Source organism: Mauremys reevesii, linkage group 6 (assembly GCF_016161935.1).
Source record: "Mauremys reevesii isolate NIE-2019 linkage group 6, ASM1616193v1, whole genome shotgun sequence".
NCBI lineage: Eukaryota > Metazoa > Chordata > Testudines > Geoemydidae > Mauremys > Mauremys reevesii.
The window spans coordinates 65385550-65438320 of NC_052628.1; the positions used below are offsets into that span (position 1 = coordinate 65385550).

At 42.2% G+C, this 52771-nt stretch overlaps 1 long non-coding RNA gene across 2 annotated transcripts; it reads left to right on the plus strand.

Moving 5' to 3' along the window:
- The first annotated feature begins 23982 nt into the window (after window positions 1–23982).
- Window positions 23983–48376, plus strand: LOC120407768. 2 transcript variants are annotated; one of them, XR_005600243.1, is made up of 4 exons: window positions 23983–24035; window positions 46853–46942; window positions 47385–47449; window positions 47567–48376. It is a non-coding gene; the product is annotated as an uncharacterized LOC120407768 (long non-coding RNA). The 2 variants fall into 2 exon arrangements; XR_005600242.1 differs by lacking the exon at window positions 23983–24035 and having other exon boundaries at window positions 46818–46942.
- Window positions 48377–52771: the final 4395 nt, after the last annotated feature.

Here is a 52771-nt window from a genome sequence, read left to right on the forward strand (position 1 = left end):
GGGCAATTAACCTGATATGCAGCTCCTGGAGGGAAGCCATGGCTTGATTAGGCCTAATTGCAGAGAAAGCACAGCTGGTGGAGGATCTGGGACAGGATTATAAAGCCTGTAAGTAAGACTAGGAAGGAGGTCTACAGTCATTTCTTAGGGTACGTCCATACTACCCGCCTGGGTCGGCGGGTAGCGATCGACTTCTTGGAGTTCGATATATCGCGTCTCATCTAGACGCGATATATCAAACTCCAAACGCGCTCCCGTCGACTCCGGAACTCCACCACCGCGAACGGTGGTGGCAGAGTTGACGGGGGAGCCGCGGACTTCGATCCCGCGCTGTGAGGACAGGTAAGTACTTCGAACTAAGGTACTTCGAGTTCAGCTACGCTATTCGCGTAGCTGAACTTGCGTACCTTAGTTCGAACCCGACCCAGTGTAGACCAGGCCTTAGAGGGAAAAGGAGTTAGCTAAGGACCAGGTGGTCCTCCAGGGGAGGAATAAACTCTAGGGTTATGCCCTGGGTTAGGGAGCTGGCAAAAGAATGAAAAGAGTGAGGTAGCCATGGGGAGTAGAGGAATCTCAAGAAGCAAACCCAGAAATAGACAACCAGATTGACTGGGGGGAAATAGCAAGAGGGCTTGAGACTGAGCAGAGCATGGTTATTTGGTAGAGAGTTCCTAGGCAGGAACCCAAGGCAGCAGGTAGGCCCAGCATCCCCTATCCACCACTGGCAAAGTGGCACTGGAGTTGGAACAGAAGTCTTCCTGAGACAGCATACAAGCAGTTTATCTGGTAGGACTTTGTTAACCCAGAAGGTGGGGGACTAGACAATGACTTCACTGGCAGGCCAAGTCATGGGAAGAGAAGGGCTACAGCATGAACAACTGAGGGAGGGGTGGACCAAATGGGGCAAAAGCTAATTCCCAGACCCAACCCCAAGGAGGTGCCCCTGCAGTGAGTGGACTTCTTAATGTGACCCATCTAATCTGCAAAGACATAAGCTGTAATCCATGCCCATCTTTGGTTCCCATAGGAGGCAGGCTGAAGGAGATAATGGTGAAACATTCTGGTGTTTTAGAAAACCACTTCCCAACAAACACGATCATGAAAGAAAAAGCAAGACCACTAATTAGGTGCTTGCCAAACCCTTGCAACTTAAAAATCATGATTTTTCTCTCTGCATTATTTCATCCAGTTCACAACACACATGGCTCTTTGCTCCAGATCCACATAAAACATACAGGGCTATATTCTCCAGTCCACTAAGGCCACTTCGGCACTGGCCAGAGAAGAATTCCCCCCATGCATGGGAACACCTGCTGCTACAAATCTCGCAGTGGTGGCTTTCCTGTCTCCTATGCCATCAACCCCCTCACCTCTGGCCTACGGGGAAAGAGGGAATATGTTGGGGCATTCTGGGGATGGAGAACATTGGAGCAGAGCTCCACTATGCCTGATACTCCAGAGGCATAGGGGTGTGTGTGTGGGGAGGGGGGGGTGCCCTGAGCAGCCCTAATTTGTACTCAGTAGTCCAAAATGAGGGAGCAGCAAATCAGGTCTCCATCTGAGTGTAGCTAGGATGAAGTGGAGAATGAAGCCCTTACCCTTTAATTCAGAGCATATGGATATTTTCTAAAGGGTTGGAATGCAAAAGTGTTATGTTGTTGAAGAAAATGGTTAATGTATAACTGTAAATTGTTAGTTGATGGTGATGTTTAAGTGTTTGCTTTTAAACAGAAGTAATGTATAATGATGTTTATCATTCTGAGAGATTAGGGTGTGTAATGTTTGGAGTAATGTGATTCAGGTGACATAATGAGAAAATAGGGTATAGTGTTTTGGTTTTCTTCAGTAGCTGATATTCATAGTTAGAACTGCATGTTTTGTGTGGAGATGGAGGAAAGTGGCACATAGTGGGGGAGGTAATGTGGGGAAGTGAAATCATGCTTGCACAAGGACTTAACTAGTGATCTCCTTGGAGAGTTTTATAGTTGTGTTATTGGTATATGCACACAAGCAACCCTGACTGTTTAACCAAGTTTTGTTTGGGATAATCTCCTGTCTTTTAAATAAAGATTTATCAACACTGACAGTTATTCACATGGATCATTATCATTTTTTCTGTGAATTCCCATCCCTTTACTCTCCTGCAAATCTCTGACACTCCCTGCACAGCCTTGCTCTTTCTCCTATACTTCTGTATAGATATATCTTTTCCTCTGACACATTTCATGTGTGTGTTTGCAGGACTGAGCCTAAGGGTACGCCCGGGTCGGCGGGTAGCGTTCGACTTCTCGGACTTCTAGACGCGATATATCGAACTCTGAACGCGCTCCGGAACTCCACCACCGCGAATGTGAGGTAAGTACTTCGAACTAAGGTACTTCGCGTAGCTGAACTTGCGTACCTTAGTTCGACCCCCCCCCCAGTGTAGACCAGGCCTAAGGTGTCTAACTTTAAGCTCCCACGTGTGAAAGTTTTGCCCATAACATTTATTTCTCTGTTACACTTGGATTCTTCTGTAGTTGCTGTGTGTTATATCTTCCCCTCACCTCTTAATATTAGTATAACAGTCATGACCACATTCAGTTTTATGATGCTAGTACCCTGAAGCACAGTAGCTTATGGAGCAACAGATAAAAAAAACCCTAAGAATGTGCCTGGTTCATTTTTGTCATATTTAACTCTGACAGGATGTCTACCCCTCAAATGGCCTCAGTGAGTAAAAAGGGTTAATTAACCTTGTGACAGGCTGCACCTGGAGGAGAGTCAGGGCTGATAAACTCTAATTGATGATGAAGCCCAGCTGGGCAGGCTGAGCTAGAATAAAACCAGGAAGTAGTGAGTAAAAGGCTGCTGCAGGGAAGAGCTTTGCAGTCACTCCCCATTGGAGGGCAGTTGACAAGAGACAAGGAAGAGTTCTAGGGGAGTGTAAGCACTGGGATCCCGCCCTCTAATACTTGCCACTGATTTGGATTATTTCTACCTTCAATTCTATTATTCCAGTAGTGTTGTTCAGCAACATTCTATGACCATATTCTTCCAGCAGTTACATTTGAGCTTGTCTATTGTGAGCAGTGTGTAACATCTGTTTTTATTAAAACCCTGCTTTTACTAAATCAATATTTATAAAATGTAGATATGGTTTCTCAACATTCACAAAGGTTTATGTGATAAAATGTAACCATTCAATTTCCTTTTTTGTATAATGGCCTTCATACAAAGTAACATACAATACTTTACAGAGGCAAGAATAATAGATAAAAGCCTTGCAGAGCTGGTTGCAGTGATTTTGGTTAGCAAGTGGTAATGATATAGGGAGTAGAGCAAATGAAGAAAGTTGCAAAGTGAAAGTGGTAAAAATGCAAATGAGTACTTTTGTGATAGTTTCAGTGTGGGAAGAAAAGGAGCATGGAGTAGTGGAGATGGGGAAAATGTGATTGGGGGTTAGTGTTACTGATAGGCTAATGTTAAACAGAAATTGTTAAGGCTAAATCAAAAGAAGAAATGGGGTCAGTTCTTCTGTTATGGGACACCACAAGTGAAAGGGCAGCCCATAGCTATATACAATCATGGGCTTAAGAAAGAGAGATGATCAAGAGAGGGCCAACAGGAACAGTTGGAAATGAGGTAGGAGAGGCAGGATAGATGCATTTGACTGAATTAGGGACAGGAACCCACCAAGGCAATGAGAATATGGTTCTGTTTTCTGGAGCAAGAGTGACCAGAATATAATGTGTTAAACTCCTGACATTTAGAGATTTAGAGCTGAGTAGCATTAAGGCAGGAACCATCAATTTACCATGCCACTGCCCATGTGGCAACATTGATACTTCTATTTTTTGCATATTAGCTTGAGCAGAGCTAGTGCATGTCTGTCTAATTGGGGCCTGGGAGGCATGCTCCCAGCTGCAGTTCAGACATACACTTCATGTCTTTGATCACAGGCACAGCCCCCAGTGGAGCCTGCTGGCCAAAAATAATTTGAACTTGAGCACTTGCACACAAGCAGTGGAATACATATACAAGCATTCAAAGAAGAATTCCAAAATTTCTGTCTTGAGAGTTAGGAAAAGTGACAGTTCTTGAAATATCCTGTAGTAGCAAGTTTTTGTGCAGCCAGAAGCTAACAGAGACAAGGCAGGCACAGAGATCCTGCTGTACAGTTAAGGAGTAAGTAGCTACAGTAACCGCTAGCTAAGATATCGGGTAGTATCTCCCTGTTCAATCCCAGCAGCAGTTGCAGAGGAATTTGCTTTATTAGACCACATACCCTCTTCTTACCATGTGCTGCACTAGTTAAATTGTTCCCCCCCTACAAGCAATACATTGAAAGCAGCATCTTTATGTAGCAAAAAAAATCATGCTACGTACATCCTTTAAAATAGAGGAAAACAAAACATAAGATACAAATAATAATAATAAACTCCAGTATATTTAATAGACTAAAAAATAGCAGCACATCAGCAAGTATAGTGAGAAGCCTATTCATGGTTTTTTTTATCAATTTTGCCCTCGTAAAAAATGCAGTTCTTCCTCCAGTGGAGCATTTCCTGGAAAGGAGGAGGAAGGTTAATACAATGCATTATGGCAGAACAAGTTATGTAGATGTGAAGAGAAAAGGATGGAAGAGTAGTTCAATTTCTTGATGACTTTTATTTAAAATCTCAGATTATTAATTTAAGGAAATCCACTACCCACTTACTCTTTTATTATCATAGTAAATGGCTGCTATAGCTCTGTTGTTTGGTAATTTTAAATAACACATCTAAAGACAAGCTGAAGAATACAATATAAAAGGAACTGATTAATTTTTGCACCATTTCCTACTCTCATCATAATCTTTGTCAAGTGAATAGAATAATTTGTGCCATTTGTGCTTCTTATTACAGTATTCGTCACTAGAATGAGATGCCAGGAAGCATTTAGAGTGCCTCACATTTTATGAAGTATCCACACTGCTGTGGCCTTTTAATATTCTATTTTTCCTCCACTCTTTGGCTATTCCTCTCCTCCTTTGCACTTCCTTTCCAGTTTAAGAGGAGAAAGGAGAACTGGTAGACAAAGTACAAGACACCCAAGAGAACAAAACAAAATGTCTCATGAAAATCACTCCATTGGGATATTATTCTTATGCCATCTTCTGAGTGACAAAGAGTACAAGATACAAAGAACATCAGTGAATCAATCTGTTCTCATTAAAGACTGGTACACTGATTCAAGGAAGAAATAGGAATGTCCCTTAACAAGAGCTGGTGGGGAAAATTTTCAAAAATTCAAAATTTCAGCAACTTGGTAAAGATTTCACCATTTTTGACTTGCTATATGCTGAGCCTTCACTCATCATTCAAATTCTGAATTTGTCAAGATTAAAAAATGTAAAATGTGGCCATCTCTACATACCAATATCATATCAGGCCTGTAGTTCATCTAGTCCAGTATCCTGTCTTCAGTGTTTCAGAAGTTGGTACAAGAAACTCCCCAATAGGCAGATGCAGCATAATCTAATTTCCATGAAAGTCTCATCCTAATTCTTTATAGACAGAGACTGGTTTAAACCCTGAAGCATGAGATTTTATATCTTTCCACAATTTGTTACCATTTACTGTTATAACACTGGGTATTCTTATTCATATTAACGTCCAGTTCTTCTTTTCATCTTGCTAAATTCTTGGCCTCAACAGTGTCCTTTGGCAGTGATTTCCACAGTATAACCATATATTGAATAAAAGGAAAAACTTTTTTATACATGTTGAATTTGCCATCTTTCAGTGTCACTGAGTAGCTCATTGCTGTTATGACACAGGGAGAACAGAAACTCCCCATCTATCTTCTGTATGCCATTCAGGATTTTATATACTTTTGTCATGTCCCCTATTATGTCTCCTTTTTAAGGTAAATAATTCCCATCTTTTAAATCTCTATTAATATGAGAGTGATTAAGGGCATGAAAAAATTCTCATCAACTTTCTCTGAATCCCTTCCCGTTCTCTAGTATCCCCTTTGAGATAGGGTGACCAATGCTACACATAGTATTCCAGTTGAGGCTGCACCATTATTTTTATAAAGGCATTGTTATATTCTCTCTATTCTCCATCCCATTCCTCATACATCCAAACATCTTGTTTGTTTGACTGCAGTTATTCATTGAACAGAGATCTTCATTGATCTGTCTACAATCACACCTCAGTCCCTTTCCTGAGCTGATAGTTAATTTAGAACTCTGTAAGGGGTCTTAGTAGCTCATTTTCCCCCCTCCAGTGTTCATTATCACTATATAACTCCGTCTGCCCCTGTGTTGTCCATTCACCTTAGGGAGGTCCTTCTGAAGTTCCACAGTCTGCAAATTTTGCTACCACACTGCTCACCCCCCACTTATTAAATACCACCAGATCCATACAGAACCTCAAGGAACCCTGCCTTTAAACATTGCCATTATGAAAGTTGCTGCACTCACACTGGAAAACAGGGAAAGGGAGGCAGATTATGAAGGTCATTGAGAGAGAAATCTTTTCTTGTTTAAAAACTGGATGTGCACTAAATTTTGATTCAATTGGAGAAATGTTGGTGAATGTAACGGGAAATATTAAGAGAATGAGGGATCAAAAACTCCACATAATATGCTCATAAAAGAGTAAGAGGGAGATGCAGGAAAAAAATGATCAACCACAACGAATGATAGCTATCAACAAAATCAACACCCTTATGCATAAGCATAAAAACATTATCCAGCAGTATTCAACTCTAACATAATACATAAGAGCAATCATATTTCAGGTTGACTGTTTTCTAGATATCAGGAAATCAAGGGAGGGAGGAAGGAAGCCCTGCATGCCCTAAGCAGTAGAATACAGCTGATGTTATTTTAGCAACTGAAATCCACATCTGTGAATCTAGATGTGGAAGGGGTGTGGAGATCCCCACTCATCTTGCAATTGTCAGCGTTCCAACTGTCATTATCTGCCGAGATGGAGCTAGGTTTAAACCTTGTGTGTGTTCTCACTTACTTTATTAAATGACCTTTAAACTTTGGGTTTTCTGAAATTTTAGATTTAACTTTTTTTTTTAAATAACTGATACCATTTATCACATTATTGTTCAATATTTATAGACAATATATGATTGGGTGATGTAGTCTGAGTTTGGCATGGCTTTATTACTCATAATGTAATCCCAAGCAAATGAAGATAAACCCTTTAATTACCAAAATCTCAGCCATCATTTTATGTACTTTTTTTTGTTTTCAACAACCAAGTTATATACTAAATAGTATCAATTTTAACAAGTTATAAGACCTGATTAAGGTCCAATCTTCATTACACTTGTGAGCCATTCCTGAGATCAAGTTAAGGCATAAAAATCATGGAAACAGTTTCCCTAACACGGCTATAACTATAATAGAAGCAGGTCCTAAGCTTCAGTGGCTACTGGCCCTCAGAAGCACAGAGTCTGCTTTTGATGCTAACAAGGAGCAATATCCTGTATTGTTGCCCTTTTGGGCCTGAGTGGTTTGCCAGTATTTGGGGAATTGCTAGGTTGTTTTCATTAGAAAGAGAGAGAGATGACCCTGGTATTTCTTTGGTGCAATCCTGTTTATTTACGAAGAATGTAAAAAGTTCTGTTTCCCTGATCACTGAAGAAACAAAACATGAGGCAGTTTCCTTGCTCAGAAACCCAAGTCTGCCTTTTCAGCAAATTCTGTGCCCAAAAGAAGCTTGTGCTCTTTCTTTTTCTCTCTCTGCTTCCTCTCAGGGCCATGCTCACTCTGCTTCTCTCCCTGGCTGCGGGCTTTCCATCTCTGGCCTGGTCTGCACTTAAAAGTTCTACCCTTGAGTGCCATAGCTATGTCAACCTAACCCCCTGTGTAGGTGCATCTTGGCTGATGGAATAATACTTGCATTGACCTAGTTACCATTGCTGAGGGAAGTGGAGATCCTAAACTGATGGAAAAACTCCCTCTGCTGCTGTACAAAGTGTCTACACTACAGGACTATAGCAGCAAAGTTTGATGCCCTTATACTGCTATTATACTGTTTATAACTGGACTCTCCTAAAGTGGCAATCTGTGATTCTGTCTTGCTTGATTCATGAAAATAGTGTCAGGGGACATACTGAACTGAATGTACCTCCTGATGTTCATGTTTTCAAATTCTTCCCAGTCTTAATGAATGTGTGTTAGCCAAAGAAGAGTGCTAATGGAGCCATAGTCCCAAGACAGTAGATTTTCCTCACACAGCAGCTCTGTTTCAGAGCTCAGTCAGGTGAGATGTGCCAGATGACAGGACCATTTGGCTTACAGTTACCCATCTCTCTAAGAAGGCCCTTTTGAACTCTAACTGGAGGAGATCTTCCCAATGTGATGGTAATGGAGTTGCTTCCAACAGCAATAAAGGAGAAAGGAGTCTCTGCTCCCCACTAAAGAGCTTTGACAATATTCCCAGCCTTCCTATCTCTGTGCCTTGTCTGTGGAGGGTGATTATGCCATCTCTTGTACAGTATGCACTCTTTTCTAGCTTACTGCACAGCTCCATAGCACAGTTGACTAACAAGGCCAGAATTAGACATCTGAGACCTCTCCTTTCCCTACTCAACTTTGCAGATGCCTCTGTGATGCTTTGGGGTTCAAGCCAGACCAGTAAGGGGTTATGTCCCAACCTGCCCTGTAACCCTGGGTGCCTCTGTGCTGTGCAGTTTTGGCGCAGACCCCTGATACCAACAGCCTGCTTCCAGCACACTAACCTCACACTAGCTTCCACCAGCTTGGTTACTCCTTGCAGGGTGACACCAATAGCCCTTCCAGCTGCGTGTTTCCCCAAAACAGTCTTCTCTGCAGTGCTCAACACCTCTCACTCATAAAACCTTATCAAGTTCACTGCTCCTTTAAAGAGACAGTACACAGCACTAGCCTGAGAATTTTACTCTTTGGTATTAAACACTGCACTTAGATGCAAACAAGATGACATTTATTAACAAAGAACAGATATTTAGGTGATGCAAAGTAGAGGGAATAGAGATAGAAATGGTTAAAACAAGTAAAAATATGCTTCTGAGATTAAAAAAACCGTAACTTAATCTATCTTTGAACAAAAGATTCTAGTTTCTCATCACATTTTTTTCCAGCATGATTGGCCAGTTCTTAGCCAGGATCCAATCACAGAGCCCAAAGCACTTGGTTTCTTTGATTCTTCAGGTGAAGGATAACTATTGGGTTCTCTCCTCTCCCTTTTTATAGTCCAGTTAAACCTTTGAAATGTATTATTTGAAAAATAAGCCCACAGTTTCTCTCTCTTGCTGTGGTATAGATGCCATGCTGTCTTTCCCCTGCTTGTTAGTTTGATAGCTTTGTTTACGTTGTATATCAATGTCCTGTCATTGTCTCTGCCTGACAACCAGGCTGGTCAGAAAGCAAATACACATTTCTTTGATTAGGGCAGACTGGGCTTATGCATAGTGTGCCAAATGCATTTCAAGAACAGAATGCTAGTATATATCCAGAAGTCTTTCTACATACCCTAGGCAATGATTTTCAGGACCAGCATGTTATCAGTTTGTATATGATACCTTACACCTTGCAGAGATACAGTTTATGACAACAGTGTGTTAGGTATAGTGAGTATGTCAGGCCTGACAAGAGCTGACACAAGAGTAGTGAACCACAAATAGGCCCGTGTCACATCCTCCCAAGGAGATTCTATCTGGATCCTTTGCAGCTGGGCCAGCTTTTGTTGTGGATAGCCTAGAAGCCCTGCTGGATCAGTTCCTAAGTATTTTATCAAATAGGCCTCTGCACACTGTTTGGGTTTATATAATTTTTTATCCAATTCTGTAAGAGATCTTTTTAATCATCTAAATTAGATTATATTAAACAATAAAAAATAATTTAGCAAAATATTTATGTCCAGAAAGACACTATGCTTTCAGCAGATAATCATTTTACAAAGAGAGCGCAATTTGTTATAAAAAAGATAAACCTGAGCTTCATCTGTAATTATGGGAAAAAGCATCTCAGTGTCAAAGTCATTAGTCCAACCTGGTCCAAATCCATGATTTATAGTGAATTTCAGGGCCTCTTCCACACAGTGACTGCAGGTGTGATCGACACTGGTTAGAGGTACAGTCATCTTAACTGATTACAAGTTATAGTTTGGTTTGTGCTTACACAACATCTTTTCTGTTTTTGCCTCCTCAGCTAGCACTCTCCCTAACCATATTTTTAGGAGTGCATTCTGGGACATTCAACAGTGAATCTATGCAGCTATTGTTGCCAAGGACTATCAGTATTTTTTCAGATCACCTCCCTTTCATCCTAATATTATGTGGTTTTCTTATGCAAGTCCCATAATCTGTCCACAGTAGTCACAGTAGCCATTTTTAAAGCATAGTGACTTGCCTGGCTCGCACTTCAGGTTTGTTTTACTTTGAAGTTTATGGAGTTTGTAACTTGACAGGCTGAAAGAAGAGCAGGATGGAAATGGTTACAGCACCCCAGCAACTCTGGGGTGGTCCCTGAAATGGAAGGAGAGGCAAATGAAGAGGGTTTGTCAAACCTACTTGTGAGGAGAGCAGACTCTAGGCCAAACTAAGCTCCACTCATGGAACATCTCATCCTGCTGTCTGGATTAACAGTGACTAGATAAGACTGCTGCAGGTGACTAAGACCAACCTGGACTTTGTGTGGAGCTGGCAGCATCCTTGCAATTGAAAAGTCACCAATATGAGATCTGGTGTCTCTGAAGACAAGAGGGTTGCCATAGCAATCTGGAGCTGAGACATGAACACTGACTACTGCTCCCTTAATTTTTGTTGCTCTTCTCTGTACTTTTTCCTATTCTAATGTATCTTTTTTGATATGGGGTGACCAAAACTGGATGCAGGCTTCAAGGTGTGGGTGTACCATGGGTTTATATGGTGGCATTATCCCTTTCCTAAGGCTTCCTAACATTCTGTTAGAATTTTTGTCTGCTGCTGTACATTGAGCATATGTTTTCAGAGGACTATCCTCGATAACTCCAATATCTTTCTTGAGTGGTAACAGCTAATTTAGATTTCATCGGTGTGTATGTATAGTTGGGATTGTTTTCCAATGTACATTACTTTTCATTTAGCAACACTGAATTTCATCTATTTTGTTGCCCAGTGTCATGGGGTAGGTACACCCCATCATGGGTGTCGGATTGTATGGGTTTCCAAAATGGCTATTTGGGGACCCAAGTGGCCTGGGTCTAGGTGGCAGCCCTGCAGCTCAGGGCAATATAGCCCAATGGCCTGAGTCAGTGGGGCTGTCCTGTGGTTCAGGGCAGCACAGTCTAGGGGCCCAAGTCCATGTAACAGCTACATTTGCCCCTCAGGGTGTCGGCTGCTCTGGTGGTGGGGCAGCTGGGGTAGGCGGACCCGGACTCATCCTTCTCCACTGTGTCATGGCCCAGGGCACTTTCATTTGATACTACCGTCCCATTCCCTTGGCCACTTTCTTCCCTTCCTTCCAGTGTCTGTAATCTCATGGCCTCTGCTGTCTTTCTTCCATCAGCAGTTGGCTGGGGGTCTGCTGTAGTCTCAGCCCAGCTGGGCTTCTATGTCCTGGAGCTCCGGGAGTCTCGCAGCAGGACCCTGCAACACATATCTGCTTTCATTGATGGCCAGCCCAGACTGAGCTGAGCTACTCCCTTTCATATCCTGGTCCCAGCTGGAGCATGCCCAGTAGGGGTGAGGGAACATGGCTTCCTTCACCTATAGATTGTGCTTAACCCCTGCTGAAGCAATGTGGCGTTGGTACACCCCATCACACCCAGTCTTGTCAGCTCCCTGTGTAACTCTTCACAGTCAGCTTTGGACTTAACTGTCTTGAATAATTTTGTATTGTCTACAAACTTTGCCACCTCACTGTTCACCCTGTTTTCTGGATCATTTATGAATATATTAAACGGTAAAGGTCCCAGTACAGATCCTTCGGGGACCCCACTGTTTACCTCTCTCCACTGTAAAAACTGACCATTTATTCCTACCCTTTACTTCCCTCTTATCCCATGACTCCTAACTTTACTTAAGAACCTTTGGTGAGCAACCCTGTCAAAGGCTATCTGAAAGTCCAAGCATACTATATCCATTGGATCACCCTTGTCCACATGTTGACCCCCTCAAAGAATTTTAATAGATTGGTGAGGCATAATTTCCCTTTACAAAAACTATCTGGTGTATAAGCTAGAAAATAGTAAATTGTTTGGAAAGTTCTCCGTGAACTCAGAAAAAGATGAACAAAGGTACAAACTAATATAATGCCATACATTGGCTAGATCACCAAGATTCAAACAAAGGGGTGGTGTAGTCTTGATATCTAAACCCAGTTACCTAAATACTGGTTAATTGATTGACTTGTTTTTCACATGTTTGAAATGTATGGCATCTGTTAGTCATTATGGGGCAATAGGACCGGTAAACCAGTGGTACTAAATGGAAAATCACTCAATTTCTGCTTTCACCAGACTGTGCTTTGGCCACTACAAACATGGGGTGCCATAGGTGATGAGTATTCAATGTTGGAATTTGGCATGGCTTGCTGGAAACAGTCTGTGTATTGCTGTATTTCACTCTTAAAATTACTGATCGTTGCTTGGACAATAGGCAAATACAGGCTGCAGCTAGAAAGAGGTTTTTGGAGCTGGTCTATAGCAGGAAGATGATTGTTTCTCTCACAGGAGGTTAGCTCTGTCAGCACAAAAATAAAAAATATGGATGGATTGTGAGCCATGCTATGTCTGGCTCCATCAATGCCACAAACAAAGTAAAAAGACCTTGCATAATATTTGAATCAGACACCTAATCACTCTGCTTCGCCGTCATGCTTCAGCAGCTCATCTTTTTTAGATTCTTTGCTATCCATGAGATTAACTGGCTCTGTGGTCAATTTGATTGTGAAAGCCCAATCCAGTTCCTCAAAACAAGGAGTATCTGCTAACAGACCAGCTATCTGATGGTTTCTGGAGACCTTGGTCAATTTTTTAACCAGATTGTATTGAATTGTCACAAATTGTTTTGTAACACTGTACAGATATTCTTTGGATCTGTGGCAGTATATTCACGCCCCATCACCTGTTGAAGCGGATTATGGGTGTGCTGACAGAGCGGTTACAGTCTACCTGACTGTTTCAGGTCTTGCCATGATAAGGCACAATGGTCAGATTCAAAAGGGTGGCCCTTGAGTTTAGGGCAGTGAGGCCTATTGGCCAGCCTCAGTACCAAGGCCCTTGGTTCAGGGCTGTGCAGCCTAGTGGCCAGAGTCAGAAGTGGTGACTAAGGGCGGGTGGTGGCAGGCAGATAGGGGGACCCAGCCAGTCTCTCTCCACCAGGCCCAGGGCCCTGTCAGTAGTGAGTGTCGTCACCATTCAGTCAGCAGGGATCCTACTGCAACACGCTGACTTTCCTTGGGTGCAAGGTACCACTCACTCCACCCTCCTGAGCCACTTCCTACAGTGAGTCCTGAAGCTAGGGTCCATTCATCGTCGGGGTCTCGAAGCTCCTTGCTGCAGGTAGCTTGTTGGGACTCCAACTCCTGACTGGCTGTGGGCAACTGGTCTCTGGTCTGGGCCTCAGGCTCTATAGTTCCTATTATCCTCTCCCGCTCCACCAGCACCCTTCGCTCCCCCCATCCATGCTCTTCACAGCAGCCCCTGGCCAGCAAGGGGGTGGGTGTAAAGTGACCATACGTACTTGTTTTACCAGTACAGTACTGGTTTTTTGGACATTGTTCTGGTTAGTCGTGAGATGTAACCAGTACAGTTTAGGACTACAAAATCAAAAATTATTAATTTATCAAAAGATTGAGTACATCAAATCAATCCTTGATAAACCAGCCTAAATCAATTTTATTAATTTATCCTAGTTTTAGTTTTATTTTACACGATGGTTCTCGTCGTTGGATCTCGGCAATACTCAGCATTCAGCACACGCACTCTCACTATATTGTGGCCGCGGCGACTCTTCGATAATACTCCCGCTCATTACATACAGCCCGACCGTGGGAACTCGATGATGGCGTCATCACACAGAGCCCACCAAAATCGACCAATTCGGTGTTAGCTTCGGACTATAAAAGGCCATCCGCAGCACAGGACAGGCACCAGTGATCTGGCATCTTCGGACCGTGACACTGGCCCTCAGAGCTCCGCGCTTTCTCGGTTACTCGAGCTTTTCGCTCCGCCGTTTTCACGGCGCACCTCGCTGCTTCGCCAGGACCCGATGACTTTGCCCCCTTGGACCAGGATCGACGCCTTCGCCCCTTTGGACCAGGACCGGCGTCTTCGCCCCCCTCAATCCTGGACTGGTGACTTCGCCCCCTCGGACCAAGACCGACATCCGACGAAGTTTGTAATAATTGTTTATTTTTGGACACCCATGGCGCCAAAACGACGAAAGTGCGTCTTCAATGACGAGTTAAAATCGAAATATACATTCATCAAAGCAAGTACTAATAATGACAATAGTGAGGTGGAATGTGTAAAATGCAGAAGTATATTTTCTATTGCAAACAGTGGAAAAACTGTCATTGAAAACCACATACAAACAGTCAAACATAAACAGGCCGTGTCTGCAGCAATTGCAAGTACGAGTGTGACATCATATTTTAAGAAAAACAATTTGAAGATGCTGAAAGAAAACTAGCTGCAGCTGAAGGTTTATGGGCGTACCACACAGTAATGCATAATCACTCATTCCGATCAATGGATTGTACCTGCAAACTGATTAAAACATATTTTGATGCCAGGTTTACATGTTCTAGAACAAAATGCGAGGCAATAGTTACTGATGTGCTGGTGCCTTATGCAAAACAGTTATTGGAAGAGGATTTAGATGCTGCACATTTTATTTCTATTTATTCGGATGCATCCACAAGGAAGTAAAGTTGATTCCCATAATAAGAAGATATTTTTCATACCAGTCTGGAATACACGTCAAAATTTTGGAAGTAAGAGATTTGCCAGGCGAAACATCTGACATAGTTACTGATTATATTTTGGAAGTGTTAAAAAAGTATCGTTTAGATACCAAGGTACTTGGATTTTGTGCTGACAACACCAATACTAACTTTGGAGGAATGCGAAGAAGTGGGAAAAATAACATTTTTACCAAGCTGAAATCAAATTTGGGTGGAAGAGAGCTTGTGGGAATTGGTTGTGCCGCTCATATTTTGAACAATGCTATACAAACTGCAGGTGACTGTGTACCAATTGATGTGCAAACTTTCATCACCAAGATTTATTCATACTTTTATATATATACAGTGCGCGTTAATGAATTGAAAGAATTTTGTGAATTCATGGACATCGAATATAAGAAAGTCTTGGGATACAGTGTAACATGATGGTTGGCGTTATGACCCGTGATTGAGCGCGTCCTACAAATATATCCTGCCTTAAAATCATATTTTGCCTCAAACGAGAAGAGCCTCACAATTATCACAAATTATTTTGATAATTCAGAGACAGAGTCTTGGCTTTACTTTTTGCATAACGTGTCATCAATGTTCCACAATGCTATTTTGAAAACAGAAGAACAGGAGATTTCTATTATAGAAACTAGCAATATTTACAGTGACTTAAAAACAAAATTAGCTGACAGAAAAGCAAACGTTTTCTTGCCATTACAGGTGCGGCAAAATTTGAAGCAGCTTGAGGAAGAAGGCATATTAAAGCCTGCTATTTTCAAAGAAAAAGTAGTAGAATTTTATGACACATGTATTCAATAACTAGAGGAATGGGAAGGACCTATTAAGCATACCGAAAAATTCAATTGGGTTTTGTTAAACACTAAACTCACCCATGACAACATTCAAGTTTGCAGTGATTACATTCTTCAGTATTTTTCTGAAATCAGTTTAGTAGAAGATGAACTGTTTGATGAAACCTGCTTTGTCCTGCGCTACATTACAGATGAAAAAATTACTCACTGGAGACAAAATTCTGTACCACTATCGAACAGATGGATTGAAATATTCAAAGCCTTCAGTGAAAATGATGTTTCCTACAAAAATATTGGCAAATTGGTAGAATATTGTCTCTGTTTACCAGGAACTAATGCACCTGCCGAATGTCTTTTTTTCTTTGATGAACAATATCTGGTCCAGTGGTAAAACTCAAGTACATGTTGAAACTTTGAAATGTTTGCTAATTACTAAATATAACTTTAACCAAACTTGCATGGAATTTTATAAAAACATCCAGGAAAACGAATTATTATTAAAATCAATCCACTCTTCACAAAAATATAAGAAGCAAAATTAGGAATGTAGATTAAGTACTTTTGTACCATTTTTTATTAAAACCATTTTGTTTTACTGCTACACTTGTTTCTTTATTACTTGGATCCCAAAATCCTAAGTATACAATTATGTACTAATCTACCCATATCCATTTTTTTTCCGCAAAATTACTTTCATAATATATAATATAAATAAAAGAAGTACATTTTATTGTATTCTTTCACTTAAAGAAAAAAAAAGATAAGCATACTCCGCAATATTTTTTCAACTTATATTCTATGACAGCGACTATTACTCATGCTGGCTGAGCTATTTTAAATGGCCTGGTTTTAAATTTGAAAAAAATGGTCACCTTAGGTGGGTGAGACATTGGTGTGGAGGGCATTACTATGAGCAGACATACGAGTCAACTGAAACTGTGGCAGGCTCCTCCAAATCTGCGAGCAGAAAGAGCCAACAGGTGGCGCAGGCAACAGGAGCAGAGTTCAGGCCTGTTAGAGAGGAGCCACTGCTGCAGGGTGAGTGGGGGATGGGCTCTGCCCTCCCAACCAGGGCCAGCTCTGGCTTTTTTGCCGCCCCAAGCAAAAAAAAAAAAAAAGGGGGGGGCGCAGCCGGCCCGGAGCGGCAAAGCAGGGGAAAAAAAACCAAACAAAAACATGGTGCAGCCGGAGCGGCAAAGCAGGGGAAAAAAACAAAACAAAAAAAACCCTACAGGGTGGCTGGAGCCATGGTGCAGGGGGACTCCCTGTGCTGCAGAGTGCATGCCCGGTCTAGTGGAGGGGTGGAGGAGGGAGCGGGGGGAAAGAGAGAAGGAGGGCAGCCAGCCCTTCAGCGGGGCGCTCGCCACGTGGCCCCTACTGCTGCGTCGCCTGCTGGGAGGGCTCTGTGCTGCTCCGGTCGGCGGGGAGGGAAGGACACAGGCTGCCCTGCCAAGTTTGCTGCAGGGCGCTCCCCTCCTCTGCACCACTGCCCCCTACAGGGCGGCCAGAGCAGTGAACCAAAAAAAAAAAAGCGGCCGTGCCGCCCTAGGATTGGGCGAAATGCCGCCCTGTAGAATCTGCCGCCCCAAGCATGAGCTTGCTCGGCTGGTGCCTGGAGCTGGACCTGCTCCCAACAAATATTTTCAGCAGCTGCTTACGTTTGCTATTGTGGCAGCTCTTGTACAGATCCTGCTAGCAGGCTCCTGCAAATGGCATAGCAATTAGGCTACAGCCACTCCCTTGCCCTAGTTGCTTGTGGTATGTAATCTTTCTTCTCAAGGAGATTAGCCCTTCTCTTTGGGTCCAACACAGATCTCATCCCAGGCTAATCCCTTGTGCCTGGAGTATTTAGGTTGCAATGGCCTTCTTTGGGTTTCTGTCCTTTCAGAGCCTGGGCTTTGTAACTTACGAGTTCATGAAAAGTCCCTCTCCAGTCCACCCTAGGGTTACCACCTGTGGGGTTACATCATCCCTATGCTGCCTTGGTGGAAAGTTACAGCAGCAGGATAACAAGAATAGAGGAGTTAGATAAAGTTGTTATGAGAAAGTAGGGAACTGCCAGAGCGAGGCAAATGCCAGGTGGCCTAATTGGAATCAGATAAGTTGCATGGGAAATGGGAAACCAGTAAGCAAAGGGCCATGCATGTGAAAAGTGTGTGTATCAGACAAAGAACCAATCAGCAGCAATGTAATGTTGGTGTGTCTGATGTTTGCTAATATGGAGAAGCCTATATAATATGATGCATTGTAAATAATAGATGATTCAGCTTGCAATCATATTGGTTGTTGTGCTTTATCCGGCCCGCATGCAACGCAACAACCACCTTTGAAATGCAAAAACCCCGGCACTTACCCCTTCCCCAACAAGGCAAGCCCACTGCAACCCCTCCCACCCCATACTATCTAAAGCAGGGGTTCCCAAATTTTGTTCGCAGCTTGTTCAGGGTAAGCCCCTTGTGGGCTGTGAGACACTTTGCTTACCTGAGCATCCGCAGGTATGGCCGCTCGCAGCTCCCAGTGGCTGTGGTTCACCTTTCCCAGCCAATGGGAACTGCGGGAAGCGGTGGCTCCCAGCTCCCACTCTGTAGCATCTTTAGCTGGACACAAACTTTTACCATTAGAGATCCCAATATGTTGTGATGATAATGCAAATCTTTAGACCCACATAAAAAACCTTGGCAGATTATATTATTTTTCTGGCTACTGACACAATCGATTTAAAAAAAAAACAAAAAACCAAACCAAAACAAACAAAAACTGTCCATGCTAGTCAAATGCTGGCCTGCTGGTAATACTAGTCCACCCTACTGCTTCACACAAGTTCTGCACAGACCTGTATCCTGCTGCAATATCTGCGGCTCACAGCCTGCTCCACACATTGCTACTCTTCAGCTTCTGCTCGCTTGGTCAGATTCCTGCTCAGTATGTAGTTCCTCAGAGTCCCTGCTCACCTCCTAGCTCACAGTGAGGCCCATCTAGCAGCTCTCCAGGTTCCTTGCTCTCTCTCTCTTTCCTCTCCTCCCCCACACACATGTGAACCCTTTTCCTGCTGGCCAGAAGAAGGGCCTGGGCCTGCTATAGGTTAGTAGGAAAAGGATTAATGGGAATAATTCTTTTCCTGCTTAGCAGATTCCTCACATCAGCCATTAGGTTTCAGGTGTAGCAAGGGAAGGTGATAGTTATAGCTTATGCCCAGGGACTCCTGGAGATCAGGCACAGCAGCACCTTCATTGTGTTGGAATGTAAAATGTGGGAAATCTAACTTCACAGAGTTAAGAGAGAGAGACAGGGAACTAGATTTACAGATTGCATTGGGACGGTTAGAGTGCCCTTCCACCCAGAAATAAAATGCATGTGTCTAACTAGTTACAGGAACTAATCTGTGTGCCAGACTAGGCAGCTAGCCATTGCAATTCCTGGTTAGATTTGCCAGTAATTGACTGATTAATAAATGTATGCTGTGTGGACGTGAACTTTGCTTTTAGCCAACTGCAACTTTAACTAATTAGAGGCCTGATAAAAAGGCTTCTGTACAATCAAGGCCTTATCCTTTAAATATTCAACTCATACACCCTGGATTATAAATGCTTTTATCTAATGAGGCTAGGGTAACCAGATAGCAAGTATGAAAAATTGGGATGGGGTGGGGGGTAATAGGCGCTTATAGAAGAAAAAGCCCCAAATATCGGAATTGTCCCTATAAAATCAGGACATCTGGTCATCCTAAATGAGGCTGAAGCAAAGTGTAGGATCTTAAACCTCATGTCCAAGATGTCTTATACACAGAATGGGACAAATTAATGCTGCTGGAACTCCACTAACTTCAATGGATTTACCCCAAGAGTGAATTTAGGCTAATTTCCCCCTTTAGTTGATGGATGACAAGCAAGTTTAAATATGGACAACACAGAAATCAAAATTGGGAATATCTTTATAACAACATTGTTATTTGCAAATATTCACACATGATCCATGCGTGAAGCAAAGAGAAATCACAGAAAAAAAAATAAAAAGATGGTTATCAGTCTTCATAAATATAAAGGCAGGAAAAACATGTTTAGCTCTTTCTAAACATAGTAAAGACTATGCTGCAAGTTCTGTTTAACTATCATGCCCATATATTTTATTTAAAAAAAAAAAAAGCCCAACCCCTCTTTCCTCTCGATTCAAGAGTTAAAATTTAAGTCAGGAAGACTCTAGACAGTGCAGATACTGCTCTAGATGTTAACTCTCCATTTCACAGAAATGTCCAAAAATTCTAACTTGATTCTACGTGCAACCACATTGACTTCAATAGAGCTTCATGGGTTGTAAGTAAGGGCATCGCTTTTTCCCCACTTCTGTTTATTTAGAGTATTGGGGATTGTCTGGTTCTCTCATTGTGTTTAATTCTTCATTGTATCAATTCCCTTTTATATCTGATTAGTCAGGATGTTTTACTTTTGCATTGCTGTCAGCTGATGTTTGTTGTCATTAAATATTTGATTGGCCTGGCACTCTGTATGCAGTTGGACCATTAGTGCAATAGGCCCCAGCAAAAGCTGTTAAAAAGTAAATTATTCCAGATAAATCCAGTGGAAATGGCAGTATAAGCAGGCCCCTAAATCACATTGACACCAGTCCAGTTACCCACACCATCACACTAAATTAATAGTTAAATACAGAGGAGGGGAACTAGGTAGATATGCAGATGATCAAATGTTTTAATTTCATTAAGCATAGAAGTTTCATCAAGATATAACATTCTCAAGGACAATAGTGATTTATACGGTTGTACTGGTTACAGGTTGTGCTTAAATTGTGAGCGTGCGATCACCAAAATGAAATCCTATAAAACATATGATAAATGGTTGAACTTCCATTAATCTTATATTGCAAGTGATTAATTTTCTGCATTGCATTTTTTAGTATTAAGTCATATCTTGACAGATATTTAAAAAATAAAGAGCAGATACACATTTTATGTTGCAGTCGTGCACCTTTTATGTACTTGAAGAAAAATACAACAAATATGCCCTCCCTGTGAACATAGAATAGAAGACAACACATTTACTGGTATTATGCTCTTTCTCCATTAGTCTTCAACATGATTTGATTATGTGTTTTCATAGTTCCAGAGCAATTTTCCAGATGGACTCTTAAAAGGATTATAAACCACAAAAGTCATATTAAATTCTGCATGAAGTTAATTCATCTAGTGCAATTTTGTGCATTTGTCTTTTAAGTTTTTGGTATGAAAATGGGTTATCTTTCTATTGCATTTTCTCTTATGGTACATTACTTTATGTATGCCTGCCTCTAATTGATGACATTTAAAAAAAATCAGACTCAATCAATGTAATTTCAGACATAAAAGTTCTTGTTTTATCTTATTTTAAAAATCAATTCTATATGTGAAAATACCATCCAAAATAATTACTCAAGACTATATGTCAAGAAGTCAGTTTTTAAAGTCTCTATTCAGCAGAAATTCAGTTCTACAGAGCATATACCTAATCCAACAGCATTAAAACACATTCCATGAAACACCCACACATCCTACTTCAGCTTTATCATGCAGAAACAAAACATGCAGCTCTGGGCTTCCCTGTTACTATAAATGATAATGAAGTTAAGGGGTCCTGTCTGAGCATGCTCAGAAAAATTATTTGAAGCCCATATCTGAGAGAAGGTAGAGTGTAAATACCTCTGGGCAGGGACTGTCTATGACTGGCATCCCTAGGGGTTACACAATATAAATAATAAATATAATGTGCATTATTACTTTGGAAGAGCTAAAAATACTGTCTACTGTATATAGATAAAATGATATTTTAATTAAAATTCTTCACACTTAGAAACTGAAAATATACTATACTATGTTGAGAACTAAATTATCATTCAATTTTCCATGCAACATTCTGAATTTTAATACAAGTCATACTGGAATTAAAAAGCTGGGTAAATTATTCAAAATTTTTTGCGAATATTTGTCTGAATATATAAATAAATTCACTTTGGACTTGTTCACACCCTTTCATGCTCATTTTCCATGAACAAGTAATCAAGTTTTACTCATGTAGAGCAAAATTTGAAGGAGATTGTACAAGTATTTGCAGAAACCCAGATTTTAAACTTTCATGCAAACAATAGCATGCAACTTATGTGGTCAATCATAACTAAGCAAGCAGCCTGAATGTTGACTATTGACCGTCAATCCATATAATAAAAATTCCTCTTTGAATCCTGCAAACAGAAAGAAGCTAGATTAATCAAATTATTGTGTGTTCATCTCTAGAAATAAATGACAACATTCCTGAAATGGAGCTACAACAATAGCCTTTGCAACTGCATCCTGGGGCACTAGGCATTCTCATGCCCAAATAAATGTTGTGGTTCATGTGGTAGTAATAATATTTTAATTACATTTTAAACATGCCTATCTTTGCCTACATTAGGTGCTAAGTGGTGTTTAAAAACTGGGCCACTTTTGTGGCTACACTTTTTAGGGCTGTAAAATAATCATTCAAGAGACAAAAGTATGTATTTTTTTTACAATGTGTGCTACTCACTGTTGCCAGCTCCTGACTGAACAGAGTCACATGCATATTTCTCAGAGGACAGATTTTTTCCCCCTTATGAATGAGCTTATCATGAAAATACTGAACAAGTGTCATCAATGTTCTTTTGAGCAAAATAACAGCTTTGATAATGTGTAAACTCATTCAACTTTTCTAAACACTTCATCACACTGAACACTTCCATTGGGTTATTCATTCCTGGTAAAGACAGAACAAATTCTATTCAGCATAGCAATTCATCTCAAACAAAAATTTTGTAGTTATAAACCCCCCCAAACATTTTGATTGACAAAATGAAAAAACAAGACTGTTCTAGTAAAAGCGGAGAGGTGGGTGAGGCAATATCTTTTATTGGACTAACTTGTGTAGGTGAAAGAGAGAAGCTTTTGAACCACACAGAGCTCTTCTTCAGGCCTGGAAAAGGTACCTGAAGAAGAGCGTGGTGTGGCTCAAAAGATTCTCTCCTGCAAAAAAACGGTTGATCCAGTTAAAGATATTACTTCACTCACCTTGTTTCCCTAATATCCCAGGATCAACATGGCTACACCTACATTGCATACTGGTACAAGTGGGACATATTGTCACATTATTAGTTTATAACCTAGTAACTGAGTGACTGGCAGAGACGGTCTTAATCAAAACCAGCAAGCCATGCTAGCAGAAAATAAAGAAACTGAAGGTCCAGTATAATAAGATCTGAGACAATAACAATCTGTTCAACTCAGGATGGTAAAAGTACAGTGCTGGGGCTAGCTCACCTCACAAACACGGAAAAGTCTCCTTCAACATTGTTATGCAGCCACTGCTGCTCCTTTTAGTTATTGAGAACAACTTGATCTCCCCATGTTTGTGGGGGTTTTTATGTGTGGTCCAGGGCCGGAAAGTGGCACTCCACACAACGAAGAACTTCTCTGGGTACAGCATGCAGCCATTTCCTTAGGTTATAGTGGGTACTCAACTTTGGTGTCAAGAACACCATCAACTGCTTATCTTGACGAAGTAGGTATTCACCCACGAAAGCTCATGCTCTAATACGTCTGTTAGTCTATAAGGTGCCACAGGACTCTTTGCTGCTTATCTTGGTTTCTGCTTCTGTATAGATACCTGTTCTTCACTCTGCCTTCCATTTTGAGAGATGGGCTAGGAACTGACACCTGTCATTTTATGGGATTTTGCTGGGGAATTATGGGAGTTACTCAGGAATTATTGGAGTTTGACTTTTTCTTTTGCAATTCCTCTGAGATTCTCAAAAGCTCTCAGTAGATCAAACAAAACATCCCATAAGCCACTCCTTCAGAAACCTCTACTGAGAATTGTAGAATAGGTATGGGGAGGACAGTGCAGCTGCAACAGTGCTAATGTGGACATGAGAAGAAACTGTAATTGGCTTGTATCTATAACAACCTGGCTAGTGTAGACATCCTGTACCACTGGTGCTTAAAGTGGAGCCATTCTGACAGTTCAGTTACCAGCAGCTCAGTTATCTAGTCTAGACAGGGCCTCTGAGACTGTTATTACTTACAAAACTTGGTTATTGTGACTGGGTGCACGTGCCCCATACTGGCACTGTGAGGGTTAACTCTACTCTCTGAGCCAAGGAGGCCACGCCCCCTTGGCCCTGCTGGGCATGCTCTGGTTGGAGACTAAGTATAAAAGGGAACAGCTGAGCTGATTAAAGGCTGACTGCTGAAGAGGGAGGGGACACACTTGCAGGCTCCAGCCTGGGAGCTGCTGAAGCCACAGCAGAAAGTGAGGAGACAATGGAAGCCGGAGTCACTGAGACCCAGGCACACGCACCAGCCCCTGCAGACACCCAAGGAGTGAGGGGTTCCTGGGAGCCACACAGGCTGAGGAGCCTACAGACTTTGGAAATTCCAGGAATACTTCACCAGAGACAGGGCAGGAAGTAGCTAAGGGGGACTAGGCATCATACTGAGTAGTGTCAGTGTGTTTCGGGTGGATTCCCTGCTGACCCAGTGGTGAGCACACTTGCCACTGTCTGGGCCCTCAGCTGGGACCTAATGGAGCAGGGAGGGCCCAGCTCCCCCTACCCAGCCACCCCCCCCACACACACCGAGGTGGCGGCCCACCCCCCCTTACCAGCCACCAGGCCAAACAGCCCTGTGGAACAGGGTAGCCATTATGCTGACTCTGGCCATTGGGACATGCTGCCCTGAAAGAGAGCAGATGAACTGACTTTGGCAATTGGGCTGCGAAGCCCTGCGAATGGGCAGCCATACCGACTCTGGCCGCTAGGCCACACAGCCCTGCCAAGCAGAGCCGCCCTATTGACTCTGGCCATACAGTCTTCCTGAAGTGGGCAGTCAGACCTGAGAGAGGTGGCAGCCCTACTGACTTTTGCCACTAGGCCATACAGCCTTGCTGAGCCAGGTGGCAGCACTGATTCTGACCACTAAGCCATACAGCTCAGCTGAAATGGATAGCCATAGTGGCTCGGGCCATTGGGTCCCATGGTCCTGTGGAAAGGGGCCGTCACCCTGACCCTGGCCATCGGGCCACACAATGCTGAGAGAGAGAGAGAGAGAGAATGGCCATATTGACTTTTATCACTAGGCCATGCTACCCCAAGACAAGGAGTGATCATAAAGACAGGGACATGTAGAAGTAATTACCCTCCCTCACCCCAAGAGGGGATGGGGCATGCTTGCCCTGTGATAGTTATTCAGAAATGCAGTTGTTAAATTTTGAGGAGTTCTTTGTTTTCTTTTCATATTGATGTATTGTTGTTTTAGTGATCAGTCAGATGTATCTACAGTTTGAGTTTAGGATCACCAAACTTTCTAATTGCACAAAACCAAACACCTCTGCCCCACCCCTTATCTGAGGCCCTGCCCCCACTCGCTTCTCCCTCTGTTGCTCACTCTCCCCTCACCTGCACTCACTTTCACTGGGCTGGTGCAGGAGGTTTGGATGCGGGAGGATGAGGGCTCAGGGTGGGGTGTGGATTCTGGGCTGGGGCCAGGAATGAGGGGTTTGGCTTGCAGGAGGGGGCTAGGGCAGGTATTAGGGGAGGTGCGGTTTCTGGGAGGGAGTTTGGGTGCGGAAGGGAACTCCTGGATGGGGCAGGGAGTTGGGGTACAGGAGAGGGTTTGGGGTCCCAGTGGCACTTACCACAGCTCCTGGGAAGTGGCCGTCAGGTCCCTGCAGCCCATAAATGCATGGGTGCCAGGGAGGCTCAGCATGCTGCCCTCGCTCCCACAGGCATCGCCCCTGCAGCTCCTATTGGTTGTGGTTCCCAGCCAATGGGAGCTACGAGTCGGACCTCAGGGTGGGGGCAGAGTGCAGAGCCTCCTTGGGTGCCCTTGCATCTAGGGGCTGCAAGGACCTGGCGGCCACTTCCGGGAATCATGTGGAGCTAGGGCAGGCAGGGAGCCTGCCTTAGCCCTGGGCCCCTGCTGGGCAGCTGACTGGACTTCTAATGTCTCAGTTAGCGGTGCTGATCGGCGCTGCCAGGGTCCTTTTTCAACCGGGTGTACCAGTTGAAAACCAAATGCCTGGCAACCTATTTGAGGTAGTTACTTCTTGTTTTATAAATGCAAATAAATAAATAGTTTCAAGAATCGCAAGCCCATATGGATAGAATCTCTGTTTTTCTTCACCTGTAAAATGGGGATAATAATAATTACCTAGCAGAGAGATGCACAGGGCCATTGTGAGGATTAATTAGTTAATGACTGTAAAGCTCTTTGAAGATACTAAGTGTTCAATTAAAAATGAAAGGAAGGGGGAAAAATACAGTAATGACCCGCTCTCTTAATGAGTTTATGAATACTTTATAGGTTCCAATCAGTGCTCATCTCTGTGCAGGCTGTCCATTTCACATAACATCTGGGGCCTAATCCTATGTTCCTTGAGCAATGAAAACTGCCACTGGATTTTTGTATGTCAATAGAATTCAGGATCAGCACTTTGGATTCTTGAAAAATTTTATATTCTTCTCATGGTGACGTGTATTTAAGGAATTCTTTTTAATGGTCTCAGTATTCCATGTTGTTCAGAGGAAACAGTAATGAAGAACTATGAGAATAATTTTTTAAAATGGAAGATCACCTGCTTCCCTCTGCTAAATGGTGCAGTGGGCAACAGGGCAAAGTAGGTGGCAAGGCTGTGGCGATTGTAGAGCCCACTCTAAATGTGGTCTCTGCTGCACTTTCTCCTGTACCTACTTAGACACCACAAGAGACTCCTCTGCATGATTGCGTGCGTGCGTGCGTGCGTGTGTGTTTGGGGTTATGGTTAAGAGTTGGGTTTGTGGGAACTGAGGAGCAGGAAATCTCAGGAATGCTATTTTCTTGTTTAGGCAGATTATCAATAGGTAGAAAAGCTCAATAAAAAGAGCAATTTTGTGGAGTTTTAGGGGTAGCCTGTGGCCTGAAATTTGAGGGGTCTTATAATGGGGTTCTAAAAGCTCTTTTCTTTCCTTCTGTAACCCATCAGAATGAAGAATTTATAATGCTCAGCCTTACAATTAAGAGAATACTCTGTATGACAGAAAATGGCTCCTGCACTATATTTCAAGCTAGAAAGATGAAATTGAGTAAGGAAAAGGCAACAAAAGCATGTTAATTCTGTATACTGAAAGCAATCAGATTCTCCCACTCACTCACAAGCAGCCGATTCAACAGCATCAGACACAATGAAGAAAATATTTTGAGTCTGAAGTAAGTCTCCTAAGATGTGAAGAAAGGAAATAAGGAGCTGGGGAAAAAATTTGATCATCTTAAAAGTGATATATTAGAAAATCCAGAAACATTTGAATAGAGTCAATACCACAGAGGCAGCACAACACACAGAAGACCTAGAGGACTGTAATAGGAAATCAAGCATAAATTGATTCAAGAGATTAATGCACATAGGGACAAACTGAATAATTTAGAAAATCGATATGAATAACCTGAGTAATTGAAGGTTACAGAGAAGTGGTGTATAGGTTAATGTTTAATACAGATCTATTTAGTGACCTTCTTAGAAGCAATAATTGTTGAATTTTAAAGTGTGGATAGTAGAGAGATTTTTGCAGTGTGAGAGATAGGGAAGGAACAGGAGGGAGAAGACAGTTCAGAGGGACAAACATGATAGTGTTATTGCTGCATACTTTTTAGGTTTATTATATTTTCCATCTTGCTAATTACGCAGTGTCAGTGAAAATTATATTAGTGTTGTCAAGGCTGATTCCCCACTCTGGCACTTTGAGTGCAGAAGGTGGGAGCCCGCGAGGATTCTAAAAATTAATACTGGCCCCTCCAGGCTTGTATTCAACTGCCAAGGTTACAGCTTTTCTCTGACCTTGGATGGGTAGATGCTGCTACCACCCAAATGCAAAACCCCCTTTGTACCGAGCAAGGCACATGTGGGAATTCCTCCCTGTGGGGTACCCTCAAGCCCTTTCAACCTCCCCACCCCCCGCCACCGGGAAGAGCTGAGAAAGAAAACAAAGGAAATCAGCTGTTACCACCAGCTAATTAAACAACAGATGCACAAACCTCTTAGGACACACAAATCCAATCCTGTTCTTAAAAAAGATAAATTTTATTAAAAACAAAAAGAAAACACATCTGGAACTTAGGCTACTGCTAGATTTAAAAAGAGCAAATATAATAATTAAGCATCAAGAATGGTTTTCTTGAGGTCTAGCTTAAAGATTACAGGCAAAACAAAAGCACCTGGGGTTAGCACAGAGGAGTCCACAAACCAATGAGAAATAAAAGAGATAAACCTAATCACGTCTTCCTAGACATTTCCTGATCTACTTACATATCTGGGGTTCAAATGAGTTGTTCTAGGTATGATCGGATGATTTTTCATATTTGGCTCTAAGTTCTTACAGCATAGTCCCAGCCTGGTCTCTGCTCTGTCCCCTCTCTCTGGAGAACAACAACAGACACAAAAGGAAAGGTTTTTTTCCAATTTTAAAAAGTTCTAGCCTTCCCACTGGCTCTTTTGGTCAGGTGCCCACTTCCTTCCTTTTACCTATGGGCTTTTTTAACCCTTTACAGGTAAAGCAAGTAGAGAACAGCTACTAACAGGGATTTTATAGCTACTGGCTGTCTGGGTGTCCACAAAAGGGAGCTCCCCCCCTCTTCATTTATCACCAGTATATTAAGGTTAGTGTAAATTTTTTGCTGAGGAACTCAACCAGCCCAAGAACACAGGACTGGAAGGGATCTCCTGGGTAAGTGAGTCTGGTCCCCTGCTATCACAGAGAACCCCGTCATATAATACTAGTTGTAAAGTGATCAAGCTCTATCTTAAAACCTGTTAGCTTTACTTTCTCCCACTACTTCTGTGGGGAGGCTGTTTCAGAACCTCACTCCTCTGATGTTTAGAAACCTTCTTCTAATTTCCAGTCTACATTTATTCATGGTCTGTTTATACCTATTTGTTCTTATGTCAGCATTGCCCTTTAGTTTAAATAGATCTTCTCCTTTCCTGGAATTTACTCCCCTGGTGTATTTATAGAGAGCAATCTCATACCCTCTCAGCCTTCATTTTGCTAGGCTAAACAAGCCAAGGTCTTCTAGTATCCTCTTGTAAGACAGGCTCTCCGTTTCACTTATCATCCTAGAAACCTGTCTTTGCACATGTTCCAGCTCGAATAAATTTTTCTTGAATATGGGTGATGTATTCATTTAGAGGGAATATATGAGCTAATGGAGTTAACATAATCCAGTCACTGTCCAGTATTGAACAGTATTAAACAAGGTTTGGGCTTTGGTATACAGAGACCTCAGCCTGCTTCATGCCAGGGCAAACACACCATCCAAAGTCATTTTAACCTTTTATTACAGATATAGAAAAGACAGAAAAACAGCTAAAGCTTTTGAAATGTAAGGTATTAAGTAAGGCTTTCCTTTTAACTACATCTCTTGTTCCCTTTAGCTGGAGAGAGTTTTTAGAAGGAAAAACCCCTTCTTGAACAGTTTCTTAGATGGTATCAAAGATGTTATTAACTGTCCTGTTGGAGAAAAGAGAAGAAGTTAATGAAGATGGGCTGAAGCTGCTGCTGTTGCTGCTGCTGTTAAAATCTAATCCTGTTTCACCCTAGGCAGTGTTTAGGACTCATCTGGAGCCAAGAGAGGTGGTGATGCAATCTGGGTCCCTCTCTCTTTGGCCCTCAAGGTCTTCCAGTTGTTCCTGTATGATATTCTAATTCTCCTCTGTACTGATGATGTCTCCCTACTCTGGGTATGGCTACACTTGCAGCTGTACAGCGCTGGGAGTTAAACCTGTCTTTGTACAGCTGAGTAGGGAAAGCGCTGCAGTCTGTCCACACTGACAGCTGCCAGCGCACTGTCATGGCCACATTTGCAGCATCTGCAGCAGCATTGGGAGCGGTGCATTATGGGCAGCTATCCCAGCGTTCAAGTGGCTGCAACATGCTTTTCAAAAGGGGTGGGTGGGGTGGAGTGTGACGGGGAAAGAGAGAGTGGATTTTTGGAGCCGACACTGTGTCAGCAGCTGCCTTGCAAGTTCCAACCCCCACCCCCACCCCTCTCTCACTCACTGAAAGCAAACAGCTTTTTTTCCTCACAGATCAAATACACAGCCCTCCCCGAAACGGACCCCCCCCTCCCGCCCGCCAGGCTTCTCTCCTCAAGCAAACGCTAGCTGTAGGCGTTCCAAAGGGAGCCCCCTGCCTGCCTTTGCTCATTCACAGCAAACAGTAGCTGTGTTTGTTTTTTTGATAAGCAGTTCCGGGAGCCCGGAGTTCAAAACAAAACAAAGAGAGGCATCACAACAAAACAAAGAGAGTAACCTTCACTTAAAAGGATTATGGGAAGCTTCCGGAGGTCAGTCACAGCGTACTAAGGTTATTCTCTGTTTACACTGGCGCCACAGCGCAGCAGCAGCAGCGCTATACTCTTTATTCCTCTCGGGGAGGTAGAGTACAAGCAGCCACGGAGATAGCGCTTTATGTGCCTTGCCAGTGTGGACGGGGAGTGAGTTACAGCGCAATAAAGCCACCAACAGTTCTGTAACTCTCAAGTGTAGCCAAGGCCTCTCTGTCATCAGCAAACTTCATTAACACATTTCTACTCTTTGGGCGAAGGTCACTGATGAAAATACCAAATAATATCAGTCCCAAGACCGATACTAGAGGTGCTCCACAAGTAACCTCCCTCCAGACCGATAGTTCACTTTTCAGCAAAACCTATTGTCTTTTCTTCTATAGACAGGTCCTTACCCACCTTACAATTCTTGTACTAATCTCCATATTCTTCAGTTTAATAAATAAATTCCCATGTGGCACTGTATCATATGCTTTACAGAAATCCAGAGAGATTGGATCTGCTGCATTACTCTTTTCTAGAGTATCAGTTCTTATTGTAGAAATTTTGCTCTGGTAGGGACCACCAGAAGTCATGAGGTCATCTAACCTGTCCCACTGTGCTTATGGCAGGACCAAATGTACCTAGACCAATCCTGGCAGGTGTTTGTCCGTCCAACCTGTTCTGAAAAGTCCCCAATGACGGGGATTCCACAACTTCCTTTGGTAACCTATTCCAGTGCTTAACTATCCTGAGAGTTGGAAAGTTATTTTTTCTAAAATCTACCTAAATCTTCCTGGCTGCAGATTAAGCCCATTACTTCTTGTCCTACTTTCAGTGGCCATGGAGAACAATTGATCACTGTCCTCTTTATAACAGCCCTTAACATATCTGAAGACTTATCAGGTCTTCTTTCCTCAAGATCGACATGCCCATTTTTAACCTTTCCTCATAGGTCAGGTTTTCTAGACCTTTTAGCATTTTTGTTGCTGTCATCTGGACTTTCTTCAATTTCTTCACATCTTTCTTAGAGTGTGGTATCTAAAACTGGACATAGTACTCCAGCTGAGGCTCATCAGTGCCAAGTAGAGTGGGACAATTACCTCCTGTGCCTTCCGTATGACACTCCTGTTAATACACCCCAGAATATTAGCCTTTTTTTGCTACTCCATCGTATTGCTGGCTCAGATTTGTGATCCACTATAACCTCAGATCCGGTAGCGGTACTACCACCTACCCGATATTGCCCATTTTGTATTTGTACATTTAATTTTTCCTTCTTAAGGTTGGACTTTGAACTTTTCTTTATCTAATTTCATCTTGTTAATTTCAGACTAGTTTTCTAATTTGTCAAGGCTGTCATGAATTCTAATCCTCTCCGCAGAGTGCTTGCAACCTCTCACAGCTTGGTATCATCCACAAATTTTATAAACATACTCTGCACCCTATTATCCCCAAGTCATGAATGAAAATATTGACTAGTACCAGACCCAGAATAGGTCCCCTGTAGGACCCCACTAGATATATCCTCCCAGTTTGACAGTGACCTATTGATAACTACTTTGAGTACAGGTTTTCAACCAGTTCTGCACTCACTTTATTATGATTTCATCAAGGCCACATTTCTCTAGTTTGCTTATGAAAATGCTGTGTGGGGCTGTGTCAAATCTTTATTAAAATCAAGATATCATGTCTACTGCTTTCCCCCTGTCGACTAGGCCATTAATCCTGTCCAAAAAGGAAATCAGGTTGGTTTGGCATGATTTGTTCTTGAGAAATTCATATTGGCAGTTCCTTATCACCCTATTATCCTCAAGGTGCTTACAAACTGATTGTTTAATAATTTGTTCTAGTATCTTTCCAGGTATTGAAGAAAGATATCAGGTTAGTCTGGCACAATCTGCATTTGGTAAACTCATGTTGTCTTTTGTACCATTTTCTATTTACTTCCATGTCTTTAATTATTTTTTCCTTCACAATTTGTTCTAAAGCCTGTTATGGGGTCATTCTCACAGGTCTGTGGATTCCTGGATCACCTTTTTCTTTTTCTTAAATACAGGTACCATCTTTATTATTCTCCAGTCATACAGCACCGCCCCGGTTTGATAAGTTTGTTAAAAATGCTTGCTACCAAACTTGCAAATTTCATTCCTTAGGTTAAGTACTTCACTATTTTTTGTATATTTTTGGACAATGACAGGGAAAGTTCACAAATACAAACTAATATCCTGGAATGTAAGAGATTTGATCATCTGATTTTTTTATTATAACATACTTCAGTCACTTGAAATCAGGTGCTAATAGCATTATCTTAGAAAAGATACATTTAATAACAAAGGCCTAATCTGGTAAATTAATGCATTTATCCATTTGTTATTTGTGAGAGTAGTAATTATTCACATGTATAAATTTTTTCAGGATTAGGCCACATCTGAATACAGGAAGTGAAAGGAATATGGATTTAGCACATTTTAAAATATTCTCCTTTTACCTAAGCCACTAGAAGAATAGCAATACTAATTAGAAAAACATTTCCTTTAAAATTATTAAATATTTTCGAATCCATACTGAAGACTGTTATATATTCAACCCTTGGGTCCAAATTTTGTTAGCAAATGTTTCTGCATTGAATTATGATTGCCTCTAGTTTCTAATATTTTCTTTAGAATTTGCTACTAGGGAATCTACTTTGACAGTCTTAGCAAGAGATATTAGATGTGTTGGAAATCCATCTTTGGGGAAATCAATAGGGAAACTTCAGCAATTCCTTTCAAGAGCCTCTCTTTTTGGTTGAAATACAATTATACTACATAGCTCTGGCTGAATACAGAAGAAATAGACTACACACCACATCTTCAATACATTTTAATGACAATTATTACCTCTATGTGCATTTGTATGGTACCCCTCCCTGTGGCATCTAGGCACACTTTATATGATGTGAATTAAGTCATTAACATGTATGATATTTATTTAGTCAAATGAAGTGCTATCTTAGGATTTGCTGAGTTCAACTTTAAGACACTCTTTAAGGGCCAAATCATCTCTTCTGCCTCTGTGGGCAGAGAGGACAAAAATATACACTGGTATAGGCTGACAGGGGAAGTAGAGTCACATCTGAAGCAACATCCCTTCTCTCTACGACCCTGTGGAAGCCATTCTGTGGTGACTCAGAAGACTGGGTTCTGCATTTTAGGAAAGGGCAGGGCCAGTGTGTTAGTGGCTTTTTGTGTCCCATCAGTCCCATGGGAACTGTCCAAATGCAGATTTCTGGAACCTGGGCAATACATTCTTTATTCTTATAGCTGTTTTTTCAAAGTTTTCTCCTATGTCACGCAGCACGTATACTGTTTGAATAGGGTAGGATAGCTTAATGTTGAGCATAGTGAGAAAGTACTTTACCAATGGGCTGGGGGTGGGCTGATGTAGTTCCTATATTTAATTAAACCACAAAGATTTTGTAATCTACAAATCTGCAGGCTTGACTTCATTTGTAGTTAAAACACCAACAACAATGACCATGTATAAAGTTCCATTGTATGAAAAGCTTGAATCCTGCACACAGATGAACTTATGAAAATTCTAATGTCTGTGTGGAGTCCCATTGACTTCAGTGGGATTCTGTGCAAATGTAATGGCCCAGATGGGCACATCTGTTCATGTAGCCCTAATTTATTAAGAAACACAGTGTGGATTCCTGAAGGAAAAGGAAAGATGCCTGACTATTGAAATCTGTAATTAACTTGCTGACTCAGTGAAAAAGAATATCTGTAATTCCTTAAAGTATTTGATACTGTACTATAGAACAGATTAATTTTTAGCAAAATCAGAAAACACCATAGAAAGGTGGAACAAATGAAATGAATGAAAAACAGATTAAGCAAAAGGCAACAATAGGTAGGGCCCTACCAAATTCACAGCTATGAAAAATACGTCATGGACCGTGAAATCTGGTCTTTTGTGTGCTTTTACCCTATACTATACAGATTTCACAGGGGAGACCAGCGTTTCTCAAATTGGGATTCTGACCCAAAAGGGAGTTGCAGGGAGGTGACAAGGTTATTTTAGGGGGGGTTGCAGTATTGCCACCCTTACTTCTGTGCTGCCTTCAGAGCTAGGTGGATGGAGAGTGGTGGCTACTGGCCGGGCACCCAGCTCTGAAGGCAGCACCCCATACTGCATACCATACCATGCCACCCTTACTTCTGTGCTGCTGCCTTCAGAGATGGGCGGCCGGAGAGTGGTGGCTGCTTATTGAGGGCCCAGCTCTGCAGGCAGCAGTGCAGAAGTAAGGGTGGCAATACCATACCATGCCATCCTTATTTCTGCGCTGCTGGTAGTGGTGGCTCAGCCTTCAGAGCTGGGCTGCCGGCCAGCAGCTGCCGCTCTCCATATGCCCAGCTCTGAAGGCAGTGCCGTCAGCAGCAGTGCAGAAATAAGGGTAGCAGTACCGCAACCCCCCTACAATATCCTTGTGACCCCCCCAACTCCTATTTGGGTCAGGACCCCTACAATTACAACACCGTGAAATTTCAGATTTAAATAGCTGAAATTTTAAAAATCCCACGACCATGAAATTGACCAAAATGGACTATGAATTTGGTAGGGCCCTAACAATAGGTATCAACAAAAGGAAGTAGCAGTGTTGGGAGAAGTGACAAGTTTGAATCACTTGCCAATTATTAGAATATTCATAGAAGAGAGGTCATCTAGTCCAGCCCCTTGCACTCATGGCAGGACTAAATATTAATTAGTAGTAACAGTAATGATACCTAGCTCTTATATAGCGCTTTTCATCCATAGATCTTGAAATGCTTTATAAAGGAGGTCAGTATCATTATCCTGTTGTACAGATTGGGAAACAGAGACAGAGAGGTGAAGTGACTTGTCCATGGTCATTCTTAGGGCCAGTGGCAGAGCCAGGAATAAAATCCAGCTTGAGGATAACTATATTAAAAATTGTGAGGGGGTTAAATACTATGGTAATGGGGGCCAGATAAGAACCTAAGATGGAAGACTCACTGAACTTTAATTCTCCAGTATGTGGGGAAAAATAAATTGTTTAAAATGAACTGCAGTTACAGATCTCTTCAGCCATTCTTGTTGGCTTGTATTTTACATCACTGTCAATTCTATGAATAAGCTAGTGACATTTGCCATTTCAGTTTCCCAGTGTTAAAAATGTTTGTAATATGTGCATTTTGGAAAATAAATACAACCAACTTTTTTCACACTTGAACAAAAATAGAATTGAAACCTTTTGAGAAAAACAGTTTTGCAGCACATAAAGCTAGCTGTCCTATTTGCAATTTAAACAGAAAAAAGATAAATGTCTTTCATTCCCTAGTGCAATGGCCATGAGTCATCTTAATGGAACTACAGAAAGTAGGTACAAATACTGATAATTGGCTACCTTATAACTATGGCACAAGGGTTAGTGTAAGACATCCTATAGCCTGATAAAAAAAAACCCACTGTGTAAGCAACCTCAGTTTGCATACACACATCATGTATTGGCATGTGCCAAAGTTGAGTGTAATAAAATTACACTTGCACTTCTGAAAATTTGGGCCTAAAAATTAATGTATTTAAAAATGAGTGGAGATGATTTATAATTCTAACCATTGTATGATGTCAGAAATTGACTTGATTGTCACAACATTTAGCTATTTGTCCCTTAAAGGATTGGGATGGGGAGAAATAACCTCTCTCGCAATCTATGTAGGCCAGCCAAATATTTTTTTAAAAATAATGTTTGGTTATTTTTAAGATTTCAGACTAATTACATTAAAGAGGAACATCTGAATGGAGTCTTGTTAAATTATCTTTGGTTAGAAAGATAATTACAGTGATACAGGGCTTCAAGACTTGGGGAAGGGGATTCAGTGGGAGGTTCTTCACAACTCCACTAGGCATGCAAAGGATGTGGAGAGATCAAATTTAAGCCTTAAAATATAATCTAAGAATGCTATACCATACCGAACTGCTAATCAAAGATTTTGTATAAGCACTGAAGAATCAAAATTGATAGATATTACATATTTTCTGAGGTTGACTATTCATGTTCAATACTAGTTTTCCACTGAATAGATTAATAAAAGGAAAGAGTGAAAGAAAAAAAACTAGGGCTGTCAAGTGATTAAAAAAATGTATCATGATCAATCGCACAATTAAAAAAATTAATAGCAATTAATTGCGCTGTTAATACAATACCATTTATTTAAGTACTTTTGTATATTTTCTACATTTTCAAATATATTGATTTCAATTACAACACAGAATACAAAGTGTACAGTGCTCCCTTTACATTTATTTTTTATTACAAATATTTGCACTTGTTTGTCTTAGCGATTGGCTGAACCAGAAGTAGGACTGAGTGTACTTGTAGGCTCTAAAGTTTTATACACTGTTTTGTTTTTGAATGCAGTGCTCTAACAAAAAAAAAATCTACATTTGTAAGTTACAGTTTTACAATAAAGAGATTGCACTACAGTACTTGTATGAGGTAAATTGGAAAAATACTATTTATTTTATTTTTACATGGCAAATATTTCTAATAAAAATAATAATTTAAAGTGTGCACTGTACACTTTGTATTCTGTGTTGTAATAGAAATCAATATATTTGAAAATGTAGAAAAACATCCAAGATATTTAATAAATGTCAATTGCTATTCTATTGTTTGAGTGCATTTAATTGAAATTAATTTTTAATTGCGATTAATTTTTAAAATCATGATTAATTTTTTGAGTTAATCGTGTAAGTTAACTGTGATTAATCGACAGCCCTAAGAAAAACAAAACAAAAAAAAGAACACGTCTCATTTTCCTCTTGCTTATGCTTTGTCCACATAAAAAAATTCTACCAGTTTAATTAAAAGGTGTTATTTTAAACCAATTTAGTAAAACTGGTACAAACCCCTGTATGGATGCTCTAATTTCTATTTAAACCGGGTTTATTTCAGATTAGTTTAATTAATTCTTAATACATTCCTATAATTCCAGTACTCTGGTGCAAATCTTGAGGAACTCCACTAAAGAAATCAATGGATTACACCACTGTAAAACCACTGTAAGAGATAGGAGACTTGGTGTAACTGTATACCATACCAACTAGACACAATTCGTTGGCAGTCTAATCAATGCGAGACTGTAATTAATTAAATGATTAATATTTGAAATATATTTTGAGATAATCATGTAAAAGGTGCCATACAAGTGCTTAGTACTAGTTTTAGAATTTTGTTTAGGAAAAAAGAAAAAGAGAGAGAGAGAAATTGAAACAGCATTTTGATAAGGTTGAAACATCCAATTTCAACCTGATTAGAATGGAATGTTTCTCTTTTTATTATACTGCTTTATTGTTATATTATTTTATAAAATAACATAATATAGCCATATAAAAATTAAAAATAATTTAAAAAGTGAAAATCAAAGCAAAACATTTTGATTGACTTGAAACTAAATATTTTGGAAGTTTCATTTTGTGGGAAATTTAGACTTTTCATTCTGATTCAGAACAATTTTGGGAGGAAATGCCAGCATTTCCTGTGGAACAGAAATGGTTTCCACTAGCTCTAATTAAGTGCTAAGTATTTTTATTATACAGATGTCTCCCAAATAAGAGACTCTGAGAGTTAAGGTTATCCTAAGCAAGCCAAAATTTTGAGAAAAATCAATTCAGTCATTTTAAAAGCATGAACTTTTTAATAGTCATATTTTGCTGGAAATGTTGAAGCTTCTCCATTCTTTTGTTAAAAACAATTCAAAGTGATTGCAGTTAGACCACTGGGATGTCTATATCTGTGATCCATCAGAAATGCAGGATCACTTCAGTCTTTAGGCTATCTTAAATAGGGGATAGCCTTAGGTGGGAATTATCTAAAAATTGAGAGGATAGTGGGGGCACTGCTGTCAACCTTATTTCTGTATTTCCTTACTGTCTCATGTTTGGCTTCTCCACGTGAACAATGCATTAATCCCAAGTTTTTGCATGGCTATAATACATCAGATGCAGAGGATGGTATTTTTGTAAGTTAAGAAGAAAAACAACTTGGAATATCCAAGTATTCAAAAAGGCTTCCTCACAAGCTGAATGCCCAGTAGTTAAATTTAAATTCAGGTGAAGCTGCACTTTGCATAGTTCAGTTAGTTTAGGTATTTTTAACTGAGCTATTTATGCTGCCAGAAACATTAGCCTCTCAATTACACGTGATAACATAAAGGAACTGGGTAGAACATTTATTATATCATCTTCACTTTTGCCCATTATGAACAATGGAACATGATTCCATCTAGGCAGGTCATTTCATCTGCCTCCTCAATCCTTGCTGTGTAATTTAAATTGAAGAATAGAATCATCTCAGTCAGATTTTAACACCATGATATTTGATAAGCAAGATGTTCTCTTCATAGCGTACAGTGTACTGAGTATTTACCTTTCATTTCGAGATTTCAGTGGCACTAGACTCAATCTGGTGAATGTTAATTTTACAGCCTATTGTGTAAAAATGATAATGCATCTTTAAAAATTGGTAAGGTGGAGTCAGGATTCCTGACAAAATAAAATATCTTTGGCATGTAAAGACAAACAGGGCTAGATCCCACCCATCTATAGACTGTCTCAGACTGAGTTATAGCTACAGGATATAGAAACAAAGAAGACAATAAAGTGACAAAAGGCAGCCCTGCCGGCTGCCACTATACAGTTGGAAAAAGCTGTTGCCAAGGATTATGATCACCCACCTAACAAAAGGGCTGCCTGAACCAAATTTTCCCAGCACTGCAAACAGAAAGCTCTGTTTCATCATGTTGACTGCTTTTTCTATGTCCTTCATCAAGATAACTTCTGGCAGGCCTTCTGGGTCTGAGCTTTCAAGGGTAGATAAGAGACTATAGGAAACATCTGACAGATAGTGGTATATTGTGAAGCCTGCCTAGATCACCTTGGGAAGTAGGATATCTGGCATTATGCTGAAGTTTTGATTAATATTTTTAGCCTGCACTGAATAGCAGGATTGGTCCATAAAATTGGTAGCCTCAAGAGTCCCCTCCTGCATTTTAAAATACTGAAATAAATGCCAACTTAATTTTCTTTTACCTTATTGTTGTTCAGTCATAAAATTAAAAGCTTTGCACACTGTCATATGGGGATAGCTGATCTTTAAGTATCTTGTAATAGTTTGTTGATACTCAGGTGGGGCAGGAGCTTTATTAGCTTTTAGATTAAAACTAGTTCTCTACATTTCTGCCTTCTCTATTGATGTCTGTCTAAAGTTTCTTTATCCTTGGGATCCACGCTTGGTAAATTCATGGCCATTACTGGTAAATGAAAAGATTGGGCCAGGGGTCTCAAACTCAATTAACCTTAGGGCCAGTGTCAGTCCTCAAATCCTCCCAGCAGGCCAATAATGTCACTCATGCTGCCCAGAACCTGCCCCCGAAAACTCCACCTATCTAAGGCTCTGGGAGGGAGTTTAGGTGGGGGAGGAGTTCTGGGGTGCAGGCTCTGGGATGGAGTTTGGGTGCTGGGTGCAGGCTCTGAGCTGGGGTGCAGGCTCTGGGAGGAAGAGCCGCAGGGAGGGGCTGGCAGCCATGTGGAGGAGCAGACCGATGCCGCTCAGCTCTGCTGTGCTGCTGGTGGTGGGCGGGGGACACACGGGAGGGGGAGCACCCGGGGGTGGCAGGCGGGGCCAAGAGAGAGACCCGTCCCCAAAATTGCTGGAGCCCCACGGGCCACACTGGGGAGGTTCTCAGGCCGCAGATGGCCTGCAGGCTGGGACTTTGAGACCCCTGGATTAGGCCATACATTGATATTGATCTGAGCCTACAATAAGGATAGAATACAGCCAAAGAAGGGGAGGAAGGAGAAAGTGGGATGAGGGCCTGATCCAAAGCCCATTGAAGTCAATGGAAAGATTCCCATTCCCTTGATTGGGCTTTAGATCAAAACTTAAGAAAGGATGAGATAAAGGAAAGCTGACCACCAGTTATCCAAAAACGTAAGAGCCTCTTCCTGCAGACCTTACTATGTAAAACATCTGTTAACTTCAGTGAAAGATTTCTCTAAGGAAATTCTGCAGGACTGGCTTGTCTACATGGTTTAGTAGAAACTAAACCAAATTCAGGCCACTTTAAAACTGAATGAGTGCATACACACAATGGTTTCAGGCAGTTTAAATCAATCTCATGTTAAAGTGCACATAAATTTAACATATTACATTTACACCTTTGGTTAATTCACATTAACTTTCCTGAGTGTTCCTCTGTAGACAAGCCCTCAGGTTTAGTATACTGAAGGCATGTCCACTCACATTTCAGAGTAATGCAAGCATTCTTCTATAACCAGACAATAGGTGTCAGACAAGTGTTCTGATAAGGCCAACATTATCACCAAGAGTAACTGTGTAGTTTTGTTTATATACATAGAACAAACGTTTGTGTGTCACTCACAATAGATCCAGTAAAAAGAAAATATACAATATATGCACGCATACATGTCATTATTGTTTGAGTATTTTACTCTATAACATTTTACAGCAATATATTTTCCACCTCTTCTCTTTTTTCCTCTCTTACTACTATATGGAGCATTCAGGGCTGGCCTTACCATGAGGCAAACTGAGGCAGCCACCTCACGTGCCAGACTGGGGGGAGGGGGCACCATTAAGACCCAGAGTATAGAAAATTGTGTCTGCTGCTGGTGCATATGTATTCTCTCTGCTCTAGATGCACAGAGATGGTGAAGTGCTGTGCTGGAGGAGGGAGGGCACAAGAGACATAACAGGCAGGTAGGAGAAAAGGTGAGAGGGAATAACAGAAAGCAGCAGGAGCTGCATGGAGAGAGAGATGAGGAGGAGCTCTTATGTACCTCTCTAGCACCCCCAGGAGCCTGGACTGATTAACACCAGCTTCTGAGGGAGCTTCCTGTTTCCTGCTGCTTCCCTGAACCCACTTGAGGAGAACAGGCAGTCAACTGAAGCAGTAGGCTCTTAAGATGCTGATATCTTTCCTCACTCAGGCCCTGCTACGAGCCTGCTTATTTGTCCGCTTCAATTGAGTGTTGAGAACCACTATAACTGGCACAGAACAACAGTCATGAGTGAAAGAAGAAACTGCCCCTCTGGGGCAACATTCCTTTGCTTGCTTGCTTTTTTCTGAAACTTTTCTATCTAAGCAGGAAGGAGCTCTCCTGAATTACATAGACACAAATGTTCATGGTGAGCCTTCTGGCCCTGGTAAGGATGTGAGTGGTGAGGAGATGCCTGATCTTACAGTTAGTCAGAGTGCAGGTGACCTGGCAGCTACTGCAGCATCCATATCTCCATCTCAAAAAGACGTAACCATGCACATTCTTGAAGAAACGTGTAGATCAGAGAAGAGTGTGGTGAAGGCACAAGAAACAGCTGATGCTGAGTTTAGTTCCTTAAGTCTAGATGATCCAGGACTGTGGACCCACTTCAGCATTAGCCTCAGGGACTTCCTGGTACTGCATGGGCCACAGCAAGTGAAAAACTTCATGTTCCTCAAAGACAATGAAAATAGATGTTTCCATCCAACACATTACTGGCATGAAATCCCCAATGGTGACAAAGTGGAGAGGCCATGGCTTATGTACTCAAAACCCCAGAATGCTGCATACTGTTTTTGTTGCAAACTCTTCCAGTCTAATGTTCCAGCCACACTGGGTTCTACAGGAACAAAGGACTGGAAAAATCTGGCTAGAAATCTGGCATGCCGTGGGAAGGCAGCAAATCACCAGAGAGCATTCCAAAGGTGGAAAGAGCTTGAGATGAGACTAAGGTTAAAGGCCCCACCATAGATGACCAGCATCAAGAGAAGATTGCATCAGAGTCTCTTTACTGGCAAAATGTTCTGAAAAGGCTCATTGCCATTGTGATAATGCTTGCTACCCAAGCACTGTGCGGCACTTCAGATCAGCTGTATGTGCCAAACAATGGAAACTTCCTTAAAATTGTGGAGCTGATGGCTGAGTTTGATGCAGTACTCCAGGAGCATCTAAGAAGAGTCACCACCCAAGACATGTACACACACCACTTCCTTGGAAAAACTATTCAAAATGAGATCATACAGTTACTGGCAACAAAAGTCAAACAGAAGATTGTGGCAGCTCTGAAGTCAGCAAGATATTACTGTGTTATTCTGGACTGCACACCTGACACCAGTCATACAGAACAAATGACTTTAATGGTGTATTTTGTAAAAACAACAGAACCTAGTGAAAATATCCCTGCAATGGTGACTGTCAGAGAGCATTTTCTATAATTTATTGACATTGATGTTACTACAGAAGCTGGTATGACAATGTGCTTCTTAAAAAGCTGGAAGATATGGGAATTGCATTAGCTGACATGAGAGGTCAGGGCTACGATTATGGTGCCAATATGAGAGGAAAGAACAGAGGAGTGCAGACACAGATCCGAGAGTTAAACCCTCAAGCTTTTTTTGTCCCATGCAGTTCTCATTCATTGAACTTGGTGGTCAGTGATGCAGCATCAGCTTCTAGTGAGGCTGCTGAATTTTTTAATGTAATTCAAAGCATCTAAGTATTTTTCTCCGCATCAACTCATCGATAGCAAATTTTGAAGCAACATCTGGGAACATCCTCTCTGACACTAAAACCACTGAGTGCCACACAATGGGAAAGTTGAGTGAAGGCGATAAAGCCTGTCAAATACCAAACTGAGAAGATAGATAGTTGCCATTATGGAGCATAATGCTATGACAGGAACTGTTCATGGAAGAACAGCGGCAGAGGGAAATGGAATCACTAGAAACATACATAACTTCAAATTTCTGTGTGGCTTAGGGTTGTGGCATGACATACTGTTTGAAATAAATGTTGTAAGCAAGAGACTCCAAGGTGTCGACCTTGATATATCTGGAGCAATGGAACAGGTGGACAAAGCAAAGTCATATATACAGTCTTACTGGTCAGATGAGGGATTTCAAAATGTTCTGAAGAGTGCACAGAAATCGGCAGAGGAACTTCACACTGAAGCTATTTTCCCACCCATTCAAGCATACAAGAGTACCGAAGATGACATTTTGATTATGAAGCATGGGATAATCCCATAAGAGACCCCAAACAACAATTCAAAGTTGAATTCTTTAACCAGGTGCTAGATAGTGCAATACAGTCAGTTGAAGAATGTTTCATGCAGCTCAAGGAACACAGCAGTATATTTAGGATGTTGTATGATATTCCAAAATTCCTCACTATACCTGAAGAAGACCTATACCAGCAATGCAGGGCACTAGAGACAGTGTCGATACATGATGACATGCGCGATATTGATGCAAGTGATTTAGGTGATGAACTGAAAGCCCTTTCAAGATACATTTCAGCAGGATCAACTCCAAAGGCTGTTCTGAAAATATATGTGCATAAATAAGATGATCACCCTCTTTCCAAATGCTTTTGTTGCTCTGCGCATACTTCTAACACTTCCTGTAACAGTTGCCAGTGGAGAACGCAGCTTCTCCAAGCTGAAGTTAATAAAAACACATCTACGCTCCACAATGACACAGGAGAGACTGGTTGGCCTTGCAACCTTCTCAATAGAGCATGAGCTGGCCCAGACTGGGAACCTTCAGGAAGCAGTTCAAATCTTTGCAACCAAGAAGGCACGGAAAGCACCCTTTCATTATTCAAACAAATAAAAATGCCAATGTTTACTATGCAGACACGAAAAGTTACATTTGCTGTTCAGGCATCTGAAAGTTAAGTGTTACTTAAAATTTTTGAACAAGGCATTTTAAGTTGTTAGTTCTCCTTTATTGGGGTAGGTAGCAGAGCAGTATCATGAGAGGAGTAGAACAGGAAGAAGGCAGAATTGAGCATTGGCCCAAGCGAGGGGGCATGGGGGTGTCATTTGAGCTCCTCGCCTCAGGTGCCAAAATGTTGTAGGCTGGCCCTGGGAGCATTGCATCTATGATTGTCCTGAATATAACTTCAGCCAACATAGAGTATGGGGCTAGTGTTTGAGCATTGCTAAATTCTTTATTTTTTCATTGTCATTTTCTTATTGAGCAGAGAAGAGCTGATAGTAATGAAAGACTGCAGAGCTGCTGTTTTTTTCTGCTTTTAATATAGTCCTACAAAATTTTGGTGTTTAGGCCTCTGCTTGTGTAAACTCTGTTTTTCTAGAAAGTACTGAATATCTACTTTCTTGGTGTACTGTGCTTGATGATGGAAGAAAGAAAACAAAACAGATGAGCAAGATAAATGCAACTCATTAGGCAAGAAATAGAAAACACACAAAGCTAACACAGGTCTATGCAGTATGTTAATACATTATTTATCATATAATAAAGTAATGTATCTGGATTACATCCAAATTACAAGCCATCACTGCTTCTGTTGACCTTTTGAAACTCATTGTTCAGTTTGCAGAATTGCATTCAAAAGTGCAAAAGTTTCATCTCAAAACTTAACTACTCCATTGCATTTAAGATGATATTGACAGATTGGATTATTATTCATCTGTGAATGCAAATGTAGCAGACATTCCTTTTGTTAACGTTCCTTCCATGACCCCAGGTCCAAACCCAGTATATTCCAGTATATTCCTTCTCCTTTAACACCAGACTTTCCTTAAATAACATTCTTGCCAGTTTGACATTCCAGTCCTGTAGAAGAATATGTATGTAACTTCCCTATGCTGCCTCACCAATGTATTTCAGCCCTGATGAAGGCCACGTCTACACTAGAAAGTTTAATTGACAGAAGTTCTGCCAGCATACTGCAACCAGCATGCTTCTTTTGACAGAGTGCAATCACATTTGGCTGCCTTTGCTGGTGCAGCATGTCCTCACAGAAACAGGTTATCTAAGCAAAAGACATGGGGCATTCTGGGAAGACATTCCAGTGTCCCCCATGCCATTGTTGGCACACTACCTTGTAGAAAATTTTTGCAGTTTTTTGTGATCCTGCTGCTAAGTATTGGGGGACAACGTCACTCCTCCTAGGGAATTATGGGAGTTTCCATAAATCCCTCTGTTCCATCCTATACTCTACTCTTTGTTATGCCATTTTTCCTTCTTGCCATCAGAAACATGGATGCTTTACTGATCATTGGAGCTGTCTTGTCTGTTTTAGGAACAGAGCAAGAGATTCTTTTGTATCTGTGGAACCAAAGTGTTTGGATACTGAGCATGAGTGCAAGACAGAAAAGGAAGCTGGAATGCTGGCAAGTATTCACTGACCAACTGCACACAGTGGAGTAGTGGTTTGGGGCCTGTACTATGAAAAGAGAATTGTGGGATTGGATTGTGATGCAAACCTGGGACAATCAGCAGTGGTTGTAGAATTTTCAGGTACAGATGGCCACATTGTAAGGTTGTGTGTGTGCCAAGCTCATCCTAGATCTACAGTGCACAGAGACCAACTCCTCTGACAGTGGAGAAATGGGTGGCAGTTGCTATCTGAAAGCTTGCAACCCCAGATTGCTAATGGTCAATGGGCAATCAGTTTGGGGCCAGTTGTCATCCAGGTGTGCAAGGTGATTAAACATATTCTGTTGCACAGGGTTTCATGATGGGCAATATCAACGAAGTGATAGATGGATTTGATGCAATGGGCTTCCTGATCTGTGGTGGGGCAATAGATGGGACTCATATCCTAAATCTGAATGCTCTTCCCACTGCCTTGCCTCTGAGTATATAAGCAGAAAGCTTATATCTCCACGGCAATGCAAGCACTGGGAATGATTTACTAATATTAATGTTGTCTGAATAGGGAAAGTTCACGATGCTCACATCTCAGGAATACAGGACTTTCTGCAAAGCTGAAAGCAAGGACACTTTACCCAGACTGTCTTATTGACATTAATGGAGTTGCTGTGCCAATTGGGATTCCCAGGGACACAGCATTTTGTTTCCCTGGCTCGTGAAGCCACAAACCATCCAGGTTCCTGGACAGATTTAAACATCACCTGGGCTAGTGCAAGATGGTTGTGGAATGTGCCTTTGGAAGACTATAGTGTAGGCGCAGGTGTCTCATGACAAGGCTGGAAAATACTCTTGATATTATTGCTGCATGTTGTGTACTGCATAACATCTGTGAAGCTAGAGGGAAACACTTCTGCCAGGGTGGAGGGGTAAGGTTCCAGGCTGTCTGCTGATTTGGAGCAGCCTGAGACAAGGTTGGTGACTTGTACCACTAGGGGTGCTGTGTGGTTTAGAGAAACTTTAAGAGCACAGTTTGACAGTAAGCAGGAGCCAGCATGTTACTTTGGGCTTATGCAAATAAGTAACTGGTTTATTAATTGTGTTTTTGATGGGAGGAAGGGTCATTGCTTTGGGGGATTTTCATCTCTGCATTGTAAGGAAAAGTAAATAAATTGATGTTTTCATAAAATAGAACTTTATTAAACATCATTTACAATATATAAATAAATAGCAAGGTGCATGCAGCTACATCACATCAGGCAGTAGGTGTGTTCACAGCAGTTCTCATTATTGTCCATTGGGGCTCAATGCCAGGGATACTGCTGCTGAAAGGACTGGAGTCCATACAGAAGAGAGGAGTTTATGGCCCTGTCAGGAGTAAGGACCCACAGCTAACCTGCTTACCTGCTAGGTTAACCCCAGGCAGTCTAATGAGCGCAGCTGGTCCCATTTCAGCCACCTGATTGGCCAAACTGCCCAGTTGGCTGAGGAGATTAGCAGACCTGCTCTTAAAATGAGAAGCTGCTGGCTGCTTTAAGCATTTAACCATGATTGGTTAACCTCCTCCTGCTTTTCCTTACTCTAGGTAACCTGATTCTGACCCTCAGCTCTGATTCCTGACTGGCTGTGACCCTTGACTCTGGCCCTGGCTAAGGACTCCTGCTCTGACCACCAGGTATGACCTTCCACCCCAGCCAGAAGGAATTGTTCTCCAAGCCGTGTAGTGGCTGTTGGGATGCTGGTCTTTGGGTGCTTTGATCAATAATATGCTCTAACAGCTTACTTTAAGAGCTGCAGGATGTTTTGGTGCATCTCTCAATCTTTGTTTTCCTCCCTCGCTCTCCTCAGGCATATGGTCCCACCGTTTTTGAATCTCATAGACTCTGTGCTGGGCAGTTTGGATCAATCTGAAAACAATGTCTTCTCTTGTCTGTTTCTCTCTCTCCTCCTCAGGCTGAGTTGCTCAGCAAGTGTAGAAGGGATACTCCTAAAGGATACCCCAGCTGAGGTTACTGAAACAAATAGAAAGCCATTGTTAGGGGTGTTTGTTTGTGTGTGTGTTTGGGGTGTGGGATGCCAGACATCAGACAATAACAGTCTACATTTTCCCATCTAAGGTGTATAAAACTACTATGTCTCACAATTCCCATTGCTTCAGAAGCCTTTAAGAGCACACTGCATGGTGAGTACAGGGGAATGTTTTTTTTTTTTTAACCCCTGTAGCTGTGAGGGCTGGCTGGGCATTGGGGCCTCGTAACTTTTTGGTATAGAATAGTAACAACTACTTAACTTATTACAGATAATCATGGTCCTTGAGGATATAATGATGTGGGTCTCCAAGGGTCAGAGAAGGAAGCTGCTTGAGAAGGTTAGTGGTCAGCTGGGGCAGTTTACTGCCTGCCTCTTCAAAATGATGATCCTTGAAGGCCTTACAGAATGGCATGGGAAAGTGTCCTATTATGGCAGGAGAAATAAGACAATTCTGATCAGAAACATCCAGGCAAAGATTAAATACTACTTGCTAGAAAAGTTCTGTGAATTTTTAGCAGCAAACTCCAAAGCTGTGTGTGTTAAGATCAATGGCCTTTGCAAGCAGTAAGGAGTCTTGGTACTCACCAGTTAACATATGTCAGAAGTTTCACTGTTTCTCCCTCTTTCCTGAATTCAGTGCATGCAAGTGTAGACTAAAAGTCATTCTAGATCCTTTTATTTACCCCCCATAATATTGCATTTTATTAGTTCTAGTTGTTCCAATGATGTTGCATTTTGTTTGTTTGGATGGTTTGAAGCAAGCATGTTCTGTAAAATTATGTACCGACGAAGCTCACTCAGTTTCACGGTAGCTAAGAAGTGCTTTTGCATTGCATAGTGCTTTAAAAAGCATTGCAAGTGCTTTTATTTTGTTACTATGACACTACACAATATTGCATTTTATTGGTTCAAAGAAATCTTATTCTGTAAGACGATGTATTTAGAGTGCTCACTCACTGGATTCATTGTCGTTTAAAAGCAATACTTTGTATGTTTTGTCTTTGCTGCAAAATTTGTGTTCCTATTTTTGTATTCCTATCTTGGCCTATTGCCTGCTAATTTAATTTCATGCTCTTAAAATAAATCAGCTAGTTCAAAACAGAATTTCTTTCTCCCCACACATGAATGGCCACCATGGAGGGGGGTAGGAGGGAAGAAAAGAAGGGTGATGATGCTTTAGGGACTGTCGAGAAAGTAAACAAAATGGCCTGTATTCAGGGGCGGCTCTAGGAATTGCGCCGCCCCAAGCAGGGCGGCACGCTGCGGGGGGCGCTCTGGTGGTCTGCTGGTCCCACGGCTCCAGTGGACCTCCCGCAGGTACGCCTGCGGATGCTCCACCGAAGCCGCGGGACCAACGGACACTCCGAAGGCACGCCTGCGGGAGGTCCACCGGAGCTGCCTGCTGCCCTCCCGCGGCACGCCACCCCAAGCGCGCACTTGGCACTCTGGGGTCTGGAGCCGGCCCTGCCTGTATTAATGGGCCAGTCCTATTAAATTACACTGGAGTCCCCTTCCAATGCATCTAGCCAGGTCACAAATCGCACCTGGCTCTTGGTTCTGGCATCATCCACGTCAATGTCTTCAGTGGTATCTCCCTTAATCACCATTTCTAGTATGCCCTTCAATGCAGGTCACAAGATGTCCACTGTTGTTGGCGAGAAGATGGTGGGGTTCTGGTTCAGTATGGTACTGAGCATCTCATCATAAGGGCATCTCTTTTAGTAAGCCTTCTACAGTTCCTTTCCCTATGCCTGGCACTGGCCCTTGTCCCTGCTGTACCCTTGGGCCTCTATGCCCTTTGTAATTTTCTAGTGTACATCTTTATTCTTCTTGAAGGAATTCCACAGTTGTGCCTGCACACATTCCTCCCACACTGGTTGAGGAAATCTAGGACCTATTTCCTAGAGCAAGTAACACCATGATGGTAAGGTTCCTGAACAGATGTGCTTGCAAAGGTGGGTTAGCAGAAAAGGAGACATTTCCAAGATAGGCTGAGGACTTTAATTTTTCAGTTGAGGGGGGGGCGGGTGCTTCCAGTCACTGTGACCCTGGGTAGCAGAGACTTACACACACATACACAGGTTTGAGTGGTCACTGCTGTGGAGATAGCTGTATTGTAGGCTTGTTGCAGAATGACCTATTGTACTAGCATAGGTACTTCTGCATCCACACGGACATTGTGCCAGTTAAAAAGATGGCCGTTGAATGCTTATGTCACTCAAGAAGCAGCAAAGAATCCTGTGGCACCTTATAGACTAACAGACATTTTGCAGCATGAACTTTTGTGGGTGAATACCCACTTCTTCGGATGCAAGCAGTGGAAATTTCCAGGGGCAGGTGTATATATAAGCAAGCAAGAAGCAAGCTAGAGATAACGAGGTTAGATCAATCAGGGAGGATGGGGCCCTGTTCCAGCAGCTGAGGTGTGAAAACCAAGGGATGAGAAACTGGTTCTGTAGTTGGCAAGCCATTCACAGTCTTTGTTTAGTCCTGAGCTGATGGTGTTAAATTTGCAGATGAACTGGAGCTCAGCAGTTTCTCTTTGAAGTCTGGTCCTAAAGTTTTTTTGCTGTAAGATGGCCACCTTAAAATCTGCTATTGTGTGGCCAGGGAGGTTGAAGTGTTCTCCTTGTATTTTGTATATTGCCATTCCTAATGTCTGATTTGTGTCCATTTATCCTTTTCCTTAGAGACTGTCCAGTTTGGCCGATGTACATAGCAGAGGGGCATTGCTGGCATATGATGGCATATATTACATTGGTGGACGTGCAGGTGAATGAACCGGTGATGGTGTGGTATTCACCCACGAAAGCTCATGCTGCAAAACATCTGTTAGTCTATAAGGTGCCACAGGATTCTTTGCTGCTTCTACAGAACCAGACTAACACGGCTACCCCTCTGATACTATGTCACTCGAGGAACTGGTTTAACTTTGCCAGCTAAAGTTGAAGATTTTGGCAGCAGGATTTAAAAATCGAGAATGGATGCATTCAAGGTTCTGCTGACAAAAGGCCTGCTCTGCTGGCAAAACTTCATAGTGTAGACCCAGCTGAATGCTTATTGGGGAGAATATTGTTCAGATTTCATAACCATTCAAACCTTGGTCTCTCTTCTGAGAGTTCCAAATGTGCTAGTTGTACTGGGTATACCTTTGGTGCATTTTTTTTTCTTTGTGGACTTAGCTTAAGACCACAAACTCATGTAAAATGGGTACTGGAGAGACTTCAAGTGGCTGTGATTTTTGCTAATCTGAATCCATCTTGGGTCACAATCTAGTGCTAAAAAGCACCAAAATCCACTTAGTAGTAGTTTTCTCATTCAGTCCTTCTTTTATTTTTCAATTTTCTTAACATTCACATTAAGAGCCCTCTTCTGCTACACCTAGTACAACAAAAAATTGTAACAATCAGCTATTCTAAAGTATACTTTAATTTTATATTTAATGTTTTCTAGTCTCCACATTTATTTATTTTGGCAGTGCCTAAAGGCCAACCAAGAATGGGGCCAAGTTGTGCTAAGCACTGTACAACCACAGAGTAGCAGATGGTTCCTGCACTGAAGAATTTACAATCTCAATAGGCAAGACAGATACCACGTGGGGGAAGGGGAATAACACACAAGCACAGTGAACAATGCGATGGCAGCAAATGGCATGTTAGCTTCATAATTCTTTTTTGGGGGGTGCAGGAGAGTGGGTTTAGTTAAGAGGGGCATCAGCTAAATTGAAAGACGGGAGGAAAGGCGTGAAATGGACAGGGGAGAAGAGAGTAAGAGGGGCAAGTGTGGAGCAAAGCTGAGGTGAAGAGAGTGTTGGGGAGAAGGTGGGAGCAAACAGCTGATCAGCACAAGCCCCAAAGTCCTGTCAAAACTGTATAAGGTTTCCTGAGTGTCAGGATGTCCCTGCTGTGGGTGCTTCTGTTACTACTGGCTGGAGTCTGAGGCTGGCTCCTCTCTGCCATTTTTCCCAAAGGCCATATGCAGGGAGGAGGGGAAGGGAGGAACCATTTGGGCTCTAGTAGTACTATGAATATCCTTCCACTGAACATATCTTTGATACTGTGAGGGGCCTGGCACCTGACCGCCCCTTTGGGGTGGGGTTCGGAACCTCGCCACTCCCAAGTTCGCATGGTCGCCTCTCTGTGGGCGGCCTGATGCAGCCTAATAGCCTCTCTCAATGCACTCACCCCTTAGTCAGGGTAGTGTGCCCTAAAGGCCGGAGTCCATATAAATCACTTCCAGTGTCAGAGCGGTGCAGCCCAGTGGCCAGAGTCCATATAACTCCTCACCCTGCAGGTGAAGTAGTGTTGCCTAGTGGCCGGAGTCCATGTGGCTCGTGTCAGGGCAGTGTGGCCCAATGGCCAGAATCCATATAATCCCCCTTGCAAGCAGGGTAGTGCGGCCTAGCGGCTGGAGTCCATGTGCCTCAAGTGTCATGGCAGTGTCGCCCAATGGCCAGAGTCCAAGGAAGCCACCCCAGCACTTGGGCAGTGTGGTCCAACATCCATATAATCACACCTCCCAGGCAGGGTAGCTCAGCCTAGCAGCCGGAGTCCATATGATTCCTGTGCTGGGCCACCCCCCTCAGCCTGGAAGGAGAAGGGGGGGCACAAGTGGTTGGGAGGGGAGTAGGGAGCACAACTGGGCCCGCCCTCTCCACCGGGTCCCCACCCAGGGCCCTGGTAGTGGCAAGTTCCCCTTGCTACCAGCTCGGTAGGGATCCACCCGAAACACACCGAGCCTCTGTGAGGCTCTACCACCATTTTTCCTCTAAAGTTCCCCTGGGTCACTTCCTACCATAACCTCCGAGTCCTCCATGTCGAGGGGTCTGTTCCCCTGCTGTGATGTGCTCTGTCTGGGCACATCCCGTCTTGGCTGGCTTCCAGATCCTGGAGCACAGGCTGGCACTCTTTGGCAGTCAACCCTGATGGAGCAGTTCTGCAGGCTTTTATACCTGTTCTCCAGTTGGAGTATGCCCAGCAGAGCCTCAGGGGCATGGCTTCCTCTGCTAGGAAGGAAGGGTTAACCCCTGCGGTACCCATGCAGGGTCGCTCTGCCCTGTCACAGATACCCTTTACAAAGTCACTTTAAAAATATTTCTAGAAGCATGAGATGTTCATGCTATCATTGCAGAATAGTTTCAGTTTATGAAGCTTCAATATAATTCAGCTTCCCAAAAGGGTTGTTTATCCTTTAGGGGTTGAGGATGAGCCCCCACCATCTATAAAGGGCTGGCATTTATGATAGCCTCTGACAGCAAAACTCCTCTTCACTGGCCTTCAGGTGCCAGAGGTGGTTTCATTGAAATTGGGAGTGTGAAAGGTGGGTATCGTGTGCCTGTAACATAAGCATTAGCTCAGGACAGATGGGACCCTTTAGCCCAGGAGGACATTCTAGCTAGGCGAAGGAAAAGTCTGATCTCAATTCCAGGTCCGTGGGTTAAAAACAGCCTGGTGTTGGATAGTGGTGGCACCAG